This window comes from Marmota monax, unplaced genomic scaffold (assembly GCF_021218885.2).
Source record: "Marmota monax isolate L192 unplaced genomic scaffold, Marmota_monax_Labrador192_F-V1.1 WCK01_AAM20220418_F8-fsc00014, whole genome shotgun sequence".
NCBI classification, from domain to species: domain Eukaryota; kingdom Metazoa; phylum Chordata; class Mammalia; order Rodentia; family Sciuridae; genus Marmota; species Marmota monax.
This window is the reverse complement of record NW_026695222.1, coordinates 14,808,902-14,880,990: the sequence shown is the minus strand read 5'-3', so window position 1 is coordinate 14,880,990 and position 72,089 is coordinate 14,808,902. Positions and strand designations below refer to the sequence as shown.

General features: G+C 46.6%; 1 protein-coding gene across 1 annotated transcript; it reads right to left on the bottom strand.

Annotated features, from left to right (window-relative positions):
- Positions 1-25,096: 25,096 nt before the first annotated feature.
- Chmp4b (charged multivesicular body protein 4B) lies at positions 25,097-63,458 on the bottom strand. The gene is made up of 5 exons (XM_046433787.2): positions 63,157-63,458; positions 29,518-29,695; positions 27,399-27,513; positions 26,620-26,746; positions 25,097-25,352 (listed from the first exon to the last, which is right to left on the bottom strand). The coding sequence occupies exons 1-5, from the start codon at positions 63,344-63,346 to the stop codon at positions 25,288-25,290; spliced, it is 675 nt and encodes a 224-aa protein (XP_046289743.1). The 5' UTR covers positions 63,347-63,458; the 3' UTR covers positions 25,097-25,287.
- Between the last annotated feature and the right edge of the window lie 8,631 nt (positions 63,459-72,089).

Sequence of the window (72,089 nt, the reverse complement as noted above, 5' to 3'; positions counted from 1 at the left end):
CCCAGTGTCTCTCGGGTCACCCCTCTCAGCTCCTCTCCCGGGAGAGCCAGGGCAGACAGCCAGGGCAGAGGGGACACCTGGGCCTCACCCTGGCGCCTGGGGAGTCAGCGTGTGGAGGCTCCTGGAAGCTATGAAGAAGGCCGGGGGGGGGGAGACCTGCCGCTGTCCCGGGGAGGGCTGGCTGCCGGCCACCGAGGGCCCCGAGGAAAGCAGGGGGTGAGCTGTGGGAGAGAAGGAGGCAGCAGAACTGGCCTTGGGGGACAGGGGCCGCTGAAGGACACCCATCCATACCACACATGAGGGCCACCATTTGGGTACGAATGACACAGAAGTCTCCCGTGGCCACTCAGGGGTGGACTGAGAAAGGACATTGGCCGCCAGGAAGTATGAGGTGAGAGGCCCTTTCCCTGTCCCCTCCCTCCTCTGGCCTGGCCCACCTTCCTGTCCCCACACTCCCCCTCGGGGACACACTGTTGAGTTGACTCAGATGAGGTGGGGGCTGGCCTGGTGGGGACTTCCTCATACGCCAAAGCCATCAGCCATGCAGGGGACAAGCTCGAGGTGTCCTGAAGGGACAGGGAAGCCGAGTCCAGGGAGCACAGCGATGGCAGTGACAGGCGGAGAATCAAACCCAAAGCACTGAGCTCTGTGCCCACAAGAGTCACTCTCCAGCCAAGCAGTGACGCGGGACACAGCCCTGTCTTCACTGGCTTTGACTTCTTGTCCCCATTATGGCTCCGGGTAAAGATCCAGTTTCCCCAGAGGCAAGAGCCAAGTGCCATTACTGTGTAATTGGGCCCTGTCCCCCCACCCCTCAAAAAACGGCCTGTTGATGTACTAACCTCCAGGACCTCTGAAGGTGCCCCCCTTGACAGCAGGGTCACTGCAGATGTGACTAGTTAAGATGAAGTCATAGAGACCAGAGCGAGCCCCTGATCCAATGCGACTGTGTCCCTCCGAGGAGAGACCACGTGGAAACAGGGGGAGGCCACCGACCACAAGGGCCAAGGCTGGAGTGACCTGGCTGAAGCTGAGCCACACCAAAGGCGCTCTGCACGGCTCCCAGGGCCCCACCCGCTTCACCTCAGATTTCAGACTTTTGGCCTCGAGCTCTGTGAGAGAATAATGTCTGCTGTTTTAAGTGACCCAGTTTGTTACAGCAGCCTCAGGAAACTAATATCTTTGAAAGCGTGTCACATTCTGCCTGAAAGAAGTGGCTGGCACATCCCCAGGTGGACAAATCATGATCAGATTTAAATAATTAACGAGGACTGATATCTATTGCTCAGGAAGTGCACCTACTATGTTTGGGGTCCCATCCTAAGCACAGTATGTGTATCAACCCAAGCAAGTAGGTACTGTTGCAAATCTATCTCATGGATAAAGAAATGGAGGGCTGGGGATGTGGCTCAAGCGGTAGCGCGCTCGCCTGGCATGCGTGCGGCCCGGGTTCGATCCTCAGCACCACATACAAACAAAGATGTTGTGTCCGCCGAGAACTAAAATGTAAGTAAAAAAAAAAAAAAAGAAAAGAAATGGAGGCACAGAGAGGTGAAGTTATTTACCCCAAGTCATACAGCTAGCAGTTATCAGGGTCAGAATTTGAACCTAGGCTGTCGGACTCCCAAGCTAAGTCTCTTAATCACACCATCTGCCTGAACATATCTGTATCCCTGTTCCCTGTTCCCTGTGCCAGGAAGAGGCCCATTCGAGGGGCAGGGGATGTAGCTCAATGATGGAGCGCTTGCCTGGCCTGCATGAGGTCCTAGGTTTACTCCCCAGCACCACAAAAATAAATAAATAAAAATATAAGACTTCTGATTTCTGTTTGCGAACAATCACACATCTCCCCTCTGTCCCAACCCTCCTGGGAGGCCAACACCCAGGCAACCTCCTGAGGCCGAGTGCAGACTCCCTGGGGCAGCTCAGACACGGCCAGCTTGGAACTCACCTGCGCTGAGCCTGCAAGTGTGAACACCATCTCCACCGTGAAGCTGGCGTGCTGTGCTTGGTCTGCAGGTTGAGTGACTGCCATCGGGCCCGTGTAAGACGCGGTCCCCGGTGGCCCCGTAAGGAGGTGATGTGATCTTTTAAGAAGCAGGGCCTAGTGGGAGGTCCTTAGGCCATTGGCAAGGTGCCTTCAAAAGGGACCCTGGCTGGTTCTCTCTCTCTCTCTCTCTCTCTCTCTCTCTCTCTCTCTCTCTCTCTCTCTCTCCCCTTCCTGGTTTGAGGTGTAATCACTCATTCCAACACACACTCTTATCACGATAAGCTACTCTCACCTGAAGCCCAACCCACAGGGCCACCCAGTATTTTTTTTCTTGGTGGTACCAGGGATTGAACCCAGGGGCTCTTTTTTTTTTTTTTCAGTTATACATGGGCACAATATCTTTATTTTGTTTATTTATTTTTATGTGGTGCTGAGGATCAAACCCAGGATCTCACACATGCAAGGCGGGAGCTCTACCGCTGAGCCACAACCCCAGCCCAAACCCAGGGGCTCTTAACCACTGAGCCACATCCCCAGCCCGGTTTACTTTTCATTTTGAGACACCATCTCCTTAACTTGCTAGGTTGCTGAGGCTGGCCTCGAACTTTCAAGCCTCCTGCCTCAGCCTCTGGAGTTGCTGGGGTTACAGGTGTGTTCTACCATGCCTGGCTGGGGCTACCCAATCTTGAACTCAAACCTCCCAAACCCTGAGCTAAATAAACCTTTTTTCTTTATAAGTTACTCGACTCAGGCATTTTACTATAGTAATACAAAGTTAACTCTAAAATATGGTCAGAGGCAAAGATACAGAGCAGGGTGCATGTGAGTGTCTCCTGTCCATGTATACACGCATCTGAGCACATATGGGTGCTTTCACGCATGTACTAGTGAAAGTTCGGAGGGGTCTTCATATCAGACTCTGTTGCTGCACAGAATTAGGATTTGTCTTCTCCTTCTATGACCATTGATTATCTACTGTGCACCAGGCCCTGTCCTAGAAGCTGGGGTCCACCAGTGAGCAAGACGATCGAATTACTTGCCCTAAGGCAGATGTAAACAGGGGAATTTCAGATGATGATAAACACAATGAGAAAATAGTTGATGTACAGTCAGCGCTGGTGGCCGTAACAAAATACCAGAGAGCAGAGCCAAGACAACAGAAATTCCTCTCCTCCTAGCTCCTAGCTCTGGAGGTTGGAAGTCCAAGATCAAAGCTCTGGCAGAATTGGCTTCCACTGTCCTTGGCCACCTCCTCGCGGAGCCCTTGTGCCTCATCCCTGGTGTCTCTTCCTCTTCTTTGAGGCCCCCAATCATGTTGGGTTAGGGCCCCACCCCTACAGGCTCATTTTAACGTGATCGCTTCTGCACAGACCTTACTTTCAAATACAGTGACGTTCTGAGGAGGTTGTCAGGGACAGTGTTGGCAAGGCCTCGTCGGTCACAGGGTTTTGCTCTATTCTTTTCCTGCTTCATCAGAGATCTCTGGGATGCTGTAAGAGGTACTGGCACATAGTGATAAACCCCCTCCCACTGCCAAGGGGCTCCCAGGCCAGGCAGGCAGGTAAACAGAGGATGTAATCCATCCCCACCATTCCTGAGGCACAGGGGGTAAGGGGACTCCAGAGGCCCAAAGTGCCAGCTCTGCTGAACTTTGTTAGGTCAGGCATCTCCAGAGGGCTGCAGTATTCATGACTTGAGGATGCACTGCCCAAGATAAAGAAACAGAAGAACCTTCCAGGCAGATGGAACGGCATGGGCAAAAGCTTAGAGAGGTGAAAGGGCCGCAGGTGAGCTCAGGGAGTCTGAAGCATCCATCACCCGAGAGCTTGCTAAAGAAATTGGGTTCAAATCATGCCTTAATCCATCATCTGCTGCTGTAACAAAACACTTGAGACTGGGTAATTTATAAAGAAGGGAAGTTTATTTGGCTCATTGTTTTGAAGTCTGGGAAGTACAAGGGCTGGGCATCAGTGGCTGCTCAGAATCTGTGGAAGGCTTTCATCATAACATGTGGAAGGCATCACATGGCAAGACACAGCATGCATGTGCTAGCTTGAGTCTCTCTTCTAAGATAAAGTGACTAATGCTATCATAGGACCCCACCCTTAGGACCTAACCTAACCTAACCTAATCTAATCAACTTCTCAAAGGCCCCACCTCCAAATGTCATTACCATATGAATTTGGGGATTCTGTTTCCAACACAAGAACTTTGGGGGACACAGGAAAACCATAATAAGCTGTACAGTGGACTATTATGCAGCCAAACAAAAGAATGTTCCAAGCCAGGCATGGTGGCACACACCTGTAATCCCAGTGACTCAGGAGGCTGAGGCAGGAGGATCACAAGTTCAAAGCCAGCCTCAGTAAGTTATCAAGGCACTAAACAACTTAGTGAGATACTGTCTCAAAATTTAAATAAATAAACAAGGCTGGGGACGTGACTCAATGGTTAAGTGCCCCTGGCTTCAGTCCCTGGTACTAAGAAAAAAAGTGCTAGCTCTCTCTCTACAGATCTCCAAGATACATTAAGTACAAAAAGCAACATAAAGAACCATAATAAGCTATCATATGAGTAAAACTATGAAGGGCTTAAGATTTTGCTCACATTTGCATGAATTCTGGAAGGATACGTGAGGGACATGGGGGGACTGGGTAGATGAGGGCTGTGGGAATGAGACGTGTTCTCCTGTGTGCCTTTTGAATTTGCTATTTTGTTATGGTGGTGCTGGGGATTGAACTTCTCCCATGCTAGTCAGGCACTCTACCCCAGCCCTTTTTAGTTTTATATTTTTTTTAAATTTTGAGACAGCTTCTCACTAAGTTGCTGAGGCTGGCCTCGAGCTTGTGATCCTCTGGCCTTAGCCTCCTGAGTCACTGGGATTACAGGCATGCCCCACCACACCCAGCTCAAGTTGGATTTTTGTAACCTCTGATTGTATAACCCATTTAAAAACAACAACAACAACAAACAAACAAACAAACAAAAACTTAACGGCAAGAATACAGAGGGTGAGTACTGAGGGCAGAGTGCGGCAGGGACCAGAGTACTATGGGATAAGTACTGTGGCTGTGAGATTAATGACAGCCATAAAGCCCCCTCAAGCATCTCACAGGGTGACACTGTGTCACTTAACAGCCTGCTGCAACCTGGCCTGCGGGTTCCCAGGAGACAAGGCCACCCTGCACAGTGCACCTTCGTGAACCTTCGAAGAGGCTCGCCCGGATGCCAGTGGCCAACGGCTGCCTTCTGAAAGGACCACCTGGCAACGCAGCGTCCAGGAGGCGGGGGAGGCAGGAGGCTCATCATGCCCCACTATCCAGCCCCGCCATCTGCCTGCTCCAGCTGTCTTCCAAGACACCACCCAGGAAAGGACCTGAGCGCCAGAGCCGTCCACAGCTCACCTTGATGTGAGTCCAGCCAAGGACAGCAGCCCCCCCGGGGAAGCTGGTTATCGAGGACCTCCCGGACCCCAGCCATGACAGCTGTCTGTCACCTGTCACGCACACAGGGAGGAGCCATGGGGAGGGAATCCAAGGTGGGGAAGAGATAGACGTGCATGACATGACAGACTTGTGAGTGGCCAGCGGGGAGAATGGCTTACAGGGGACGAGACCAGAGCTGCGAGGGCAGCACAGACGGGCAGGCGTGACCGTCCAGCAAGGGGCCTGGTCACAGCCCCTCAAAGGCAGAATAAATGAGGCCACCGCTGTGGGGCGTGGGGACAGAGGCTGTCAGCTGGTTCCTCCCCATCTGAAGGGATGGGGGGTGTCAGTCCCCGCCCCTCGCCAGGGCCAGCGCCAGCCCCAGCTGAGCGCCCAGTGGAGGGTGGGAGGCTGCGGAGGCCGATCGAGCCAGAGCAGAGGGAGCCGTCCGGGCGGCCTCCCGGCTCCAGATCCCGGCCTCGCCGCTCCCGCGGGCTTTGGGCAAACAGCCAAGCCCGGTCCTGAATGGGACCCCTGGTCATCCGTCACACAAGGCCACTGCACCGTGGCGGGGGCAGCGCCGCTGATGAGATCAGGCCGCGATCTCCGAGGCGGAGCGGGGAGGGCCGCTCGCGAGGGGCGCAGGCAGCAGGTGCGAGTCACCAGGGCCCAGAGTCCCTCACTGCGGAGAAACGTCCCATCCAAACCCGCCTGCTCTGCTCTCTTACCGAGGGAATGCGGTTTTTTTGCAGAGTGGGGAGAAAACAACATGTTCCTTCCGTTGCATCAGGGGGTCGCCGTGGACAGACCCTTCTGACAAGGAGACAAGACCAAACGGTGGGGGGTATTAAAGATGGGGTGCTGGGAAGGTCCCAGCCGGCAGCCTCTCTGGCAGCTTCATGGAGCCATTCACCTGCTGGTTGGCCACATGGGACTTCCGGTTGGGAAGGGGCGGGGGGGGGGGGGGGATTGAACCTTGCTGAGGCCGAACTTGAACTTATGATCCTCCTGCCTCAGCCTCCCGAGCATGCATTTTTTGGTGGTGCTGGGGATTGAACCCTGGGCCTTGTGTGTATGAGGCAAACACTCCACCAACCATGTCCCAGTCCTGGGCTGTGGTTTTCATGACTCCCTGAGAGGGAGCTTGAAGTTCCAGGCCCCTTGAGAGGCAGGAGCTGGGCCTCCTCCGCTCCCTATCTGGGGAAAAACTGGAAATGAGCTGCTTCCCCATTCTGGAATGGGAACTGGAAAACAGCCCCAGTTACCACGGGCCTGCAGCCTTCAAGAAGGTTCCCTGCCCTGACCATAGAAGGAAAAATCCATCCAAGAAAAACTGGGCAGGGGTGGGGCGGAAACTCAGCAGATGAATGTCACAATGGTCCAGTGGATTCATTTGCCAGGGCTTCTATTTAAAAAAGAAAAAAATACCACCCATCTAGTGGCTTAAATAACAAAAATATATTTTCTCACAGTCCTGGAGGTTGGAAGTCCAAGACTAAGGTGCTGGCAGTCTGGGTTCCTTCTGAGGCTCCTCCGCTTGACTGGCAGATGGCGTCTTTCCTCTGGGTCCTCACGTGGTCTTCTCTCTGTGTGTGCCCATCCTCATCCCCCACCCCTGTCCTTTTGAGCATCCAAACCTCTTATTATGACACCGGTCATTCTGGGTTAGGGCCCTAACAGCCTCGTCTTAACCCAATCACTTTTTAAGGGCCTTCCCTCCAAATGCAGGCACATTCCACAGTCCTGGGGTCAGGAATTTGGCAGGGGCACTGTTCAGCCCGTACTGTCTAGACACCACCGAAAAGAAATGCTGCCCAGAGGACCTGTCAACCCAGAGTATAGCACATGGAGAGATACAGAAATGCAAACTATGAAAGAGAAGACGCATCACACCTGATAGGCAGACTCCCATGGAGACCATAAGGAGGCATGGGGAGGGTAACTCAGACAGTCCTCAACTTACCTACCATTTTTTGACTTTACGATGACGTGAATACCCATTTGTTGAAACCGCATTTTGAGTTTTTAATCTCAATCTTTCCCCCTGGCTAGTGATATTTGGAGGACACTCCCAGGTGTTGGTGAGCAGTGGCCACGGTCCACAGCCCCCATCAGTCATGTGATCACAGGGGACCAACCAACACCCTCGGGTGCTCTGTGCTGCTCAGCTCTGAGGTTCGGCAGGCAGATGGATCAAATGGCTTAGGATGTTTTCAATTTACAGTGGGTTTATTGGGATGCGACCCCAAGAAAAGTCAAGGGGCACAGGTCCCACCACGGTTAGACTGTCGTGTGGATGGCCACCAGAAGATCCAACACCAAGCTCCCAGCCAATGCACTATGACCCCTCTGGGAATACAGAGACCAGGGAGTGACGGCAGAGTCCCGTGGGAGATCCAGAGGCCCACCCTCCCCGCAGAGCACTTCTTAGGGAGATGTCTTCTACCTGCCCTGCTCCGAAAAGAGCCAACTCAGATTCACCCCTCCGCACACCTTTGCCTGGACGACTTCCCTGATTGGTTCATCGGCACAGCTCCCAGCCCCATCTGTCCCCTGGGCTAGGGGTCCACACTTGGGTCCCAAAACCCTGAGCTCAGCAATGGCTGGGGCTGTGGTTAGTGCTCCATCAGGAGGACGTTCACGGACTCACGGCCATTTCTGAGCCTCAGCTGAGCGGCAAGGAGTGGGGTTTGGTTTTTGCTGGGCCTGGGCCCTGCCCCTGCCACTCCTGAACCTGGACAGGCGTTTTCAGCTGAGTAGGGCCAGCTGGCCTCCACCTGACCACGTCTCTGGGGAAGGTGCTGGTGAGGCAGGAAGGGCCTCCCTGGGGGACCCCTGGAAGGAACCCTGTTATGGGGCAACTGCTCAGAAAACACTCTAAGTCTGGATTTAAATCAAGTTAGAGAGTCTTTTATTATGTGGCCAGAGACTGTTCCTCTCAGAGTCCAAAGGACCCTAGGGAAGAACAGCAGCCATCTGTGAATAGGCCAGAAACCACATCTCATGAAACCCGCGAGTTGGAAGCCAGCAGGGGACACAAGGGCCGAGAAGGCAGTTTGCAGAGCAAAAACAACCATATCCTCATTTATGGGGTCTACATCCTCATTCGTATGGGTGTATACTCGAAAACAATTTCTTTTAAAAAACATCTTAAGAACAGTCTGTATATATATAGACTGTTTATAGAAGAGTCATAAAATGGAGTCACTATGGCTATGCTCATCTATATTTGTCTATGGTAATACTGACTTAACCTTGTGAACCGATTAGCCTATCCTTACCCATACCTACGGACCCAAACTTATCCCCTTACAGCGTAAATCCTGTGTCTTACAGTTAGAAGACTGTCCTACTTATTGCTTATGCTTACTCATGAGAAACTTATGTTTATTGCTCCCAACGTATAACTAGAGTAACTTAACATTACTTATAATACTATTATCTTACTTATTAATATTTTATAATTTATAATCTAGAATCTGTAATACATATCTATATTGACTATCTATATCTATATTGACTAAGCTTAGACCATAACAACCCGAGGCAAGCAAAGAACCCTCTCAGTGGCATTGACCAAGGGCAAGTGGGCAGGACACTGGCCATGTCCACTGCAGGAAGGTCAAGTGTGGTGTGGCTTCAGAATAGAGGAGACAGGAGGTAGACTGCAAGGATTCCCTCTCTCCCCTCCTCCTCCTCCTCCACGTTAGTCAGGGTTCTTCAAACAAACAGAATCCATCAGAGAGAGAATTTTTTAAAGGAACTGGCTCACACAATCGTGGAGCTGACCAGCCTGAAATATGGAGGGCAGGTCGTAGTCCAGGAACTCAGGTAGGATTTTATGCTGCAAACTTGAGGCAGAATTTCTTTTTCTTCTGGAAGCTTCCCTTTCTGTTTCTAAAGAGGCCCACCCACATTACCTTTACTTAAAAGTCACCTGTCCACTTTAACCTCATCCACAAAATACCTTCGCAGCAACCCCTAGACGGGTGTTTGAGTCACCACAGCCTCGATGAGTTGACATGTAGGTCCGTCATCGCACCCTGCTCCTCTCCACTGTCCCCTCTCCTTCCATGGAAAGGCCCCCACAGGTTTCCTCTCACAGGCGGGGAAGGCTGTGCCCAGTGCCCCCTGGTGCCTGTCAGCCTGCTGGCTTGGGGACGCCCCCACCACCCTGTCAAGGAACCTGGAGATGGCACCCACCTCTTCAACACTAAGGTGCCCCAGCTTCACTGTTCTGGTATCTTCTCCAGCCATGCAGTGACACCTGCGTCCTGGGAGGTGTGCAGAGGCCCAGAGCAGACCTTGCTCGAAGTCCCTCAGCTATTAAGTCGAGGGTCCAAGATTTCACCCAGGTCCTCGTGAAGCCAAAGCCCCGGATGGAAACTTCTCAAAGCTCCATTCTGCCTCTTACAAACAGCCTTTCTGGAAAAGCAAAGATCAGGAGTTGATTCTGATTTGAACCAAACCTTGGCGCCCCCAGTGTGTTCAGAAAGGTGAGGTCTGGCCACGGGGACGGTGCTTGGAGCAGGGAGGGTGCTGGTGTCTCGTCCCAGCTTCTTCTGGGTCCCCACCACTGGCCACAACTCTGACAGCAGCTGCCCTACGCTCTTGCCTAATTAAAATTAAAATCAAAAAAAAAAAAAAAAGAAAACGTTTTATTGTACTTCCCTAATGGTGGAAATAGTTTCAGACATAAAAAGACATTCAGCTGGCGACTTCCCAGGCGTCAAAAATTAACAGCCACTACATTTTATTCTGAGGAATTAATGGAAAATTTTACATGGTGGTGTAAAATGCAGGGGACAAGTTGAAGGACAGGATTCTTCATGGAAGAGCTCAGCCCCTCGTCTGCATCTGCTCTGAGCAGGAGCCACAGGGCCTCAGGGCCTGGAGGGGAGGTGCGGGGGACAGGCTCCAAAGCCTCACATTTGACCTTGCCTTGATGAGCTGGCGTCTTTCCTGCATGCCTCTCTTCCCTTGAAATCATTGCTGTGGTGAGAACTTCAGCCCAAGGGGCAGCGGGCCTAGGTTCTACTCCTGGTTCTGCCTCAGTCTCTCCATCTGTGAAATGGCCACAAGAGCCCTGGGAACCCTCTGGCCCCTGGGTTAGATACAAGGTGTCCCCCAAAAGCTCACCTGTGAGACAATGCAAGACTATGACGAGATTATGAGAGTCGTAACTTAATTAGTGGATTAATCCACTGATATGGATTAACTGGGTGGTAACTATAGGCAGGTGGGTGTGGCTGGAGGGAGTAGATCACTGGAGGTGTGACTGTGGGGTTTATATTTTTCTCTGCTTGCTGGTTGCCTGTCCTGAGCTGCTTTCCTCTACCACACCTTCTGCCGTATATTCTGCCTCACTCCGGCCCAGAGCCATGGAGTCGGCAGACCACGGACTGAACCTCTGAAACCTTGAGCCAGAATAAGCTTTTCCTGCTCTAAGTTGTTTGTTTGTTTGTTTTTGGTACCAGGGATTGAACCTAGGGTGCTTAACCACTGAGCCACATCCTCAGCCCTTTTTTACATTTTATTTAGAGACAGGTTGCTTAAGGCCTCAATGAGTGGCTGAGGCTGACTTTGAACGCACAGTCCTCCTGCCTCAGCCTCCCAGGTTGCTGGGACTACAGGTGTGCGCTACTGTGCCCGGCTTCTAAGTTGTTCTTGTCAATCCTTTTGGTCACAGCCGAGAAAAGCCGACTGAAACACACGGTCATGGTTTTCACCTGTAAACCTGAACAGGAACCTGGGCTTCGGAGCTGAGGAGACCTGGGCTCAAATCCTAGTTCGGCCACTTATTGGATTTCTAGCCTTCGTCCAGTCGCCTTTTGGAGCCTCAGCTTGCACCCCTGTCAGGCTGACTGGAGCACCTGGACTCTGGCTCATCCCGTCTCCTCTAGTTTGGGGACCTCCCAGGTGAACTGAGCTCCCAAGGACACAGGCTCTAGCTCCTCCTAGTTCTTTCTTTTTTTTCTTTTTTCTTTTTCTTTCTTTCTTTCTTTCTTTCTTTTTTTTTTGGTGTGTGTGTGTGTGTGTGTGTGTGTGTGTGTGTGGTGCTGGGGATTGAACCCAGGGCCTTGTGCATGTGAGGCAAGCACTCTGCCAACCAGGCTACCTCCCAGCCTCCTCCTATTTCTACAAGCGTTCACTGCCCCCAGGCTAGTGAGCCCCCAACACTTAACAGCCTCCACGGCGGGGTGGATTATGTTACCCACAGCCCAGTGTGGAGGCCCCCTTTGGAACAAAGAGCAGAAGCAGCGCTCAGATACTCTCTAGAGGGTAGGATGAAGGGGCAGGGAGGACAGACGGCTTTTTCATTTTGTTTGGAGCACCAGGGGTAGAACTCAGTTGTGCCCTGCCACTAAGCTACTCCCCAGCCTTTTATATAAATTTTTTATTTTGAGGCAGGGTCTCACTAAGTTGCTGAGGCTGTCCTTGAACTTTCGATCCTCCACTCTCAGCCTCCCGAGTCACTGGGATTAGAGGTGTGCCACTGCATCCAATTTCACAGACAGGTTTTTAAGAAATGTATAATTTGGGCTGGGGCTGAGGCTCAGTGGCACAGCGCTTGCCTTGCACGTGTGAGGCACTGGGCTCGATCCTCAGCACCACAAATAAATAAATACAAAAAAAAATTTTTTTAAAGAAATGTATAATTTAAGTCTATTTGGGAAAGGCCATATCTAATTCAGATATCATGTCTCTGCTTTTTCCTTAAAATGTTTCTAAAATCCAAATTTTGAGTATATCAACATATTTATTTTAAAAGTAAATATTAATATTTGAGCTAATATTGATGATGAATTTCTCGGAGGGGCGGTAAGCCCTGCGTAACGTCACACTTCTCTGGGGCTTTCTGTCCCCCCTAGAGCCCTACTGGTCCCCTGCCCAGCCTTGCTCAGGCTCCTTCTCAAGCTAGATCTTTCTCCAGACCATGGGTGCTGGGCCTCTGGACTCTTCCTCGAAGTCCTTCCACCGAGCACCCAGCACCATCACAGGTGCTCCGTGGTCCCCACCCTGACTCCTCCCACTCATGTGAGGCAGAGTCCCAGGTGCCAATAGCCCCCCTCAGGGATCGTCCCCGTGGAACCCGAGTCTGTCCCCTCCTCTCGAGGTCTGCTGCTCTCACCCTAGCTCAGGCTGTCACTTGACACCTACCTGGTCATGGCCTCCCCATGCAGGCGGAATGAGCTTCCTCAACACCCTGCCCTCACATCCCTCCCCTGGCCCCAACAATCACTGGCTCCCTAGGGCCCAGGCCAACACCCCCACTCCTCAGCACCAACGCAGTGCAGGGCCCGGCCCCTGAGGGTCTCTCCAGCCTCATCACTGGAGCGTTAGGTTCTGGTGACAGTCACACAGCTCCACAGCCCTGACAACATTCTGACACCAAGCTTTGGCTCACGCGGTGCCCTCTCTCTGGCATACCTTCCCACTCTTGCCTCCCTTACCTCATCTCCACATCCTTTGTACCTCACCTTCCAGCCGGGTTCAGCCAATTGGCAACACTGTTCAAAAGTGTGTAATGAAACCCCAGTGCAAGGGTGCAGCCCACAATCCCACTATTCAGGAGGCTGAGGCAGGAGGATCACAAGGTTGAGGCCAGCCTGAGAAACTTAGTGAGACCTTGTCTCAAAATTTAAAAAGGCTGAGAATGGGCTGGGGCTGGGGCTCAGTGGTACAGCACATGTGAGGCCCTGGGTTTGACCCTCAGCACCACATACAGATAAATAAATAAAGGCACTGTGTCCAAATGGAGGGGAAGCCAACAGGACTGGTTTCCAGAAGAAGCCTCATACAGTGGAGGAACCCAGGTTGGCTCCCTGGGGAGAGGAGGTGAGCCAGGCTGGCAGAGGATGAGGCGCGGAGCCTGCAAAGGAGGAAGGAACCATTCCACAGCAGAGAACCCAGCATCCGCAAAGGCCTGGGGCTGCCATGTCTAAGGAGGCTTGACTCCTCCCAGGGCTCCTTTGCCATGAACTAGATCTGGAACATTCCCCACCCTCCACTGCGCTGCCTGCAGGAGGGCCTCTCTGAGGACAGGACTTGTTTATGTGGTTGTAAAATGAAAGCCAGGCCAGGGCTGGGCAGGAAGAGCGGAAAAGGAAGCAGAGGGGGGCCGTCCTCCCGCCCCAGGGCCCCCGAGCCCGCACCTTCCCTCTGCCCAGTGCTCCTCCAACACAGTTCTCCCAACCACACACAGTGAGCACCTGCTGTTTGCCACCCCTGAACCAAGTGCCAGGGATTCAGCTGCTAAAAAGAAAAGGGCCCTTCTGTCAGCCAGAGATAGATAGGCCAGAGGGGCTGCCGCCAAGGTGGCAGGAACCCTGGGGCCATGAGAGCCAGAGGAGGCCCCTGACCCAGCCTGGAGGTGAGGGGAGTGAGAGGGCTGGGTGGGGCGGCCTCCAGGGCAGAGGCCAGGCTGCTGCCTCAGCAGAACCCCCTCAACATGGCACAAGACCCCTCTGCCCTTCTAGGGGGCTCCATCTCTGCCAATGGTCCCTTTGAAGATTCCTTCTCTCCTGCAGGGATGGGACAATAACAGCTACGATCCAATAATTCTCCTTTCTCCGTCCCCTGCTGGTTTCCTGCTTATGGAGAGAGGACAGGAGGAGGGGTTGGGAGGTGGCTGGGACCGCAGAACTTGCTGCTCTGCCTCGAGGGTGTGTCCAGCCTCACGTTGAATCTGCTCCTTAGAATGTGGGGTATCCAGTGCCTTTGCTTGACCCCAGTCACTATTTCTGGGGCCACAGAACACTTTAATCCGGATCATCCTGCTACGCACACAAAGGTGTTCACTGGCCCCTTATCTGCAAAAACTGGAATCAACCCTAGTGCCCAATAGTGGAAGAGGATGAGAACCCACAAGAGCAGGGACAGCATCTTTATTTCTCATGGTTACATCCCCAGTGCCTAAGGCACATAGTAGGTGCTCAGGAAACATCTGTGGAAGAAAAGAAGAGGAGATGGAGAAAAGGAAGAGGAAAACTCTGAAAGTTTCTTTCAGAATCCCGGAAATGTCCCCTTCAGCGGAACTGAAAAAGACGAGCTTTCAGAGGCTGTTATTGTTCATTTTTAAAACTTCCATCAAATGACTCCAAAATTCAATTCCACCCTGAATGTTTTTCTTTTTCATTTTCGCCCTCCACCATCTTCTTAACACTCTCTGTTGAATTTCCTGTTTGGAGAGGCTGATTGAATTGTGGCTCTGGGGACTTGTGACAGTCACTTTAGACACTTAGAGTTCCAATCACGCTGCTGCCATCCCAGCCCCCTTGCCTTAGTGCCAGAGAAACCATCTCTTGTGAGAGCTGATTACATCTTTACAGCCCAGAACGTCACACTCTAAAACAGAGGCTGTAAAATCAGAATCCTCTGGGACTTACGTAGTCCAGGGAACATACTAAATTCTCGTTTAATGGGGAAAGCCTGATTAGGAAAAATGCCAGCACTGGTGACGTCATTGGAGAATCACCAGGAAGAGTCTGGGAAGGCTACGGAGTCACCTGGCCAGAAGTCCAACGTCCGTCCAGCCCTGGGGTTTCCACAGTCCTCTCTCCAGAGAGAGCGGCAGCCAAGGAAGTCCATGGGGGTGAACCAGGGTGGAGTGTTGAGGAGGATGCACATTGTTTGAGCACCTACCTTGTGCTAGACACAATCTCACAGAATCCTGGGAAGAACCCTATCAGGGAGATTTATTTCCACCCTTTTACAGAGGGGGTTTCCTGCAGGGTCTCAAAGGCTGAAGCAGTGGGAGCAGGTGGTGGCACAGCTTGTAATCCCAGCAATTTGGGAGGCTGAGGCAGGAGGATCACGAGTTTAAGGCCAGTCTGGGCAACTTAGTGAGATCCTGTCTCAAAAAACAAAAAGGACTGGGGTGTGGCTCAGTGGTAGAGCACCCCTGGGACCAATCCCCAGTACCAGGGAGAAAAGGGAAAATTAAATAAATAAATAAAGCCTAGTCAACTCACTTCTCTTATTCCCAGGACCCATTGGTGATCCCCGATCTAGAAAGAGATGAGAAAGGGACACACAGGAAAAAGAGAGATTGCAGAAGGAGGGGGCAACATGGGAGGCTGTATGGAGATATCTAAGGCTGCCAGGAAGTGAATCAGGTAGGGCACGAAGGGCTTGTGACATGCAAGTACACACTGGGCCACACATGCACGCACACACAAGAAGAGTGCACACACGTGCTCACAGACACACGGGTGCACGCGCATGCACTAGAACATGTACGCAGGCCCACATGCACCCCTTTCCATACACAGGGGTGACACAAACGAGGAGGAAGGCGAACACGCACACGCAGACATGCGCACTCAGCCCCACGACGTGTGTCTGCACGCAGACGGGCACACACGTGTGCACGAAGCCCGCGCCCTCCCAGGGTCCCTGCCCACACCTCACAAAGCCCTGCCGGTTCCAACCCAGCAACCAGCGACTCAATAAATATGACAAACAGCCCCTCCAGATGGCGCCGCACACGCCCCACTCCTCATGCTCGGAGGAATGGCACTTTCTATGCCAATAAATCCTCCTGTTTGGAAACATTTGCCTTCTTAATTGGCCCGTTTATGGGTAAAATATGTTCCTGGGCACGGCTCTGCCGCAACAGGGCGCCTCGCCGCAGGAGGCGGGGTCTGACGCCCCGCCCACCCGCTCCCGCCCACCCGCTCCCGGGACGCGGCCGTGGGAGGTCTGGGGCTCCCGGGGCCTCTCCTCCCCGCGCCTGGGTTTCTGATCTCTCCCGGAGGACTCACACTTGCTGAGGCGACTGCACCAGCGTCGAGGTCTTAGAGGAGAGTCCTGGGGCCCTCACTGTCATTTCTCTGTGAGGTGTGGTCCACTGTGACATCCCCGGAGTGGGCTGAAGGGTGGCCCCCCAGAGGATATGTCCACACTAGACCCCGAGACCCTGAGAACGTGACCTTAGTGGAGAAAACGCCTTTGCAGATACAATTGAAGGTTTCGAGGTACCATCTTGAATGGGGCTGGGGATGTGGCTCAGTGGTAGAGCACCTGCCTGGCTTGCACCAGCCCTGGGTCCCTTCCCAGCGCCACCAAGGGAAAAAAAAAAAAAGAAAAAGAAAGATCTTGAAACCCCCCAGTGGCCCCGAATCCAATGACAAGTGTCCTTACAAGAGAAGACAGAGAGAACAGGAAGGATGAGAGATCAGAGGCTTCAACCCCAAGGGCTGCGGGCTGTGGCAGCAGGACAGCCCCCCAGATGAGGCAAGGAAGGACTGTGCCCTAGAGCCTCTGCTGGAGCGTGGCCCTGCTGACAGCTTGCCTGGAGACCTGGGCCTCCTGAGCCCAGGGAATAGCTGCTGTGGTTTCAAGCCAGCCAGTGGGAGGGGATTTGTTATGGCAGTCTCAGGGACGGGATCCACCCCCTCGTTTACATGGAGGCGGCCACACCTCCTGTGGGTTCTGTGGGAGATCCACGCTGGAGGTGGGGAAACTGAGGCCCTCAGAGGCCAGGGCATCATCCAGTGCTAACCAGCCCCCTGACCCTCCTGGTGCTGCACCTCCTGCCGGGTCCTCTCTAGGTGCAGAGCAGGCAGCTACACCTTGCCCAGGGCAACCTCCTCCTCACCTGCCCCCCAACCCAGGCAGGGGGCACTGATGTCCATTCCCCCCTTGCTCTAGCTCCTGGGTCACATCCCACCCCAACTCCTGGGATTTCCAACCCACTTAGCCAGCCTGCCTCTGGGCGGGGGATCACGGAGGGGGGGCGCAGTTACTTCCCAGGGCCAGGAGACACAATCAGGCCATAGAAGGCCCTGGTTCCTCTTCCTCTCTTGTCCTTAAGAGCTGGTGTATAGTTCAGTGGCCCCACTGTGCCCAGGGGCCACAGTGGGTGGGAAGTAGGAGTCCCCCACTGGGTGACTTTGACCAACTCATTCCCTCCTCTGAGCCTTCACATATTCAACTACACAACGAAGATCATAATAATAACCACTCCTGCTGGGCACAGTGGCACATGCCTGTAATCCCAGCAGCTCAGGAGGTTGAGGCAGGAGGATCTCGAGTTCAAAGCCACCCTCAGGAATTTAGCAAGGCCCTAAGTGATTCAGCAATGAAAGAGGGCTGGGGATGTGGCTCGGTGGTTAAGATGTGGCCCCTGGGTTCAATCCCTGGTACCAAAAATAAATGAATTAATGATTATAATGATAATAATTACAATAATAACAACCATTCCTAAGGGTCTCTGTGAGAAAATGGTGGAAAAACTCCAGGGAGCCCTTCTCAACATGCTGGACACCCAATAAGTGCTTAATAAATGCTGGCAGGTATTAAAGAGAGCTTAGAGGCCTATAAGAAGGGGCGCTTAGCCTCTGGCTGAAGGAGGTCACCTGACCAAAGAAAGGCCAGGGTGACAGCAGAGCCAGGGACAGGCAGGCTGCACCAGTGGCGATGGCCCCATGGGGCTGCAGCACGCCCCCACGCTCCACACAGGACACCAAATCCCTTGCTCGTGACTGTGACTCAGCTTAGATGCTGCTCTCAGAGCCCAGGGGTGGCCCAGGGTGATCCACGCACAGGGAGGAGGGGAGCTGGGGATATCATCTGGATTTACAACCAGTGTGACAGCCAAGGTTCAGAGTCTGGCTAATAGGAATGTAAACCAGGTTATTAACATGCAGCCAAGAAGTGTTGACTAAGGTTAAATGTAGGGAGCACAAAGGAGACCTGTAATAGTGTTGTCACCAAACCTTTCACAGTTCTGTAGAAACACTGAGTGCACCATCCAGGCCAGGGCTGCAGTCTCCCACCCCCACTGCAGGCAAAGCCACAGGATACCTGTGGATACAATGGCAGCTGCTCTTGTGGAACTTACGGTCTGCAGGCGGGGAGACTGAGGCCTGCAGAGGGTCAGGGCATCACCCAGGACCCAGGCCCTGACCCTCTTTGTGCTGCACCTCCATGTAGACAGTACCTTACAAGTAAATGTGAAGTTTCTACAGCAATGAGAACTGAGCAGGGACACTCAAGTGACAAACTGTGAGAATATATACCAAAGGAACCAAGGGTCAGGGAAACAGACCAGGCAGAAGGGCCTCTCCCAGCTCATAAGGGCAGACGGAATTCAGGGAAGTGACAAAACCTGGCTTAGATATTCAAACACACCCCTGGCTGCTGGGTGAAGGATAGTTTATAGGGGGTCAGGGAGATATAGGAAGGACAGAGAAGAGGTCATGACTGGCAAGTGATGCTGGTGAGCTGGATCAGAGACAGCACAGATGTCACCAGTGTGAGACTATGCAGCTACACAGGGCCCTCAGTCAGAAGGGTCCATGCCTAGTTTAAGACTCTATTGTTTCTGTCTTGAAATTCTTAATAATTTTGGAGCCACAGGCAGTGTGTTTTCATTTTGCACTGGGCCCTGTGGGTTAGTGACCAGCCCTGACCGAAGTAGCCTCAAAGACACCTTTCCCCACTGTGTGCTGCAGCTGCTGTCCCACCTCCCAGAGCCAATTGGTTCATTTTGATTTTTTTCTTTTTTAAAAAAATGGTTTGAAGGGGCTGGGGATATAGCTCAGTTGGTAGAGCGCTTTCCTTGCATGCACAAGGCCCTGGGTTGGATCCTCAGCATCAAAAACATGGTTTGCAACTCACCATTTAGGGAGTTTTTACAGCAAACATTAGCCCCCAGCCCCAAGGCTGTCTTTATCAGCTATTCCCAGAAAATATCTAAGGTCCACCTCAGCCCTGTGCTGAAAAGACAGTTTTGGGCACCCTCGCCAGGAGACTGGGTCACCACAGTCCCCTAAGTCTGGAGGGCCAGGGCAGGAAGGCAAAGGCCCTCATGGGACAAAGAGGCAGAGGAAACCAGTTTTGTTGGGTGGAAACACTTGGCCTGGGCTGCTGAGGTGGGCTGCTCCTTAGGACAGAGAGGGCAGCCGTTTGGGGCCCCAGCTTCAGTGTCCACTGCAACCACTGAAGTCCCCAGCCTTGGACCCGCTTTCCCCCGCTGGAAGTGGGCAGTTAGCTGCCCCCCAGCCAAACTAGGGAGAAGGTCTGACCACGTGCTTCCCTCCTTGGCCAGACTCAGGGCCCGGGGAGGGACTTCCCAGAGGGTGAGGAGCCCCCACAGCAGCCCTCGGCCGGGCAATGCAGGGCCCTTGCAAAGCCAGACAAGGAAAATGACGACGATTGTCACCACTGCTGTGGATGCACTGGTCCCACCTTCAGGCTGGCGTGTCCCACTTCCTACTCCCTCTCCTACTGGCCAGGACCCTGCGGGAGCCAGGACACATTGCACCCCCCTGCGTGTTGGGCTGGCAGGGGTGAGGGGGCTGGGTGAGGGAGTAGGAGGTAACAGGGGTGGCCGGGGGCACGGGGTGCCGGGATCCTAAGCGAACACCCCTCCTCACGCTCCACCTGGCAAAGACCACCCCCCCACACCCCCGGGAAGGACCCAGCCTCCCCAGTCAGGCAGCGCGTGGGCCTCACTGCCTGGGCGATGGCGCCACCTGCAGGCCCCCTGGCGCCCTGCCGCGTTGGCCCCTCGTACCCTAAGCCCCAGGCCCTGCTCCCTCTCAGGACTGGGTTACTCTGTCCCTCAGCGTTTCCCAAATGGTGTTGCTCCTTGATCCAGTAGTTTGGGAAATGTCTTGGAGATTCTCAACGCACATTTGACTTGAGTTTACTCCTCGGTTCCCTGAATTCTGAGGCTGAGGGAGAAATGACTCATTCTGGGCTTTGGTTTCCTCATCTGCAGAATGGGCTGGAAGTGTTGCACTAGAAGAGATGATCTCAAAGGCAAGGTGGGATTTTCAGATTTTAATGAGAATCATCTGAAAGTGCATTTAAAATTCAAGTTTCTGGGCTGGGGCTGAGGCTCAGTGGTAGAGCACTCATCTGGCATGTGTGAGGCCCTAGGTTTGATCCTCAGCACCACATAAAAATAAACAAATAAAACTAAGGTATTGTGTCCATCTACAACTAAAAAGAAAAAGAAATTGGTTCGAGTTCCTGCTAGATGTGGTGGCCCACGCCTGCAATCCCAGCAACTGGGAGGATAAGGCAGGAGGAGGGTATCCAGATTGAGGCCAGCCTGGGTAAATTAGCAAAACACAGCCTTAAAATTTAAAAATTAGTTCTTAATAAGCAGGAGGGAAAAGTAGGGGCGTGACTGAACAGAAAGCACCCTGGAGTTCAATTCCTGGTTTCATAAATAAATAAGCAAGCCCCTGGGCGCCACACCCTTAGGAATTCTGACCCATGCAGGAGTCTGATGCAGAAGATCTGCCCAGCCCAGGAAGAGATGTGGAAGGAACAGGACTTCAGTGGGCTACAAAAGCAGGCAAGGGCCAGGTCCTGCTGGCACCCGATGTTGAGACATCCAGAGGTCAGCAGAAGCCAGGGGAGGTTGTAGAGGGGGAGTGGCAGCCCTTTAGAACACTCACTCTGCCCTAACAGGTAGGAGGGAGGCACCAGTGGGAGTTGACCAGGTGGGTGGCAGAGACCAGGGAGGTAACTGCAGAAGTCACCCAGAGAGACAATAATGTCCTGGGCCCAGTGCTGGTAGTGGAGGGGGACAGAGGGATGAAGCAGATTTCAGAGGTAAATCCTTTCCCTTCTTTGGAAGACAGGAAGAAAGCTCTGGAATCTTTATTATGCTTATTCTTATACCGACCTTTAAAAACTTCAGTAAGTTGTATATAACTCATTACACACTATAGCTATACAGTAGTACATATATAGAATGGATAGATGAACATGATATATATTCAAAAATATTCAAAAATACTTTCAAGGGCTGTGGCTGTGGCTCAGTGGTGGAGCACTTGCCTAGCATGTGTGGGGCCCTGGGTTCGATCCTCAGCACCGCATATAAGGACATAAAATAATGGTCCATCTACAACTTAAAAAATATTAAAAGAAAAAATTTATCTTAAAAAAAATACTTTTGACATGAGTCGAGAGACCAGATGAGTTAGCGTAATACCTGGCACACACGAAACCCTGTCAATTATCACAGTAGACTGTGTTTCCCAAAGATGGTCTCAGTGACATCTCCTGCCCCCAGCCCATGCTCTGAGAATTAACCACGTCCCTATCAGAGGTGGACTCCTCTTCCCCTCCTCTTGAGTCTGGGTGGGTTTGCAACTCACTTATAATTAGTGAAATCAGTAAAGTATCCTTGTGGCTTTTGAGGCTAGGTCACCAAGGTGACACGCCTCCCGTCTTACTGGCTGGGACAATAGCTTTGAGAACCCTGAGCTCTGATGGTGTTGAGGCTGACATGATGTAAGGAAGCCCAGGTCACAAGGAGAGACCACATGTTCTCGCTGACAGACCCAGGGCAAGTCCCAGTGGCAAGTGGCATCCACTCACTACCACACACACAACATGACCCAAGAGGGCAGCGAGTGGTTCCTGCCTCCAGCACTGGGTCACTCCAGCCTCCAAGCCTTCTCAGGTAGGCCTCAGTTATCACAGATCAGAGACAAGTCACTCCTCCGAGGGAGGGGGGGTTTGCAAATTTCTAATCCACAGAATCTGAGAGTTCATTAAAATAGTTCTTTTCCCAAATAAGTTTCAGAGTGGTTTCTTTTTTCTTTTTCTTTGTTTGGTACTGGGGATTGAACTCGGGGCACTCGACCACTGAGCCCCATCCCCAGCCCTATTCTGTGTTTTATTTAGAGATAGTGACTCACTGAGTCGCTTAGTGCCTCTCCATTGCTGAGGCTGGCTTTGAACTTGCAATCCTGCTGTCTCAGCCTCCAGAGCCGCTGGGATTACGGGCATGCGCCACCGCACCTGGCTGCAATATCCTTTTTAGTCATCCCATCAAACCGTGAGCTTCATGAGCACTGGCACAGAGGTGCTCAAATACATTTGCAAGGTTTCAAGTGGTAGAATTCGACTGGCAGAATGTCGGGGGCTCTGGTAGAATGTCAGGGGCTCTGGGTTCCATCCCCAGCACCACAAAATAAATCAGTGAAAAATAAAATTTAAAAAAGGGACCAAGAAGACTGCAAAGAGGAGAGGAAGGCCAAGGGCCAGAACTCTGGGTAACAGGAGTTGGGGGGATATGAAGGAAAGGGCCCGGTCATAGAGGGGCCACGAAAGCCATTCTGAGAACTGTCCACCTGAATACTCCAGTGTGGGTCCCAGCCCATCTACATTACAATCACCCAAGGAGTGATTCTCCAGCCCCCAGTTCTGGGGCTTTCAACCAGCTTCTTGGGTGATTCTGAGGCACCTTTAGTTTTCCAAACACAGAAGAGAAGGTAGAGGCTAAGGGGGTTGAAAGAAATGTCATGATCCGACCTGCTTTTAAAAGAAACCGGTAGCACTAACCACATTCGGGTTTGTTTGTGGGGTCTGATGATTGTGTCAACTACCCAGCCACCGTCCCCCACTTCTTCCCAGGTATCAATTGGATGGGCTGCAACAATCTCAGGGAAGGGTGGCCCCACCCTCAGCCTTATGGGAGAATCCTGACTGAACCCCTTTGTCTGGCTCCCACTTTCCCAGACTTCCTTGGAGCAAGTAGTAGTCATGCGTCAGGCATGACCCATGAGTCCTGAGGGCATTTGCGTGGGTCTTCCGGGAGTCTGCCTCCTGGTGACGTGGGCAGGGTGAAGGCAGAGTCAGCAGGTACTGATGACAGGCTCCTGGCCTCTGGGGTGTGACGCAATGCCAGTTAATGACCCAGAGGTGGCAAGTCCAAGGAGGAAAAGCCTATGTGCTCAGGACAGCAGAGCAGAAGGACCCCAAGAGCCTGGTTCCTGAGGACATGGTTGAGCACTGCCCCCAATCCCCAACCCACCACTACTACCAATCCTGAGATTAGAAGATTGTTACCAACCTGAAGGTAGAGACCCCACCTGTGGGTCATGCACTCCCAGTGCCTTCAACAGTACCTGGCACAAAGGAGGTGCTAAATACTTTTTAAAAATAAATAAATGTTTATTTTGTTATTGGGGGGGCAGTTACTGCAGCTTGAACCCAGGAGTGCTTAACCACTGAACCACATCCCTGGTCCTTTTCATTTCTTAAGACAGGATCTCACTAAGTTGCTTACGGCCTCACTAATTACTGAGGCTGACCTTGAACTTGTGATCCTCCTGCCTAAGCCTTCCAAGCTACTGGGCTTACAGGTGTGCACCACCATGCACAGCAACTTGGAGTGAATTTTGAACGAATAAGTGAATGTCACTTAGGTCTGTTGGTTGAGTCTTCTGTTGCAGGTGAAGGAGGGATGCACTACTCTTCTTTTTTTTTGGTACCGGGGATTGAATTCAGGGGCATTGACCACTGAGCCACATCCCCAGCCCTATTTTGTATTTTTTATTTAGAGACAGGGTCTTACTAAATTGCTTGGTGCCTCACCATTGCTGAGGCTGGCTTTGAACTTGTGATCCTCCTGTCTCAGCCTCCCGAGCAGCTGGAATTATAGGGGTGTGCCACCATGCCCGGCTTCCTGGTTGGTTTTAATCTTAAGAGGTTCGGGGAAAATGGGGTATCCTCTCACTACTGCCAATTTGCATGCATACTTTGCAATGAACGTGCATAATCTATTTTGCTGAGAGTCTAAAGTGTTCATCCAATTCTCCAGCAGGTACAAGAGTTATAAAAAGTGCAGAGAATGGAATGGGCTGGACCACAGTCACATGGCAACCCGCAGCAGACTGGAAACAAGGGTTTGTGTTAATTCTGTCACTGCCCGTACTTCCTCCCCAGGGAAAGGCCAATTTCTTCAATCCCATTGGCCTTGCCCAGTGGGAGCACCAGGGTTTCCAAGAGGAGAGGCTCCTGCCCGTGGACATGGACAGAAGAGGACGAAGACCCTGGAACTATGTGAGAGCCAACTCACCTGAACTGAGCCCAGGGGATCCCCAAGCAAGGTGAGCCTCACAGATCCAGGGCCTCTAGAACCAGAGTAGATGTCTGATGAGATAGGCTCCGCTCTTTGGCTCAGACTGTTGATATATGTCATGTTCAAGTTTTCCTTGTTTCCATAGACACCACTGGACCCCATGCTGGCCTGGGAAAGGTCAGCTCCCAAGGTAAATGACAGACTAATTGAACACAACGGCAAAGTATGAAAATTAATTGAGATATTTAATAGACAGTGCAAACCATAATTTCATCTGAATATAAATGTATGCACATGTTTCCAATGAGTTATCTATCAGTTATCACAAACAGCAACAAGGACCTTAGAGCCATGTTAGAAAACCGTAAAGCTGGAATTTAATTCTAACAATCTCACTTGCTCTCAAGAGAACACATCCATTTCAAATCAGTGTCACAAACTCCAAAAGAGCAGGGGGGTGGGAGTGAGGAGGGCCAGGGTGGTAAACACGGGGGCCAGTACACAGGTGACAGACAGAAAAGAAACACAGCTCTCGAGGAAGCCAAAACCAATGCGATATTACAGCTAAGGACAAGGAAAAGCCTATGGCTTTTAAAAAACGACTTTTCTGCCAGTACCATACAGTCTTACAAAGAGATGTGCGACAAGTCAACTGACTTAAAAGGACAGAGGCTACATTTTCAGATCATTTCAACTGCAAATGGTCGACCCTTTCCATTGAGGATTCAGCAGTGGAGTTAGCATAGTCCAGAAGCTCAATGTTGGATTTGCAAATACAGTTTATTTTACAGAAATTCAACATTATAAACAGCAGGCACCTCCCTCCCTCCCGCCCGTCCCTCCCCCCGCCCTCCCACTGGGCGCAGACCATGCTCTGCGAGAGTGAGCAGCGATGCGGCCTGCTGCTGCTTTGGAGTGAGATTGAGAGCGATGGAGGCTGCCTGCACCACATCCTGCCTGCCCGCACACGCAGCGCCTGCCCACAGCGCAGGCCACCAGAGTCTGTCTGGGCCCAGCCTGCACTGGACCAGTTATATGGATCCGGCCCAGTTCTCTAATTCCTTCATGTCGTCGTCCTCCTCTTCCTTCTTCTTGGCTGTTGAAGACAGAACAGGCTGTTTAGGGGCTGGCTGAGAGGATGCTGGCGCACTCTGGCTGGGGACCAGGGCTGCGCTCCACCCTGCAGCCCCCTGGCCTCCAGGCTGTTAACCAGCGGCTCCTCAGGGCCTAAAGCTGTCACACAAAACTCCAGGACCCCAGGTTCTCCCTCCCCAGCACCTCCCCTCGGTCCAGCAGGGGCAGATAGGTGAGGAAGTCTCCACACTGAGAGTCACCAGCATTCCCACGAGGTCTCAGTCTCAGAGCACCATAGGCGGTGGAGAAGGGAAGTAGTTCACAGGAGCTCGATCCTCGCCAGCCTCCCACCTCCACCCCAACTGCTTGAACCCCCAGGGCACGGCCCCAGGAGGCTTGCTGGGCACTGACTGTGTAAGAGGCCTCTCCTCTTATACAGAAGACACGGGTGACTACGGCCTGGTCTCACACCACTGCCTGGGTGCTCTCTCCACACCAGATCAACTGCTTTACCTTTTTTTAAAAAAATATTTTTAGTGTAGATGGACACAATAACTCTATTTTATTTACTGATTTTTATGTGGTGCTGAGGATCGATCCCAGTGCCTCACACATGCCAAGTGCTCTGCCACTGAGCATTTATCAAGAAGCTCTGGGTGGAATATTTTTATCAGGGGTGAAATATCATGATAGGGGAGGGGGAAAGTGACAGGGAGAAGGAAACCATGGGACAGCCAAAGCTGTTCCCCACCAGGGGCTGTCTCCGAGGGCCTGGGCTTTTCAGGTGTGCATAGCACAGGATACTAGATGGAGCATGAGCTACTCGACTAAAATTCTCACACCTTCTCACAGTGCCTAGAACTTTCTCTGGCGAAATATCAGTCTAGAATAGGGGCTCTCAAATGGGAATGAGTCCCCAACCCCCACTGCCAGAGGACATTTGGCAATGCCTGGACAAGCTTTTAGTTTCACAAAACAGAGGGTGTTGCTACTGGGGGAGGCCAGGGGTGTTGTTATTACCCACAGTGCACAGGACAGCCTCCCAGGCTTACCCCTACCTTCAGAATTATCTGGCCAAGTCCATAGTGCTAAGGTTAAAACAAAACAAAAACAACAAAAAAACCTGTTCTAGAAACTAGAAAAACGCAGAAGACATTGTTACTGTGGCCACTGCAACACATTCTGGTTCTCAACCCTGCACAAGCCCAGGACCCAGACTGAAGTCAACCAACCATAAGACACCCCTCACCTGGTGCCGGTAGATGCTGGCTGTAATAAGAAATACTCACTAGGTTTGGAGGGTAGGGCTATAGAGGGAACATTTGGTAGAGGAACTGTTTCGGGTCCACTGATCTCCAGCAAATTCTTGTCTAGCTCCTCCTGTTCTAGTTCTTCTAATTCTGCCATGAGCTCATCCTGGTGAAAGAAAACAGAGTGAGGGAGGTAAGGTAAGAGGCTAGGCTGGTTTCTCCTTATATGACGCAAGTCAGAGAACACAAAGAATTTGAGAAGGGCTGACCTTCAAGGGACTCAAATCTAAGGCATAATGAAGTATCCTCACTAGGGGCTGCTACTGTATTTTAAAAACCCAAGGGACTCCAAGTCCCAAACTGTAGAGCAGCAATGGATAGGTAGGTGGCCAATGTCCAGAAGGATGGTTCAGAGATCAGAGCTAAATGCTCCTTCCCTGGCTTTTCCTTTATGTCAGAGCTGTCCGAGGGGAAATCCCATATACTTCTCCAGGACATGGTCACCTCTGCTCCCCCACCTCTGAGCCCAGTGCCCACCACGGAAAGGTGCAGGGTAAATGCTTGTTGAAACCAATTACGGAGCTGATGCCCGATGAAGGTTCCTTTAGGTCAACTACCCAAAACCATGACAGCATCCCTCAAAATCTAGCATTCAGGAAGACTTAACACCATGCCTGTCTCTATCCAAGTCTGGAGGGGTAAGAACTGGTGATTTCCAAACCACACACCCCTGCTGAGAACCTTCAATAACACATCAAGGGACGGCCTGGCCTGGGTGTCGCCTGTGAGGTTTCTGTGATCTGAATGAAACCACTTACCTCATCAAATTCTTCTCCAAATCCTACAGGTTTTGAAATAGCTGTTGAAATCTCCTCTGCAAGTTCTTGCTGGTCAGCAATGTCCTGCATTAACTCATCGACTTTATCGATGTCCCTTGAAATGAAATGAACAGATTGTCATACTGGCCGACGGGTCTGCGTGAGGAGCTGCAAAGCAGAGCAGAAACCCTCCGCACACAGCCCGCTTCCCAGCTCCATCGCTACCATCAGTCAGGCCCCTCCAGGGATTACTTGTCATAACTGCCTCTACTCCCCTTTAAAATAAGGAACAGGTATGTCCTTAAGACATCACCTAGTCTAACACCCTAAGAAAATAAGGCTCAGCAAAGTTAAGTGGCACAGTCAAGGTCCCAAACGCAAACGAGCAAACATGTCAGATGAGCCCACAGGACTTTAACTCCTGAACCAACAGCTCTTTTTCAAGCTCAAAGGCAACTCTGTAGGGAGGGAGGTAAAATCACAAATCACAAAATACAGCATGTGACCTGAAAGCCTTTCACATCTGCCCAAATCCACTCTGGCTCCACTACTAGGAAAGGAGAAGTGTGTATGCCAAAAGAAAGGCAGTGTGTATGCAGCACTGACCATGAAACACACAACTATTCAATATGAGCCACGTGCATGTACTTCAAGGCATGCACAGTGTTTACAGAGACGTGCTCTGTTCTAGGTGACTGAGAGAACAGCCCTCACCAGATCAGCTCGGTCCAATGAGCATCCACCCTCAGATGACACCTCCCTTATGTAAAAATAACTTTTCCCAAAAAACTCTCATTTCTAGAGCAAGGAGCAGCAAACTCTTTCTGTAAAAGGCCTGATAATATATATTTGTGAATTTGTGGTATCTCTGTAATAAACATTCAACCTTGCTTTGTAGCACAAAAGCAGTCACGGGACTGGGGTAATAGCTCAGTGGTTGAGCACTTGTCGACTAAGTGTGAGGCACTGGGTTCTATCCTAAGCACCACATAAAAATAAATAAAATAAAGGTACTGTGCCCATCCCAAACCAAAATTAAAAAAAAAAAAAAAGCAGCCACAGATGATAACTAAATTAAAGGCATGACTATGTCTCAATAAAGCTTTATTTACAAAAATAGGTGGCAGGCTCACAGGCTGCATTTTTTGGGTGAGGTGGGTACCAGAGAATGAACCAAGGGGTTCACTGAGCCACATCCCCAGCCCTTTCTCATATTTTACTTTGAGACAGGGTCTCGCTAAGTTGTTCAGAGCCTAAGTTGCTGAAGCTGACTTTGAACTTGTGATCCTCCTGTCTTGGGCTCCTGAGCTGCTGGGATTACCAGCATGTGCCACCACGCCCAGCCCAGAGGCTGCATTTTGCCAACCCCTGTCCTAGAGCACAGCTGAGTACTAAAAGGGAAGCAGGAAGGGTTCCAAGCACCCGCAATATAAGCTGCCAAGTCAAGAACTAAAAACAAATACAGAATTTTGTTCATGGAAAAGGCCCTCATTTGAAGCCTCCTAACCTTTAGTTACAATTTTAATAACCTTGGTTATCTTATTTCTTAGGTCATTCCCATGAGAAGCAGCCACCCAGAGAAGGAAGGACTGCTGAAGGCAAAAACATTGCCAATATGACAGCCATAGCCCAAGAGCAAGGGAAAAGGCAAGTTTCCACCACAAGCAGACATAAGAGCAGGGAGATCCAAAGCTCCTGGAAGCACCACACACACTGGGGCCCTACAGTGACGGCAAAGTCACGACCACTGGTTCTAGCCCCAGTTCTGTCCATGCTCACACATAACCCAGGGCGTGTGGCCTTCCTCCTCTGGGATACAAGCTTCTCTTCTTGATGAGAAGACTTCCTAAGGACATTCCCAGCTTAAAAAGTACACTCATCACAATAGTAAAGAATCAGGTAAAAAAATATTTTCTTCACTCCACGAGCTTTGCTTCCAAAGGCAACAGGATTCATAATTATAATTCATTTTAGAAGGCTCCCCAAAAGAAGGCAGATTAAATCAAATTCGGGTGCTTAAATAAGTCAAGGGGTCCACCCCAGGACACAGCCTAAGTGTGTGCAGCAAGCCAGGGCTGCCCTACACTTGGATGTTCCTTGCACCAGCAGTGACACGTACATGTTGTCGTGGGCAGCCTTCATGGCCTTGGCGGCATAGCCCATGTTCTTGAGCACCTCAGTGTTGGTGTTGGCGTTCTCCAGGGCCTCCCGCTGGAACTCGATGGTGGACAGCGTGCCGTCAATCTGCGCCAGCTGCTTCTCGTACCTCTTCTTGCGCTTCAGCGCCTGTAAGGCCGCTGCATGGGGAGAAAACATGATTTCAGAGAGCCCAGACTTGGGAGATATCCTAGAAGTCACTTGAGCATTCCCCCATTTGGGACCTCAGTTGTCGCCTCCACTACAACCAATGGTTAATAAAATATTCTCTTCTACAAAGAAAGCACGTCAATTTTCTAATAAAACACAAAAAATTTGCATACCTCAAAATGCAGCCAAGGAGCAAGCACACAAGCAAAAGTTCACACCTCTGCCAACACACACCCAAACCAAAGCACCCAGAAGATCACTTTGAGGTCAAAGTCCAGATCCCAGATGTTGGTGAGCTAGTAAGCTTCCTGCTAATGTATGCAAACACCTAGCACCTTAAAATGTAGACACCCCCGCCTAAAGCCCAGCAGCGCTGATTATTATAAAGCAAAATTAAAGCACCATTTAATGCCAACTAATTCTAAAAGTAATAAATGCCTATACCAAATACTAGGCGAATTCACATTAAAATGCTAAGCCAACAACTCTATAAATGTTTGCATGTGCCACAGTACCCAGCCTGGCTTCTTAAGACTGTAGGGGGTGCTGGGGATGTGGCTCAAGCAGTAGTGCGCTCACGTGGCATGCGCAGGGTGCTGGGTTCAAACCTCAATACCACATAAAAATAAAAGATATTGTGTTCATCTAAAACTAAAAAGTAAATATTAAAAAAAAAAAAAGACTGTAGGGGTGATTTTGTTTTAAAGGCCCAGTCAAAGCAAGCAATTTGACCAAGATGAATTTGTGAAAAAGCTGTGCCAAAACTACATTTCTCAAACCCAGATTTCCTTCCCGTTACTGTCTCAGTTCCCCTCTTCAACACCCATCTTAGATGGGCATCAAAGGCAAAAAGGCACCTCAGCAGCCTGAGGCAGAAGGAATGGTTGAGCTGGGCCACACTGGGCTGTGCAGGCTGCCCAACCCCACCTCAGGCCCAGGAACACCAGGCCCACAGACACACGCAAGCCTATGCGCTCCCTGGGGTCCAAGAGCTACAGAACCAGAGCCACCTCCTGCAGGCTATAGGTTACAATCACCCCCCCCCACACACACACACACAGGGCTGTTTCTCTGTCACATCAACATGAATAGCTAACAAATTTCTTCTACTCATATACACTGTTAGTCTAGGATTCCTTCCTGAGAACCACTCGCCAAGGGAAAATGGCTTGGCCTCTACGTTAGTGTCCACAGGTCCTCCAAAAAAAAAGCAACAGCTGAAACAACCAGGAAGAACTCCCCCAGCCAAAGGATAAAGCAGGCTAAAGAGAACTTGCAGCAAAAGTGAAGAACAATAAAATGTGCCTCATTAAATCTGAAAAGCCACTTAATCTGTTTCTCTCTTGATCCTGACATGAATCACTAAAATGGCTGACCCCAAAACCCTTGCTGAAAACCCTCACCTCCTGCCACCACTAAATCACATGCATGCTACAGAAGTTCCTCACAACGGCAACCCTGTAGGCAGAAGAGGAAGCTGAGGTTCAGAAAGGTTCCGTAACCCAGTCCAGGTTGTCAAGGTAATGGAGAGGGATTTAAGCCAGGTGTGGAATCCCAGGTCCATGCACGTCCTGCCTTTCTGTTGTGCCTCCCACTTGATGGAGAGGGCAGGATCTTGCCCTGGAGGGGCTACCAATCCATTAGTGAGTGCCCAGGGGACTGTGGAACAGAAGAGGGAGTGAAAACCAACCACTCCTTTGCTTGAAAAAATCTCAAATCCTCCATCTGCCCCCAGGACAAAATTTCCACATGGTTTCATGTGGCCTGAAAGGACCTGCAGAATCAAGGGACTGGGATTCTCTTCATAAACCCGAGTCTTGGGAGCCCTAGCACCAGGTCTTCAACAACCACGACAGAGAAAGCTACCCTGGGAGAATCCTGCGGCTGCTGACCTGCTTCTTTCCTGGGTAACTTCCTTGCTGCTTCTCCTGTGACAGAAAACGGCCTAGACACACCCTAATCACCCAGTGATGGTTCAAGCTCAGCTCAGGCACCCTTTCCCAGGTTCCCCACCCTCCTTTGTCTACCATTCTAGATTCACCAAGGCATTCTAAGAGCCTGCCACCAGCAGGGCAGCAGTCCCACCCATCTCATTTCATTGAATCTTCTGTCACTCAGTGATGATAGAGAGCCAGACCCCACTCTAACACAGACAGTGTGGGTCAAAAGGATGAAAGGACACCCAGGCTAGCTGTGTGATGTGAGGAGGGGAGGGCTTGGCCACTGTCTGTGTAACCCCCAGCCCTCTGCTGTTCCCTACCATGGGCTCAGAATTACAGCAAGCAATTCAGGGACAGTTCTCAAGAACAAACACAGAGATGATGGAGCAGTCTTGCTTTTTAGTGTCCCAAGTGTAACAGGAGCCTGATAAAATGTTTATGAAGCTGATTTTATACCATCAACATCCTGATCTGTAAAAATTAAAGTTAGTGTTTCCAAGGGGAGGGGGCCTGCGGGTAGGGATGATAGTAGAATGAATCGGATATTATTACCCTGAGTGCATGGACGATTACACGACTGGTGTAACTACATCATGTACAACCAGAAGAATACACTCCATTTATGTATGATGTGTAAAAATGCATTCTACTGTCATGTATAACTAATTAAAACAAATAAAAATTTCAAATTAAAAAAAGATAAAGTTATTGTTTCCATATTAACATCACAAATTTAGAACTGCTTTTTCTTTTTTGTGTGTATGTAGGGCGGGGGGGGGGCACTGAACAAAAAGGATGCTCTTTAACTGAGCTAGATCCTCAACCCTTTTTAATTTTAAGACAGAGTCTTGCTGGATTGCCAATGGTAGCTTCAAACTTGCGATTCTCCTGCCTCAGCCTCCAGTAGCTGGGATTATAGGCTTGTGCTATCACACCCAGCTTGTTAAAACATGTCCACTGGCAGTGACTTCTTGATGCCAACCTCTACCTCCTCTTCTCAGCTTCCCCCAAGCAATAAATGATCTGGAAGCAAATACTACTACACAAGGAGATAAGCAAGAGACACCCTGCAATGAAAAATCATGATAATACTATTTATCTTTGCAGACTAACATCTAGCACAAGGACTAGGTACACAATATATGCCTAGTATATATTAAACTGAATCTCTACTTTCATCTGTTTTATAAGATTTCTATACACACATAGTCTCCAATTTAGAATCTTTCACTTTACAACAGTGCAAATGCACATCTATATAACCACTTCGATTTTCATTTTCAGTATGGTATTCAATAAATTACACAGACATTCAACAACACTTCATTATAAGTAGGCTTTGTGTTACATCATTTTGCACACTTGTAGGCTAATGTTAAGTATTCTGAGCATATTTACAATAGGCTAGGCTAAAATATGATGTTCAATATTAAATGCATTTTTGAAGCACCTGTATTCTGGCGAGGGTTCCCCATGTGAGGTGCAATTCCGACTCAGAGGAAAAATGACAGCATCTTGTTGAAACTCAGACTAGAGCAATCATCTGGCATGATCCTCTCCCTGCATCTCTTCTGTTCATCAAATAGGACCTTCTACAAGCTACTCACCATGAAGTGTACTCCTCTGAGACTGGGAACAGGTTCCCAGCAAGGAGCCTGGTTCCAGCAGCCTCTACCTACTACAAGGTTGGCGTAGCTGCCTCCCCTCCAGGCGGGTTCAAGGACTGCTGATCTTTTTTACTCCATCTAACTTCCACATGTATTTCTCAACTCACTGAGAACGCCAAAAAGAAAAGGTATATCCTGAGAAAAGCCTAAACACAATTCACAAGTAAAGTAACCCTGTCTGCATGTGGGCTGCAAGAATATGTGTGTCAATAAATAGTCACAGCACTGGAACCATCCCATCCCGTACAACCTGGAGCACCGCAGTGGAGTGTAACTTGGGGTACACAGAAGGCTGAGAGGAGCCCATTGCTTCTAAAGGTAAGCAATACCCTTCCTGAACAATATCCTTCTTAAAACTTCCTCCAACACAACCATATTCCTGACCATAGAGATTTCCTTCTACATGTAGCCAAAGTCCAAAAGGCCAAGCCCAATGTTTACATAAAAACATCCAGGCTTTTAATGCTGTGCCTAAGGTTTATAAGTTCCTGATGGTTAGATTAAAAACAAGCATTTAAGGACTGGGGATATGGTGCAGTGGCAGAGTATCTGCTTAGTAGGCAAAGGACCCAGGTTGGATCCCTAGTACTACTTCTTATTTTTGACTAATGAGGGGCTGTTCATCTAAACCAAATATTCAAAGAGGTAGCCAAAGAAATTCCTTTTCTGCCAAAGAACTCCCGGTGTCGTTTGTAAACAAAATGGCTTTAATAACTGAAATCTAACCCAGACCAGGCTGATAGAAGTTTAAGAGGTTGCTTTTAGATGGAAAAAATAGTCCTTGGAATCTCCATATTTAATTATGCCTTTGCTGGTTCCAAGAGAGTAATTACAGCAGCAATTACAGAATCTAATAACCAGCTTTATTGGCTCTGAAAGCTGAAGCAAAAACAACTCCAACCATGTTGAAATAAACATTGGTCTCCAGACAGCTGCTTCATTAGACCCTCCAACAGCTATTTGGGAGAAAGATACAGAAAAGACACCCTAAGAAGCAAAGAGACCAGTGGGAAAGACATTCACTTAGGATCAGAAACCTTTTCTGCAAGGCATCTGTTGTGACCACAGAAATCATTTTCAGAGACTACATCAGTTCAACACAACTAGATAGGACACGGCTATCTCCTAAGCAAAGGCCAACATCGCTTTGAAGTGGTGTGAGAAGGAAGGCAAGGCTGCCTGCTACAATATGCCCGAAATTCAGCACAGGGCCAAATAGCCCAGAGTATGTCTAAGACGCCACAAACTCATGACCACGCAATCCCTACTAGCACAGAGTCTCTGGCATGTAGAGGAGGGCCCAGTGATCTGCTCTCACTAAACACACAGTGGGGTCCACAGCTCTTTCAAAGACCAAGATCCTACATTTGAAGGTATCTAACAGAAGGGCTGGGAGGGAAGAAGTGCCCACTGTCAGCATGAAGAAGACAACAAACACAAGCACACTCCAAAGGACACTTACACACAAATGCAACACTGAACTCCAGCTAGGGGGAGAATTCTGAAGAACCCTCAGCAGCCTGGGGGCACGCAACAGGGCACTGGCAGGCAGCCAGGCAAGTGAGGCTAGGGAGCCCCAGGGAGCCCCGTTCTCCCTGCCTCCCCCCATTGCTCAGACATTTCTGGCTCATTATGCTTGTGAATCGACTTCAGATGATGAGGGAACCCTAAGCCAGGAGAACCACATCTGGCCTTCAAGCCACTAGTCACTTTACCAGAGGTGAGGTGGGTAGGGGTATCATCTGTCATCTGCCTCCTGTATCTGAACAAGATATTGAAAGTCAAAACCACAAAATTAACCAATGCCAAAGAAACTCATCCTGTAGAAACCTGATGGTTATTAGCAACCATCCCTGCACCACATGACAATGTGGTATGAACTTGACCAGTTAAGAGTTACAATCTTTTTTTTTTTTTAAAGAGAGAGAGAGAGAATTTTTTAATATTTATTTTTTAGTTTTTGGTGGACACAACATTTTTGTTTGTATGTGGTGCTGAGGATAGAACCCGGGCCGCACGCATGCCAGGAGAGCGCGCTACCGCTTGAGACACATCCCTAGCCCCAAGAGTTACACTCTTGGTATCAAGGGCAGAGAGGTCTCAGAGGTACTGAATTCAGTCCAACTCTTCTCATTATATAACTGAGAAAAATGATGTGCAGAGAAGTGGGCACAGGCTGCCAGGACCTCACAGAAAGTCAGAAAAAGAATCAGGACTAGAACTAGCTCAGAACTCCTTCTGCTACCAACTCTGTTATCTACAAACTAACTTGCTAAAAATAAATCAGCAGCTCCCCTTGCCATAAGAAAATATCTGCCTAACTGTCTTTCAAAACTCTTCTCTTTGCAAACCCCATTTAAAAGTTTGTGTCACTAGGAGGCTGAAGCAGGAGGATAGCAAGTTCAAGGCCAGTCTCAGCAACTCAGTGAAGCCCTAAGCAACTTAGACCCTATCTCAAAATAAAAAAGCAAAAAAGGCTGGGGATGTAGTTCAGTGGTAAAATCTCCATTACCAAAAAAAAAAAAAAGTTCCTGTCAAGTCAGGCTTGTGGCACATGTAATCCCAGCTACTTGGGAGGCTGAGCCAGGAGGATCCCAAGTTCAAAGTCAGCCTCAACAACTTAGTGAGACTCTGTCTAAACATAAAATTTAAAAAAGCTTGGAGATATGGTTCATCTTGCCTTATGAGTGTGAGGATCTGGGCTCAATCTCCAGTATCCCATAGGGAAAAAAAAGTGCATGCTAAGAATCAGAAAGCTATCTAATTTGCTCTTAGAAGTCCCCAGTTAGAAGAAAAAGAAAGAATGGAAAAGAGGTGTTAACTGGTCTGGGTCATGAGTATTTTCCCAAATGGGTGCTACTGATCTTACCTACAGTTTCAGAAGATGGAGACAGGGTGGGGCTCCCATTTCTCTACCCTGTACAGAGGTGGCAGGAATAGCATGGATCTATAAGGCTTACAGAAAATTCTCAGATTTTGGGCTGGAGATGTAGTTGAGTGGTATAGCACCTTCCTAGCATGAAATTCAATCCCAGAACCACCAAAAAAAAAAAAAAAAAAAAAGCTCAGAAACCAAATGCACCTTTGAAGCCCTAACAGACCGTTTTCTGTCAACCACTGCTCAGAGTCCAGGCTCACCTGCAGGCCTGAATGCCTTCTCCTGCAACAGCCCTGGACTGCTGTCCCAACACTGCTGTATTTTTCTCCCAGGTACTTGTGGGCAGGGTGGTTGAGGCCAGAGGCACAGACACATTTTCCAGAGCAGCCTCCATCTCTGTGATATATCTCTCTGTTCCCCTAATGTGCTCTCCGTGGCCGGGAGCTAATATGCTCCATTTAGAGATGGTAAAATAAGTATTTGTGTATGACCAGGAAATCAGAGTCTGAAGCCCTGCTGACTTCATCAGCAAACACACAGGGAGTACAGTACTCACTGCGAAGGAAAATTCTGGAGAAAAAGAAAGCCCTTTATTATTTTAACAGGGACAAAGAAGAAATAAGCTAGCACCACAATAAACAAACTAACAAAATAGCAAATGCTCCAAAATAATTTATTTACTTTTTTTGGGGGAGGGTGTACCAGGGACTGACTGAGTTTACCAGGGATTGCTTAACCACTGAGCCACATCCTTATTTTTGACTTTGAAACAGGGTCTCACTAAGTAAGATGCTAAGACTGGTTTCAAACCTGTGATCCTCCTGCCTCAACCTTCCAAGTCACTGGGATTACGGGCTTGTGCCACCCAAAATCATTAAAATAGCATATACAACTGGTGTTCTTTACAAGGCTTGATGAGGCACCTGAGCAGTCAAGGAAGCTGGGCCACTTCAAATTACAATAGTGGTTTAAGGTTATCCAGTTTTCCAGCTTCAACTTTCAGTTCCACCATCAAGTCCCCCTAAGCAAATTACTTAACCTCACAAATCCCCGTGATAACAACAGCACCAGCACACAGGGCTATTGTAGGATTAGGATGAGGCAAGTATGTGATGTGCCAGCACAGAGCCTGAAACACAGTGAAGCGCTAAGTGTCTGCCACTTGTATTTGTAACTGCAGGATTTCTCAGAACCTGTTTTAACGGGAAGAGAACATACCACCACCACAATCCCAGACCCCTCGGAAACCATTTGCAAACCACATTGGGAAAAGTAAATTTAAAACCACCTTGATCATTTTAGCCAATGCAGATTTTGTCACCCCTACCATGGCTGAAGCTTACCAGCACTGTAAGAAAACCAGGTCAGAAACCTGTCTCTAACCCTGAGTGTCAGGTAAGTTACTTCAACTCTGAATGTGTTTCAACAGATACAAAATGGGTGTGGTACCACTACCGCCCGGGACAGATGAGCTCTATGAAGACACTTGATGAGTGTGGTGTTCTCTCCTGCTTGCCTGCTTCCTCCTCCTCTGCCTCTTGTGCCCTGCTGGTGTCCATTATGCTCTCTGGAATCTCTAACTTCCAGTTCTTGTCCCATCTCCTAGTTTAGCATGTCCCTCTAAGAAAGAGTATGGTAGAAAAAAATATAATCCTGTAAGTAGTCCCCCTTACCTGTGGGAGCTAGGTTCCAAGAACTGGGTAGGTGACTGAAACTGTAGATAGTACCAAACTCTATAAATAATATTTTCTCCTATATGTACATACATGTATGTACATAAAGTTCAGTTTATAAGTTAGGCTTAATAAAAGATTAACAATAATAAAGCAGAAAAATTAGAACCATATATTCTAATAAAAATTTTATGAACTGCTTATTTCTGGAGTTTCCCATTTAATATTTTCAGATCACAGATGACCTGTGAGTAATTGAAATTGCAAAAGGCAAAACTGCTGCTAAAGGAGTGCTACTGTATAAAACAGAGTTAACATTTATGAGGGGTGCTAACCACCATGAGTGGTATGTGCTCACTGGCTATGCAGGAGCTGTTATTGTTCCACTTGGCAGATCAGGATATTGAGGCTGGTCAAGGTCACTAAGTCATATGGTTATATAGTGGCAGTCTGGGATCAAAGCCAGGATATGCCTGTCTGCATAGGGCATATTCTTTCTCTGCAGAGGAACACCTATCCTGCCCAAGTAGGCAACTGGGCCTGTTTCTGCCCTGAGCCTGGCAATCTGAGAGCCTCTGCATCCCACAGATTCTGCAAACTAGCAGTCTGATACCAAGGGCTTCCAGGGGCTTCTCGGTCTAGCCAGAAACTCCACTAACTGGTAATCCAGGTGGGAAGGCAATAAAAGCCTCTGAACAAAATTTCTTTCTCATGGATTTTAAATTGGTTAAAAGCACATGTGATGAAATTCAATCACTTTATCATCTCCCTGCACTTATGCTGATGATTCGACACAGCTGGGAAGTTTACAGAATTCTTCTTTCTAGGTTTCAAGGGATAACTGTCTTCTCCCATGCCTGTCCTATGTCTTCCCTAGACAAGCAGCCCCCCAAGGGCAGAAGCTACCTCTCTGTGTCCCTAACAATACTGAGAAAGGAAGAAAGGCAAGGCATACCAAAATGCTCAGCCAGGTCCTGTCACTTCTTTACCAGTCAATGCCCTCTGTCTCCTAATGGCCTTCCTTCTACATGCCAAAGGTCCAGGGACCTTAGTAAGACCTTAAGGTTTCCCACATTTCTGTCATTGCCTGCTTTTTCCCTATGTTAACGCCATTGAGATTCCAAAGGGTCCAAAGGGTTTGTTATCAGAGATAGTCAGCCTGGGACCTCCCCAGTGACTACCTGGTACCACCTCAAGGGAAGAGGCACAGACCCAGAGTGAGCAGTGGTCTGTTCCAGAACTAGGCAGCAGGAGTGGCCCAAGCTATGAGAAAAAATGGCCAAGGGAAATCAGACCCAGCAAAGGGACCAGCAGAAGGGTCTGTGTGGCTGGCTGTGGCTTCCAAAAGGGCGGCTGATAGCTTCCCATAGCTCTGTTGCAGTTAGATTCTATTCAGACAGAAAGAGGAGATTGGTTTTTTTCTTTTTCTTTTGGCAGTGCTGGGGATGAACCCAGGGTCTCCTGCACGCTAGGCAAGCAATCTATCACTGAGCTACACCCCCAATCCCAAGAAGAGCTGTTTCACTTCCCAGACACAGCAGGCAGCAGAGAATATGTAGCTCTTAGTGTTAACTCAGGATGGGATAACTAGGATCCCAGGAAAGAAAGTGACCTACCCCTAGTTATTGAGAGTCATAGTCAAAAAGTCTATGCTCTGAAATCCAAGGTCAAGGTCCTTTCTTATACACAAAAGTTTACAGAATTTCATTAAAACAGCTTTCAGAGGCTAGCACTGAGCATCCATGAAGCCCACAGATTTTTTTTAATAGTTGTAGAGGGACACAATATCTTTTTATTTATTTGTTTGTTTGTTTGTTTATATGTGGTGCTGAGGATTGAACCCAGGGCCTCACATGTGAGGAGCAAGCGTTGTACCACTGAGCTACAACCCCAGCTCCACACAGATGTTTTAATTGTTCCAAGTCTTAATTAAAACATGTCTTAATATGTAAATTTGAATGTTACATATTTCACACAAAAATTCATCTTTGGGGTTTCTTTTGTAAATTCAGAGTATCTGAAACCACACTGGCACCTAGCAACAATCCATTGGAACTGAGTAGCTGTCATCTTTTAGAAGGAGCACACTCCCATTCACCTCAGAACCTACCACTGCCCACCACCTGCTTCTGGACTGGCCCTCTAACACTTGACACTAATCTGGAGGAAACTGCTAGGAGTTATCTGGTACAACTGCTTGCCTTCAAGCAATTAAGGTTATGCCCAATTTAAAGCTAGTCAAATAAAGTCCCAAAGGTTTGCTTAAGGTCACAAAATTAGAGGTAATAGACAAAGAATCCAAGCCAAGTGTCCTGAATAGATTAACGCTCCTTCAACAACTCCTGAAAAGACTTGTGTCCAAATACCACCTGCAGCATGGTCTTGTAGTCCTGTATGTGGCTTTCATTTCCAACTATGCCATAACCAAATTATGTCACTAAACAAGCCTTCTCACTTCTTAGGACCTCAGACTTCTCAAAGACAAGGGGAAGGTAGATATTCTAGTCTTCCTCCAAATGAAACATGATACAGGAAGCCATGTGGGTCTAACTAGATTTAAAAAAAAAAAAAAAAAAAAAAAAAGCCTTTTTCTGGTTGACCTTGTGTGATCCTGAAAATGTAATTAACATCTTTACAATCCATTTCCTGAGCATGTCACATAATCAAGTTTGCCCTGTCCGATGAAATTAGCAGTTTCTCTCTCATTTTAACTGATTTCACAAACTGAGTTAGAAAGATCGGAGACTCCCTCTAGCCTCTGAACTCAGCTGCTCCAGCTGGGTAAAGGCAGCCAGTACTGAGATTAAATGCTCACCACAGATGTCACTCAGGAAGAAGAGGTAAACGCAGTCAGAATGTGAACCCAGATGCCTCACGACCTTACAAATTCTAGCAGTGTTGCCCTCTTGCCTGAAAATCCTCTCCTGCCAGCCCTGGGCGACACCCTAGCATGGCTCCCCTACCCGGCAGCCATTTCTCCCCCCCCCTCTTTTTTGACAGGGGAACAGGGCTGAAGATCAAACTCATGCATACTAAGCAAATGCTCTACCACTGAGCCACACCCTCAGCCCTAGCCATTTCTTCTTGTGCATTTTTCCTAAATCCTTTCCTTCTTCTTAATTCCTAATGGTTGGAGATCAACCTTTGGTTCTGAGTTCTTCCTTTCTCACATACTAACCTAAGGTAACACCTATTCAGAAAGTTGGTTTTTCATTTAATCATCATAGTAAGAAATACATTTAATTAGCCTATTTTGCAAATGAGATTTGAGGCCTAGAAAGATTAAAAGTGACTAACTAAACTCTAAAAACTTGTGAATAATGAACGGGCAGACAAGATTCAAATAAATGCAGCGCATGGTGGCTCGTGCCTGTAATCATAGCAACTTGGGAGGCTGAGGCAGGAGAATTATAAGTTTGAGACCAGCTTCAGCAACTTGATGAGGCCCTAAGCAACTTAGCAAGACTCTGTCTCAAAATAAAATAAAAATAAAAAGGGCTGTAGATGTAGCTCAGTGGTAAAGAGTGGCTCTGGGTTCAATCTATAGCACCAAAAACCAAACAAACAAACAAATAAACATTTCTGCTTCAGCTAAGATAGAGTGGAAGGGACTAGATTTACCCTCCCACCCAAGATAAATGAAAAAGTAGTTTTCAAGACACTGAATATCAGGCAAAAAAGGACAATGATCCCTGAAATATAGGATATAAACAAGGTGAACCCATGACTGCCCCAGCCCTTACTGCTTTGAGAGTTTCTAGGCCGAGGTACAAGAAGGCAGACTAAGCTTACATTCAGGGTTGACAAGACAGAGCTGAGAGTCTGTAGAGACCAAAGTAGCTGTGGCAGAACACAGGGCACCAGAGGAGAGAGCTGCAGAGGGTAACCCTGAAATAGTAGAATAGTGACCAGCACACACGAAGCAGCAGCAGCTACCTAAGGAACCACTAAAAAGGATGAGAGAGAACAGAAATAGAGGCCAGCTGGAGTACAGTTCCTCAGCCAGACGGGAAAAGCCTCATAATTCACAGTTTTTCAGCAGGGTCTTATCTCGAAGTAGGGAATAAGTGCCTTGTACTAGATTAACACTGCTCCAGTGTTAATCTTGTTAACACTTGCCTAACAAATCTTAAAAGCAAGACCCAGAAGGACAAAATGTTACCAAGAAAATTGTGCCCAAGACAAAGGTAAAAAACATGTAAAGGAATACAGAAATTTTACCAGGGTAAAATTGATATTTGACATCCAATCAAATATTAGTAAGCATGCAAAACAGTGGGTAAATAATATCCATAATAGGAAGAAAAACAAATCAACAAACTATCAAGTAATTCAGAACTAATGTGGATGTCAGAATTAGCAAACTTTTATTAAAACAGTTATAACTGCTATGTGTTCAAAAAGTTAAGGAAACACATGGAAGATTTTTTTTAAATCCAAATTGAGCTGTGAAAGATTAAAATTATTAAATGGGATTAACAGCAGATTAACACTGCAGAAAACAAGACTGTTAAACTTGAATACATAACAACATAAACTATCCAAAAGAAACACACCTGGTACTAAGTGAAAGAAATATTTCAAAAAATAATGGTTTAAATTTTTCCAATTTGATAAGAACTATAAACCTACAGATCCAACCTCAACAAACCCTGAACATAAGAAACACGAAGAAAACGACACCAGAGCATAGTATGGTAAAATTCATCAAGACCAGAGATTAAAAAAAAAAAAAAAAAAAAAAACTTCAAAAGCAGCCAAAAGAAAATACAATCATTATTTATGAGTGTATGTATGTATGAGGAACAACGATAAAAATGACAAGTAGGGGCCGGGGTTGTGGCTCAGTGGCAGAGCGCTTGCCTAGCCTGTGTGAGGCACTGGGTTTGATCTCAGCACCACATAAAAATAAATACAGGGGGCTGGGGATGTGGCTCAAGCGGTAACATGCTCGCCTGGCATGCGCAGGGCACTGGGTTCGATCCTCAGCACCATATAAAAATAAAATAAAGATGTTGTGTCCACCGAAAACTGAAAAATAAATATTAAAAAATTCTCTCTCTTAAAAAAAAATTAAAATAAATAAATAAATGTGGTCCATCTATAACTAAAAAAATATTTTAAAAAATTGATCTTCTAGCCAGACTGATCAGGAAAAAAAGATTACAAATACCAGGAATGACAGATGCAGTATCACTACAGATTTCACAAATAAGAAAGGGATAAGAGGGGCTGGGGATACGGCTCAAGTAGTAGCGTGCTCGCCTGGCATGCATGAGGCACTGGGTTCGATCCTCAGTACCACATAAAAATAAAATAAAAATATTGTGTCCACCTAAAACTAAAAAATAAATATTTTAAAAAAAGAAAGGGAGGGCTGGGGTTGTGGCTCAGTGGTAGAGTGCTTGCCTAGAACATGTGAGGCACTGGGTTTGATCCTCAGCACTACATAAAAATAAACAAATAAAAAAAGAAAGGGATAAGAAGGAAATATTATTAAAAACATCATGTCAATAAATTTGACTACTCAGATGAAATGGAAAAATTCTTTTGAACTATCCAAACCTATGCTCTTTTTTACTATATCAGAGATTATATTTTGCTCATGATATTTTGCTAGGAACCTAAGGACAAAAATTATACAGTCCCAAGGCTAAAAGAGCTCCCAGGCCAGTAGAGACAGGTAATGTGAGACGATGAAAGAGGTAAGCACCAGGCGCTGGAGAAGACTAGAGGAGGAAACCTGACTTTGAAGTTATATATATATATGTTTTTTGGTACCAGAAATTGAACCCAGGAGCGCTTAACCACTGAGTCACATCCCCACACCTTTTTATTTTGAAACAAGCTCTAAGTTATTTAGGGCCTTACTAAATTGCTGAAGCTAGCTTCGAACTTCCTGAGTCAGAGTTATAGTTGCCACCGCACCCTGCTGAGTTATCACACATTTTAAAGGATGGCAAAGGGCCATCTCCCAGCGGGAGGAACCCAGAGGCACCCAGAGTAATAAGCAAAGATAAAAGTCTAGGAGAGAAACTCAAGAATAGACTTGTATGTCTGGCTACGGAGCTGCTGGACTTTATCCTAGGGTTACTAGGAAGCTATTAAATGATTCAAAACAGGACAGAAATGTGAGCAGATTTACATTTCAGCAAGATCCCCCTGGTTGCTGGGGGAAAAAATATTCAACCACTGCAATAATCAGAGGGTTTGGTTTCAAGGGCCTGAACTGAGGCCACAGCAGAGGGCTGGCCAGAGGGCTTGCACTTGAGACACTCAGAGGAAGACTCCAGGGGCCTCTGCCACCTGTTTGAACATCCAAGCGAAGGAAATGGAAAGAGATTCAGGATCAACTTCCAGGTTCCTGGCAGGGGTAGCCAGGTTATGGAGATGCCATTAAAAGAAAAAAAAAAAATTACTCAGGGAAGACAGGGCCAGTACCAGAAATCACTCTCCAGGTCTTTCTGTGGAGCTGTGGCCTTCAAAATTCAAATTAGCACCTGAGATTTGAATTCTCATTCTCATCCATATGATGAAGATGAAATTCAGGAACTTCTGAATGGGTCAAATCAAAATAATTTCTCACAAAACTATAAAAAGCACAGGATTCAAAGGTATCCTAAGAAGCTGGGAATGGTGGTACACTCCTGTAATCCTAAGGGCTTGGAGGCTGAGGCAGGAATAAGTTTGAGGCCAGCCTCAGCAACTCAGCAAGACCCTTGTCTCAATATTACAAAATAAAAATAACTGGGGCTGGGGATGTAGCTCAGTGGTGCAGTATTTGCCTAGCATGTGTGAGAGGCACTGGGTTTGATTCTTAGCACCACATATGAATAAATAAAGGTCAATCAACAACTGAAAATTTAAAAAAAAAAAAAGACTGGGGATGTAACTCAGTGGTAGAGTTCCCCGGGGTTCAGTCCCCAGTACCCCCTGCCCCCCTCACACACACTCAAAAGGTAACCTAAGAGTTACTATTTATGCATGTGTGTGCATCAGGAAACTGTACAATCATGCATTTGTATTTGCAGGGACTATTTTGGGGCCTCATAGCCAGTCACCTTTGAGAGGCACAGAGTAGGTGGGGAAGGAAAGGTACTTTTAAAATTATGTACCATTTATAGGACAGGCTAAAAAAAGTATAAACAAAAAAGCAACAGCCAATTTCTTCCTCTCCTCAGACAGAAAGTCAGTTGTATTTAAAACAGCAAAGGTCAGCTAAGAACAGCCTAATTGCATGACACTGGAGCTACAGTCTGTCCCACCCATAAAAGTGAAGCCCCCCCCCCCCCCCAGATCCCAGGCTGGATGCTCTTAGCCAGACTTGCTCGGGGTGAGCAGGTTCTTGGCTGAGACAGAAGGGGAAAAGGCCTCCCTTGGTTTCCGTTCCCAGGCTGGGATGCACTGTTTCTTTTCCAACTGGCTTTTCTTCCTCTGGTTCCAGCTGAATCCATGCCAACAAGAGCCCCCTTCTGCCTGAACAAGCACAAGAGTAGCAACTGAGAGGACAACAAAGGGCTAGGGACTGGGACATTTGTAGGGAGGTTGGGGGAAAGGGGAACATCAGTAGAAAAGTATTTCCAAGTTGTGCATACTGCTCTTGTTAGAAGAGCAAAGCAACAGGGAAACTAAACCAGCTAGTTCTCCTTTAGCAATCAAAGAGAAATGCTGAGGGGGCGGGAAGGGGTGGGGGTTGGAGAGACAAATCATTCTCCTGTGGTGGCGAGGGATGAAAGGAGAAGCAGGTTCTCTCTGGGAAAAGGTAGCCTTCCCTTGGTCCACAAAAAATGGGGCACACAGTCCTGGTATCCTACTGAGTATCTCCTTTTTAAACTTCATGCAATTTAACTAGAATGTACACTCCTGGAGGACAGGCACAGAGCCATATTCACCTCTGAGTCCTTGGTACAAAGGAGGTACTCAGTGTTGACTGGTTCAACACTCGTACTGTCAGGGAAACTAAGGCTCAGGAAGTAGATGCTCAGCAAGGTCTCCTACCTTTCCCATCAGCCCTGCTGGGGTTACGCACCAACAGGAGCTAGGGAAGAGGAGAAACAGGACCAGGCAACTGTTTTCCTAAGGACCAACCTAAAGACCAAGCCTTTGCAAACAGACTGGCCTCCCAGGCCATAAAGTGGTGGGGCAAGCCTGGGATCCAAGATAAGACAAAGAACCTGGTTCTCTGGATTATAGTGACTGGCTAGCCATGAGCACATGATCCCTGGAACCAATCAGAAGCCCGCTCTGGGATTTTTCTAATAGAGCAAGGAGACAACTGAGATAGATGGAGGGACTTTCCCTCCAGGAACCAAAACTATAAACCTTAGTGGCCTGCAGCCATGGACTTGGACTCACAAGGAAGTCAGTACCTAATAAAGTCAACAGGCAGAAAGAGAGCAGTTCTACCCTGCCCTTTCCCCACAGTCATGAGAGTCAATAATTCCCTTTCTGCAAGGTAAAATGGTATGAGCAAGCATGCTGTCACCTGTAACTAAAAAGTACAGTTAGCAACGGTGGAGTCTGAATTCAAACTCAGTTCGCTGACTCCAGAGCCATTTTTACAGTCGAGGGCCCAAGCTCCTAGAGGTCAAATAGCTAATCTTAATGGCAAGAGCCAAATATAAGCACTATTTTACTTAAGAGCAAAACAGATTGGTACAACAAGAAGTGGCACAGAACTGCACATTTATAAATGGTTAAAATGGTTAATTTTATGTTGTGTATATTCTACCACAATTAAAAACAACAAAAACTGGGGATGGGAGTGTAGCTCAGTGGTACAGTATATGCCACTGCATGAAGTGATATAAATGCATGAAGCCCTTGGTTCAATTCCCAGAACCAAAATAAAACCCCAAACACTCTACTCGTCTCCTTGCCATAACCCTTGCCTAAACTGATTAGTGCCTTCATGCTCCATCGGACATAAGACCTGATTCTGGCTCCAGCTCTGCTGCCAGCCAGCTCTGATCAAAAGTCTTATTTTCCTCATCTGTAAATGGTGTAGGTAAATGGACCTAAATGATTTCTAGGCCTGTATTTCTGAAGAGACACAGTAACTCATTAGAACCCCAACAAGAGTCAGTCAGGCTGAGCCATCGCCCATCTTTGTTTCCTATCTGCTCTCTACACATGTACCAAGATGTGGCTCTGTAATGTTCAGATGTCCTAGGGTGCTGTCTCTTCACACTGCCCCTACCTTAGGAACTGGTCTTAATTACCCCAGCTGCCTTTCTTTAAAGAAGACAATCCCTATGCATCTATGCTGGACATGGCCTTCTTACCTCCTACCAACCACAGAGTCATATGCCTTTATTAGCAATTAAAAATCAAACAAAAACTTGATTCTCATGCAAAGGCTCAGAAAAGCCCTTCCTGGGTATGTTTTCACTTAAGAAATAGAAAAGTCTACGTTTTAAAGTATACCACCGTGCTCGCTTCGGCAGCACATATACTAATATTAAAGTATACCACCAAACAGGGTAGAGAAAATCAGGCCAAAATTATCTCACAAGACAAAAAAGAAGTCAGCTGGGCTGGGGTTGTGGCTCAGTGGTGGAGCTCTCTCTCCTGGCATGTGTGAGGCACTGGGTTCAATCCTCAGCACCACATAAATAAATCAATAAAGGTATTGTGTTCATCTACAACTAAAAAAAAAAAAAAAAAAAAAAAAAGGAGAGAGAGAGAGAGAGGTCAGTTCCTCAGAGCCTGAGGGCTAAAGAAAGGAAGGAAAGCTTGTTTTTGCTTCTGCTTTCAGCCATGCTGTCCCAGTTGCCACATGCTTCCCAGAGGAGAAGGCAAGGCTGAGCAAACTCCACGACTGCAGATCTTCAGCCGGGCTTGTACCACTCCAAGTATCAACTTGGCTGGAGAATGCAAAGAACTGGCTAGAAGTGGCTATAGTTCATGTGGGTTCACAAACACTGCAGAGACTGGGAAACTTAACACGCACGTTACATAAACATGCACACCCTTTCCTCTCCCAGAGAGGCAGCCTCTCCCCCAAGTTTCTTCTCCAGCCCTTCTCACTTTTTCCCTTGGATTCTGGTCATAATCCCTTGTGGACTATAAACCCAAAACAGAAGCCAATCATTCCTCATTTCTGTGCTCCCAGCAATACCTAGCACAGCATCCTGTACTATAAGGTGTTTGGGAAACACATGGAATGAATAGAAGGATAAATGGCCTCTGAGATTCTTAAAGAAACTGGGGGCTCATGCCTGTAATCCCAGCAGCTCAGGAGGCTGGCAGAGGATTGCGAGTTCGAAGTTAGCCTCAGCAAAACCAAGGCACTAAGCAACTCAGCAAGACCCTGTCTCTAAATAAAATACAAAATAGGGCTGGGGATGCGGCTTCATAGTTGAGTGCCCCTGAATTCAATCCCCAGTACCAAAAAAAAAAAAAAAAAGAAGAAGAAGAAGTTGGGGTAAACAAATTCTGCTTTCTTTTCAAGTCCTCATCTGTTAAAAAAAATCATCAAGACTGCTGGGGTGCTACAAATGTGCTCTACACTGCCTGAATATACACACATATGTATATATCTGTAAAAACTTACTGAGCTACACAATTAAGACTTGTCTGCCTTATTATAAATATGTTGCACCTCAATTTTTTAAAAAGACACCAAAAATTGCTATTTATGTATACCAACATTTTCTTAGGTCTATCTACAGATTTCCTAATCCTCACCAGTCTTGTAAAATGGGCTCAAAGAAATTATTCTGAACTGTTAGATGGGAGGAAGCTGGGACACAGGGAGAGACAGTTACTTATCAGCCTGCTCACACAGAGTCAGAAATGTAGCAGCAACAAGACCCTGGGATTTGTGATTCTCCACCCAGGCTGTACCAGCCCACCAAACCACTGACAACCAGTTACAACTCCAAAGAAAACAACCCCCTGAAATAGCAACTGTTTGCTCTGCCTCTCCTGTCAGCTGGCTTTCTACATGACAACTTTATTTTCAAAACCTGGCAGGTTGGGAACTGGCCGCCACAGAGGCTGTTTGAGGAACAGTGAGGCTGCAGAACTCACTGGATGAGGAGACTGGAACCACAGGTTCCCAGTACCAGCTCTGCCTCCAGTGAGTTGTCTCTATTAACAGGTCACCTACCCTCTGGGTGTAGAATTTCTCTAGGTATGGGTAAGATGAGCTCTGAAGTTGTGTGATTTTCCAAAGCTGCTTAAGAGACAGGAATACACTGTGCACGTTAATAAAAGGGCAAGAGCTGATTTAATGGGCACTAGTAGGGACTTGAGGTTTTAAAGGTCCTAATTTAGAACCAGGTGGGTGATGTTTTCCATATTCCTAAGAGGCTTAGCTGCTCCTGCTGGGGCCAGGACTTACACTAAGCACAAGAACACAGGCCTCTTTCCAACACTCCCCACATCACCACTGGAGATGGTGATCACCAGTCACCATCCTAAATTAGAGTAGATTTAACCACAACCACTCAAGTCCCGCCAGCCCTTAGCAGCTGCTTTGGTTCTCCACTATTCTTACATAAGAGACAAATTCCTTAATACCCTGTGGTCCCACAGGTGGGTCACAAGGATGCACCCCTAGTGTGCTTAACTGGTCACTGCTGGGTTTCTGTCCAGTAGGGCTTGAGCCTGCTCATCCCCAAAGAAATCTCTGATTTGTCAAAAGGCTGGCAATAAAGTCAGGGAGGCAGGTCATTGATTGAAAAGAGGCTCAAGCACCAGGAAAGTCTCCCTCTGGCATTGATGCTCCTTGCCTAGATGGAGGCTCAGGGGAGCAGCCAAAAGCCATTATTCAGCACTGGCCTCTGAACCAGGAAATCAAAATGGAAAAATGTCCAGCACCTCTACAAAACAACCTGTGGCCGCCCTCGACTTTTACAATGAGCAGAGGCATACCCAAGCTGTTAACAGACAAATGAATGCTGAGCTACTCCATCATTTTATGCCGCAAAACTGTTTGAAGCAACACCTGGCTTTCTGGAGGGTCACTGGAACATTGCACCTGTTGACTCAGAGGACGGTAGCCAGGAAAGAACCTCAGCACTCATTTAACACAGGCTTCTCTTTTTATTGTTGAGAAAACAAAGTCCCAGAGGTGGGAAGGCACTTGCCAAAACAAACACAGTAACAGAGGAGAACTAGAACCCGGGTGCACAGAGTCTTGAAGTCCCCTGGCTCTGTTTGACTGTCACAGGTGATGAAGAGAGCACCCAGGGGGTGTGCTTCTCAAGAGTTTTGTAAATGAATTAAGAGTCTTAGCTGAATCTAAGATGTATTGCCTCAGAAACAGGTCACTGTCAGCCAAGAGAGGCTCCCACAGACCCTTCGGCCTGCAATGGTCCTACCCCTCCCTTCCTCTGTCCCAAATCCCATTCGTCTGTCAAGACCCCATGAGAACTCTCCCTTCCATGCTGGAATTCATTTCTCCCTCCTTCCTTCTCCTGCCATACTTTAAATACCAATGACAATGTGCCTCATTGTACAGATGGCTGTCTTCCCCAGAGCTCACCAGACTGGAGCTCCTGGAGAGTGCTATACTGTCCTACACAAGAAGTTTCACAGTGAATACTCAAAATGTTTGTCTAATTGGGTGGAACTTACTCTAACAACATTTTTCCTTTTACTGTCATTGTCTGAAAGATGCCCAGGAGGAGCCTGGAATGGTTTCCTCTGTTTTAAGGGGACATTTGTGTGGCCTGGCCTCTCTGCTTCTCACCTCTGAAATAATAATAGTTCTTGTCTGAGAAGCTGAGTGCTTTGAGATGAGAATCTCTAGAAACACAGATTCTCAAGTTCAAGGCCATTATTTTAAACTCCCTTTAGACCCTTGCACCATTTACCAACTAATGCTAGAAACTTAAAGCTTGTTTCTAGCCAAATGCCTCTTCTTTGATCACAAATGCCCCAGTGTATAGCTGTTGAGAGAGCTGCCCTGAGGACTCTGGGTAGCCTGTTGACTTTTTATTTCCAGAGTGTGGAGATTTCCATCTCAAGTGTAGAGACAGTTCATGGTTTCAGGAAAAGGCCAGAGTTTCAGACCTGCTATTCTCTTGAATCTCCTGGTAAAATGCTTCTAATAGTCAGTTCTCAGCCTACAGGTTGTGAACCCGCTGGGTTCCCAGTTAGCACTCCAGCGCCCTGTCAATCTGCCTATAAGCATACCACACTCTAATGACAGACAGCCCTAGGCTAGAGACACAGAAAAGTGCATGCTTAATGAAAACTGGTTGAAGGAAATTATGCTGTATTTTCTCATTAATGGATACTAAAAGTACAACTATTATCACATGACCATTCCTGATGTGTTTTGGAATTAGAAAAGGATTGTCCAACCTGAAAATACTGAGGATCTTTGGGATTGATAAAAAAAAAACCCTGGGTGGGAAGAATTCAGGTTTGGGTCCCAGATAAGCAAGACTCCCAGAAAGCAAAGCCAGGTTGCCCTGAGCTAAGACTCTAGTCTTCAGCTTCCTCAGAACAACAAAAGTGTATGACTAAAAGTATTCTATCAGGTCCTCTAAGCCTGCTCTTTATGACCCTTTCATCCTTAGATCTGACTCTGGCATTCTAGAGTGACATATGCCTCGGCTGACAAGCCCTAGAGCAGTGGCACTCAACTGAGGAGCTTCTGTCCTCCCAGGGGACATTTAGGAATATTGGGAGACATTTTAGTTGCCATAACTGGAGAAGGATGCTATGGACATCTAGTGGTTAGAGTCTAAAGATGCTGCTAAACACCCTACAATGCACAGGACAAGCCTCCCACAACAAAGAATTCTCTAATCCAATGTCAATAGTGCCAAGGCTGAGAAACACCATTCCAGAGACTACAAAGAAAATTAGCCTGTCATGGGAAAAGGTAGAAGCCAGGTGAGGAAATGCACAATGCTGACGTCATAGCAGACTGTGAGTAGATTAATACAAGTGAATAAAGGTTATCAAATCATTCCAGACATGTATAAACAGTCTCTCTTTCTGCCTTTCTGGCCCTAGTACCACTGTATGCAGTATGATCCAGCCACACTAAGGACTCCATTCCCAACCTGTCCTCCTTAACCTGACCCTACCTACTACAAGGCTGACACACAGCCTTGCTGAAGCTGGCAGGGGAAGCTGAGAATGAGAATAGGAAGGAGCCAGGTGGCAGCGTGACATGGCAGGAAAGCGCTAAATATATCCTAAAGAGGGTTCTAGCCTTGACTCTGCCTTTGGAGAAACGACTTAATCACTCTGAGCCTTAGTTTCCTTTTCTACAAAATGGGGCTAAATATCACATCCATCCTCCCCTGCGTGCTTTAAGGCTTTGCCGAGTTTCAAAACCAGATTACGACAAATAAAAAATTTAAAAAAAAAAAAAAAACAGTTTATGATGTAAAATTGATTTGGAAGCCATAAAATCCTGTATAAACATGAAGTACTCCTCTACAGGTGCTCACACTAGGGAGGAAATATTATAAAATTTATCTCCTAATAAAAGCATTCTGTCCACTGACAATTTATGAGCATTCAAGGATGTGGAGTTCTAGCCCTATGTGAACACCAAAGACACCAGAATTCAACGGGATGCAGTCCAATTCAGGATCCCCAAGTCTGACTTGGGACAGTCCAGTGATTCACGTAATCTGAACGCTTTCTCATCTTTGAAATGGGATAATACCACTGAACACATGAGGTTACTCTAATGATCAAAAGTGATCAAGTTTACAAAGTATATGACATTTCCAAAAGATGGAAGATGTTATTATTTTTTATGATTTTTCCCCCTCCAGAAAAAATTTTAAAGTTTGAAATACAGGGCTGGTGATGTGACTCAGTGGTATGATGCTTGCCTAGCACACATGAGGTCGTGGTTCGATCATTTGTGGAAGGAAGGAAGGGAGGGAGGGAGGGAGGGAGGGAGGGAGGAAGGGAGGAAGGGAGGAAGGGAGGAAGGAAGGAAGGAAGGAAGGAAGGAAGGAAGGAAGGAAGGAAGGAAGGAAGACCGGTCAATCAATCGATCATTCTTGGGAGGGGGGATGATGAAAATTACTTAAGTATTTCTATACTGTTATCTGTTTTTCCTGTTATCTGTTCTTTACAACTCTAAAATCTAACCATTAGAAGGACTATGTGTAAGCCAGGTATGATGGCACATACCCATAATTCCAGCTACTTGGGAGGCTGAGGCAGGAGGATTTTGAATTCAAATCCAGCCTGGGAAACTCAGAGAGACCCTGTCTCAAAATAAAAAAGGGTTGGGGGGGTATATCTAGGTGGTAGAATCCTTGCCTAAAAATGTACAAATCCCTGGGTTCAATTCCAGATTTTGGGTTTTTTTTTTTTTTTGGGGGGGGGGGCGCGGGGAGCGAAGGACTGTGTGAAAGCTATGAGTCCTGCTGCCCTGTCAACTAGGAGTCCTGAGCTGTATGGAAAGCAGGCTGACACCAGTTCCCTCCTTGCATTTGACCACAGAAGGCTACCTATGCATTTACAACTCAAATTACACTCAAATCTTCTAACTCCAGACTTGCCAAGAAATCAGTGACAATGAACTACCTGTGTGTAAGACTCTAAGGGGAGAAATGCTCTGGAGAGGTGAAAGCCACTAACCCACTAGAGAAGAATTAGCTTTTTTTTTTTTTTTGTGGTGGTGCTGGGGATTGAACCCAGGGCGTTGTGCATGCGAGGCAGGCACTCTACCAACTGAGCTATATCCCCAGCCATGGAGGGAGAATTAAAAACTAGTAATCATTTGGGTTTTAAATGTCAGCTTTGCCAGTCAATGACTTCAAATTTTAAGAACACTGGGACACCATCATAATCAACTTCTTCACCCCAATGGGGAAGTCACAAAGTAAACACTTCATTCCGGGTGCCTAGTCTGGGCAGCAACTCCTCTCAAAGCCTCTGCAGGGAACAGCAGCCAAGTTACACATATGGACAAGACTTGCTTTTACTTTTATAATTATCAGATCTTATAGGAGTACAACAAGGAATTTACAGTCCTGCTTATGCAGACTGTAATAGAGAAAACATTCCTTAGATTTCTTAGATCCTACTTCTTTTTGTAGAAAGCAAGACAAATTAATTATCAAATTATACTATGTCTTAAATTTAGTATTCCAAGGCTAATTATTTTATGACTAACCTAAATTAAACATTGATCCATTCTTATGGCCCCCCCACTCTAGGGGTTTCTGATTCAGATAAAGTGCTTTTAAAAATTGCTACATATATTTCCTTGTTACTGTTTTTTTTCTTCCTCAAAACACTTTTCCTATCAATTCAAAGATATACGCACTTGCATATTTTGAGTTCCTTTCTGAATTAACATTTCACTACTCTCCAAAAAAACTATTCAATAAAACAGATTGGAGGCCCCTCCAATGTAGCTGAAACTGCTTCAGCTCCCTCTACTGCATGTCAAGTACTCTGGATTCTGAACATGCCTCCAGAACAGATCACACTGTACCCCCAATTATCTATTTACCTGCCTGTTAGACTACAAGCTCCTCAGAAACAATGACCTGACTTGTCTGCACTTACCTAGAAACTAGGACAGTATCTGGCACATAGCTCCACTTAAAATATGCTTATCTTATCAAATGGATTCAGGAATGAAGCAAAAGTTTCCAGCTACTTTAAAAAAAAAACAAAACATGAAATTAAATGCAAATGTCCATCTATGCAGCATTAAGACTAAAAATATTAAATTTCAACACTGGAATCCCCAAACAGTATTTCAACACTGGAATCAGCTTCAAAATACCCTAAACTTTAATCAGTATACAAACCACCTAGGGAATCTCATGAAACGGCAGGTTCTGCTTCAGTAAGTCAAGATGTGGCCTTGGAGTATGCATTTGTGGCAAATTCCCAGAAATTTCCACAGACCACAATTTGTACCAAAGCCATAATACTGTGATCTGATTTTTGCAGTTTTAGAAGCTACTGCTCATCAGGCATGGTGGTGCATACCTGTAATCCCAGCAACTTGGCAGGAGGATCATAAGTTCAAGGATAGCTTCAGTAACTTAGTGACATCCTGCCTCAAAATAAAAGATAAAAAGGACTGGGATATAGCTCAGTGATGAAGTGACAACAGTGACAATTACTGCTTAGGGATACGAGGAAACTTGCCTAGAATTACAAAACTACCAAGTGGCAGAGATAGAATGTGAACTCACAGGTCTTCTGACCCCCAAACCAGCACCTTTCACTATGCCGTGTCACTAAACTTTTGAGCTAAATAGCCACAACCAAAGGGATGTATAGCTTCCCCGACTCTCTCAAATAAATTCTCTAGGCAGCTTTGCCCTTTAAGAAAGAGAGGTTGAATTATGGGAGAATAAAGCCTGTCAGTTTTTCATGTTAACTTCGTGTTTATTTCTTTTTTTTTCTTTTAATAAGAATTTTTTATTTTATGTTATTATTATTTATTTGTGTGTGTGTGTGTGTGTGTGTTTTGCTAGGGATTGAACCCAGTGCCTTGTGCATGTGATGCAAGCACTCTACCAACTGAGCTATATCCCCAGTCCCTGTTTATTGGTTTTCTTATTCTTTTTTTTTTTTTTTTAAGGTATTGGGTTTTGCACCCAGGGCATTCTTACTACTGAGTTACATCACCAGCCCTTATTTTTTCTTTTGAAACAGGGTATCACTAAATTGCCTAGGATGGTCTCAATTTTGCAATCCTCCTGTCTCAACCCTCCTAGGCGCTGGGACTAAAAGTGTGCACCACCGCGCCCAGAGCTCACGTACACCTCAATCTTTCAATTCTTCAGCTAAGACTTTTTTTTTCTTTTTGGTACTAGGCTTTGACTCAGAGGCACTTAATCACTGAGCCATATCCCCAGCCTCCTTTTATTTTTTATTTTAGGACAGGGCCTCATTAAGTTGCTGAGGCTCGCCTTGAACTTGCAATCCTGCCTCAACCTCCCAAGCTGCTGGGATTATAGGCATGTGCCACCATGCTGGGTTCTTGACTCTTTAAAAAGGGGTTGGAGCTGTAGCTAGCTCAGTGGCAGAGCACTTGCCTACCACTTGCGATGCACTGGGTTTGATCCTTAGCACCACATAAAAATTAACAAATAATAAAGGCATGCTGTCCATCTAAAACTACAAAAAAAAAAAAAAAAGAAGAAGAAGAAGAAGAAGAGGGCTGAATAAGGGGCTGAGGGTGTAGCTCAATGGTAGAGTACGTATTCAGCATGTGAGGCCCTAGGTCTAATCCCCAGCACACACACACAAACAAAATGGAATGGCTGTACAGAATCTAAACAGTTCTTTCTTTCTTTTTTTTTAATATTTATTTTTTAGGTGTAGATGGACACAACACAATGCCTTTATTTTTATGTGGTGCTGAGGATCGAACCCGGGTTCCGCCCAAGCTAGGCAAGCGCTCTACTGCTGAGCCACAACCCCAGCCCCTAAACATTTCTTTATTATCAAAAGGCCACAGGAAAGTAGGATTGCTTTTTGGTTGTGGTGGGGGATCTGTCTCAGTAATATGGAAATTATCAGGGCCAAAAAGCTACAGAATTAAATTAACTCCTAAACAAATGACTTGACCCTGTATGGTTCTGGTCTGTGCTACTTACACCCTGGCTGGAATATTCTGAGTATTCAGCTCTGCCCACTGCACACTACAAGAGCATACTACAAGAGCAACATGTGAACAGGAGTGTATCTAGAGGACGATCACAACGAAGGAACAGAAACACCATGTAATGAATAATCAAGGGAATTGCGGTCTATCCCAGAGAAGTGCAGGCTTAAGAAATAAGCACCATCTTTCTCCATCTGTCACCTCGAAGGGGGATCAGATCCAATCTCTGTGGCCTCAGGATGAAGAATTAACAGCCTGTTTTCCAGTTTACAGTTGTCTAATATCTGAGCTGGGATTTGCCCCCAGACATTTCATCTCCAACATGACTCCACCAGCCCAGGTTGCTCCCCTACAAAGCTACCACCCCAATCTGTATCCAAGGTACTATGGAAATCAGGCCTCAGTTTCAAATAAAAAGGTGATTTCACAGTCAGAGCTGTCCAAAGACAGAGTAGGCTGTGATGTGCAAGGACAGAGCACCTAATACAGATGCTGTTAGCAGAGGGGTTCAATTGGAGGTTGATCACTAGGCAGGATACTTACAAAGGGAATCTGGGCTTGGATGGGTGCTGGGTAAGATCAACTCCGCCAATCCCAGAAGAATTATCTCTTCCCACTGTGTTTTCTTCTAATGCTTCATTTGTATCTTACTATAGTTTGTCTTTCATCATGGTTACTTATACCAGTGTGGATTTTCCTTGCTGAACTATTGAGTCCTGGTGAGAAGGCAGGGTCTTATCCCCCTTTAAACCCTTACTCTGCCTAAGACTATATGGAGGAAGCCAAGGAAACACCTCTCTCCTATGTGCCAGCCCCTCTGCTAAACACTTTATATACACACACCACTTATTCCAGACCCTCACAAGAAGCCTATGAAGAAAGTAGTAGTATTTGCTTTTAACACATGGGAAAACGAAACTTAGAAGAGGGTAGTAACTGCTGGTAAGTAGTAAAGTTGTATGTGAACTGGGAATCTTTTGCCTACACCACCACACTGCCTTCCTTCCAGAAGGCAGCTGACTTGAGCTCAACACCTTAAGAGCAGGTAAGTACCATAACAGCCAGATCTGTTGTTTCCTGTTGGTGTGCTTAAATTTTCCTTGCAAATATACTCATCTTTCCTAAAAATGACCAATCTAAAGTTGTTTGGGAAAATCCTCTCTCAAGACTGGCACAGCACAAAACAATTCTGAGCAAGAGGACTATGTTTTCAGATCTTTGTTCCTCCCAGTGAGCCCTGACTCCATGTCAGGACTCTGACCGCTGGAAATAAGTGAGATCCTGGCTTTCTGCCTCAGAGACTGGTGGCCTGTCTACATCACAGGCTGTTCTCTGGGACCTCACTCCCCACACTCAGTTACAACTCTGGACAACTCAAGATCTCCCCCAGCACAATGGGCCAGCTTAAAGGTCCTCATATTGGTTAAATTTCCAAGCGAAATCTATCTTGAATTTCAAATCACATTATAAACCTACTCCAGCAGGCACTTAAAAATATTTAATCTCCCTGCCAAATGAGGCAAGAAAAGATTTTGTCATTTGAATCAAAGGCGCCAGCATGTTTGTACAGCCAAAACATAGGGCCACTCTGACACTCCATCTGTCTTAAGAAGTAAAGCAAACCCAATCTGGCCAACTATTTCTTCTAATGAGAAATTTCAATATCACTAAGGGAAATTCCCACTGCTTAGTTCCCTGGGTGGGTTTCAGGTTTTCCACCTCTGGGTTTCTGGGATAGGAGCTCCTGTTGGCACATATACCATTAAGATGCTGTGGTTTTCATCCTGATATCTTGAAATGCCAGAGAATCAAAAGGCCATGTTCACTATAAATTTAACTTATTAAGATGTCTTCCCATATGCTAATGTTTTAGAGTGACTTTATTAAATATAAGAATGCCACCCTTTTTGCAGCAATGAGCAAGAACTTAATGAGGATATATTTCCCACGAGTTCCTGGCCTCTTTGAATCCATCAACATTCTCAGCTGAACCTAAATTAACCTGCAAATGAACTGATTTGCATCCATAAATCCACAGAAATGTACCAATGTAGGGTGTTTGAGATACCCAGTCTCCATTTCCTAATCTCACACAATTCTCTTGTTGAAGTAAGGTCCTTTCTACAAATCATTTTCCAATTTATTAAAACAGGGGGAAAAAAGGGAGGTGGGTAAAATCTGAACCACCTAGGGTAGATTTTTTTCCTTAACTTGTTACCATGCCATAAAAAGAAACTGATCTGTAACTGGGCACAACAGCACATACCTGTACTCCCTGCTACTCAGGAGGCTGATGCAGCAGTATGGCAAGTTTGAGGTTAACTTCAGCAACTTAGTGAGACCCCATCTTAAAATGAAACTAAAGGATCAAAGATACAGATCAAATATATAGCTCAGTGATTGCCTAGTACAGCAAAAAAAGAAAGAAAAGAATCTTATGTTTCATTATCTTTTTTAGGTAGAAAACCAACAGAACTGTTTATAAAGGTACCAAAAAAGACATAAGTTTGGGTGATTCTTGTTAGCTCACCCAGAACATGATCCTGTTTTGCATTCAGCTCTCAGTGAAAAAACTTCACCATTTGACAATTAAACCACAAAAGTCTGATCAATAATAACTTTATCAGAAACGCAAAGAAAATACACTCACTCGTTATCTACAACATGCCACACCCTTTCCTACATTATCTTAGCTAATCCTCACTAGAGCCATGTGAGAATATTATCTCATAAGTGATATTTAAGTTTCTTGGTTGGCAGGGACCGCATCCAGTTCATCTCTGTATCCCAGCACTGAGTATAGGGCCTAAAACACAGCCTACTGAGCACAATGGCACATGCCTGTAATCCAAGTGGCTTGGGAGGCTGAGGCAGGAGAATTGCAAGTTCAAAGGCAGCCTCAGCAACTGAGCAAGGCCCTAAGCAACTTCGTGAGACCTTGTCTCAAAATTAAAATAAAAAGGGCTTAGGGTGTAGCTCGGTGATAAAGCACCTCTGGGTACAATCCCTGGCACGATAGATAGATAGATAGATAGATAGATAGATAGATAGATAGATAGATGGATGGATGGATGGCAGCCTGCCACATTCTTGGGAATGAATACATGGCTAAAGGAATGGAAAATAAATTTAGAACAAAACATGTACACCAAATTTTGCTGTAGGCCTCTACCTGAAACAAATGCCTGGGATACACTGCAAAAGTTTGTTCAAAGAGCTGTTTGTCATCTTTCTAATGTGCACACCACCAAGATAGCTTCCACATTTGGCTACATATTCTGCAGGACAAGGCTTGGTCCCATCTCACTTTTCTCTCATTTCTTTCTCACTTAGCACCACACCTTGTATAGGTGGGGCATTTAATAAACTAAGCAATAACAAAGGCCATGATGATACCTCTGGAGATCATGGGAGTAAATAGAATGCAAGAAGCCCGCAGCCACCAAATACGTTAGCCTCTGAGTTGAGTTCCACCCCCTTAAGCCTCAATCTCCTCTCTGTACAATGGAAACACCAGAACATACCCACAACACTGAGCCTTAACCAAATGCCAGGCACTGTGCTGGGAACACAGTGGGGAGTATGACCATAACTTCCTGCTGTGAGCCTCGAACGTAAGAGTTTCATAAACTTCTGTACTGTTATGACACTTCTCCCCGTTTCCCGGCTTGCTTAATGGCATCACCATCTACAACAGCCCAAACTGTAAACTTTGGAGTTGTTCTCCTCTCTCCTTCATCAGACCCACTCCCACAATTCCATTAAATCACCAAGTCTTCCTTGATTCTCCTTCAGAAGTCCCTGACGTGTTATTTCTCTTTCTGTTTTCCATGCTTCTACTCTGGGCCCTCTGTTCCCACCTGAACAACTGCAGGTCTCCCAGTGATAATGATAATGGAGGGCGTTTATTGATCTCTCACCATATGGCAGGCACTATGCTAAGAGCTTTGCATACTTAACATATTTCAATCCTATAAGGCAAAGACTAGAACCGTGATTTATAGAGGAAGACTCAGAGGCTTGGAGTAACCTGCCCCTGACACACAGCTAGAAAGTAATGAAACTATAGCTCAAATCCAGGCCTTCGAGATTCTATCCATCCCTTACTGTATTCCTGCCTCTCAGTCCCTTCCTGGTCAGTCTACACTCCTTTATTTATGCTAATGAATATAGGAGAGGAGGTAAACTGACACCCTCCAATAGGGCCCACCTCATTCTCCTTCCTCTGCAAAGCCCGTAACAGCCCTTCCACAGGAACTCACCTCTTCAGCCTCAGCCACCTACACATTCATGCTTTAGCACTGACATAATTACTCTCCACCCTCCCCCTCCCCCACACTTCCAATCCTGACTTCCTGGAGGGCAGGCACAGTGTCTGCTCATCTCTGAAGCTCAAGGTCCCAGCACTGTAGCAGGTCAATAATTATGCTGAGTGATTGGTATGTAGGTGGTGGTGTTAACACCTCACAGAAGCATTCCAGGAAGCAGATAAGACCCTTCTTACAGAGGACAGTAACAAAAAGACAGGCTAACTCAAGGACAGACTAGAACCCAGCCCAGTGGTGCACACCTGACATCCCAGCTACATAAAAGTCTGAGGCAGGAGGATTCCAAAAAAAAAAAAAAAAAAAAGACTACTCTGAACAGTAATTGCCAAGTGAGACTGATGTTCCAGCATGCCAGCAGCCTTTCTCCAAACCTCCTGAAAGCCAATTCAATCACCTGTACAACTGCAGAAACTACAGGACAACTGCTCTCTCAGATGTGAGAGGAGGTAAACTGAAACCTCCTCCACTACCCTGCAACAGGACAAGCTTTCCACAGTGCAGACAGGCAGAAACCATGATTCTAATTACCACTGGAAAATAACAGAATCCTAATCAAGGGAGAGTTCTCAGAGAAAAAAGCTAGTGACAGCAAAATACAGCCCTGCTCTCTATCTCCACAGTTACAACTGGAGTCAAGGCCTCAGGTGGACATCTACAACTGCCAGATGACCCACCTCCTTACTCCAGCCCTCATCCCCTCCCACTTTCCAAAGAGCAGTTAGACAATGTTTTAAAACTCTTATCACTGATTAGGGCACACTCCAACATAAAACCCTCCAAAATTCTTCTATCCACTTAGAATCCAATCCTTGAACCACAACTGAAAAGTCTGGATTCTAAGTTGAAGGTCCAATTGGACCTTCTCCTTATTTCACATTACTCTCCCTTCAATCACTACACTTCTTTTGCTTTCTTCCTCTTTTGGCCAACTTCCTGGCCTTTTCCCTTGCACTCCTCCCAGCCTAGAAGGCTCCTCCTTCCGTCTAAAGGCTCAGTTCAAACTTTACCTTTTCAAAGAGGCCTTCCCTGATCATTCTATCAAAAGTGACATCCCTCCTACCCATCACCTATTTTTCTTGTTCAGTTCTTAATTCCATCTCCAAAATGAATACTTTCTTCATTTATTGTTCTGTATCTGTCTCTCCCCCACTGGGGTGGAGGTCATGTTTTGTTCACCCCTATGAGTACACCATTAGGCACTCAGGAAGAATTTCCAGAATGTTTGTTGATTATTGATTTTTTTTTAAATGGCAAAAACATCTATTTAGCTCCTACTATGTGCTGAGCACTGTGAATCCAAGATCTTCCTTTCAGAAGGGTAAATTAACTAGCTCAAGGTCACACTACAGACTTTGCTAGCTGACTTCTGAGTTAAATACTTGTTTGACTCTTAAACCCCTCTCATTTCTGCCCTCTTTGAGGGGAAGCACTGCCACTACTATGATTCTTTCTCACATTACAGTAACAAAAAAAACAAGCTTTACAGTTGTCAAAGCATTTTCACATTCAAATTCACTCAAGAAAAATAAAAAGTACTTGCTCAGAATGCAATAAAACAACAAGAAGTAAAGTAAGGGTGCCTCAAAGATCAACAACCGGGAGTGTGGACTGGGGAGGAGTCTGGCCAATGAGGCTTGGAGTCCATATTTCTAGTTCAGAAGGGATGGGGAAGCAGTGAGTCACAGGATTGCAATACGAGGAAACTGATAAAGCCAAGCTGAGGCAACCAAAAGTGAATCACAGAGCTGGAGGACACCTTAGGCCTCATGGAGGCCAAACCCTAGCTGATGGATGGGGAAACTGAGGTCTCAGGGGAAAGCAACTTGTTCAAGTTCACTTAGAATGTAAACAGAGCTGAAACCAGGGGGGCCTCCTGTCCCCCAATCTTCTTTTTTCTCCATCGAGGAGAGTTTTCAAGGAGAACCCTGAGTCAGGGGTAGGGAAGGGGCTAAGGGCAGCTCAAAGACTCCACGTAGGGGTCGGGAGAGGGCAGGGGTGGGGCCAGGAAGCACTTAAATGTTAGGATGGGGGAGCAGACAGGAGCCAAGAAGGGTCAGGAGCAGTGGCCGGGAAGGTGTGTGAGAACAAACAGGAAAAGGAGGAACAGACAGGAACAGAAGGCAAGTGCTGCCAGATCAGAGTCTGAAGGGGCCTGGCAGGGTGAGGAGAGCCGGAGGGGAGAGGGGTGGCATGAGTCTGGTGTGGAAGAGCCCAGGGTCGGGAGATACTGAAGAGGTCAGAGGCGTCCCGACCCGGAAGGCCACAGAAGGGGGTCTGACGGGGAAGAGTTCCAGGGTCGTAGAAGACCCCTAGGCGAATCAGACGAAGGTAGAGTCCGGGCCCGGGGAGCCTGAGGGGAGCGAGTGGGGAGGTGGCGGGGCCCGGCTGCCTCACCGCGCTTGTTTTTGGTGCCGTGCTTCTTAGCGGCCGTCAGCTCCTGTTCGATCTTCTTCTCCAGGAACTCCTGTTTCTTGCTTAGCATCTCCTCCGTGTCCCGCAGCCGCTGGATGGCCTCTTGGGGGGTCGGGCCGCCCTTGCCGGCCTTACCCCCTCCAGCCCCGAACAGCTTCCCGAACACCGACATGGTTGCTGCTAGCCGAGGCGGCCTTCGCCGCCCGCTCCGGCTCGGCTCAGCTCCGGCGCCCGCTCCCGGCCCCGCCGCGCCCTGCCGCCGCAGGCCTCTCCTCCGCCTCCGCCCCGCAGCTGGGCCCGGCCGCGCCACCTCCCACAGGCCCCCACGCCCGGCCCGGCCGGCGTCAGGGCAACGCGCCGCCGACTACAACTCCCGGTGTGCAATGTGCTGGCGGCGCCTCGAATCTAATGGTGGGGGCCGCGCTGCATGCCGGGAGGCTATAGTCTTCCGGCTTGAGGCGCTCCACGGCGCACCTTTTTGGTATCTCTGGGGTCAAAGGGCGAGGTGGCATGCTGGGAAATGTAGTCCCCTAGGACTAAATTTCTGTAGGGCTGGAAGAACAGGAAGGGAATTAACAGTATTAAAAAGATAGGAGTTGGGGATGTTGTATTAAAAAGACAGGAGTTGTTGGATGATGTTAGAGCCCTGAGTGCTATCCTAGCGCCTAAAAGAATAATAATTATAATTATATTTATAATATAATATTATAATATTATGTTATCTTATATATTATGATAATTATTAAATATTATATTTAATGATGTTATAATTATAATGTTATAAAATATTATAGTTATGTTAAATGCTATATGTAATGTATAGTGTGTACTATATATTATATGATATTATTATTATATAATTAATGGGCACATTCTATGAACTACACAACACATATTATCATATTTAAATCCCATAAGCAGCCCATGATAGATAATACATGTTCCTATTTTGTAGATGAGCAAACTAAGACTCAGAACTGAGCGACACAAACTAGCTTCATGTACTAGCCCTATTTTTACAAATGCTGTTCCCTCTACAAGTAATGCCTTTCTACTCTTCACACACCTAACAGGTTTCTTGAAATCAGGGAGAGGCTGACTACCTTGGCACAGGGCTTAAACTGCAAAGCTTCAAAATTTGCCTTGACGACTTGGGCAAGTTACTTCCCCTACCCTGTGTGCCTCCCTTTCTGCAACTGTAACTGAACATGATGATAACAGGACCTCCTAGAAGTTTACATGAGATAGGGAATGTAAACTGCTTACTTAGCATAGACCTGGCACACAGCAGGCAGAAGCACTCAAAAATGTGTATTTGAGCCAGGTGTAGTGGTACTTACCTGTCATCCCAGAAACTCTGAAGGCTAAGGCAGGAGGATTGCAAGTCAGAGGCCAGTTTTAGCAACCAGTGAGACCCTGTCTCAAAATCAAAACCAAAAAGGACTGGGAATGTAGCTCAGTGGTAGAGGGCCCCTGGGTTCAATACACAGTACAGGGGTAGGGAAAAAGTATTATTCCTAAGCATTCTGGATCATCACTATGGGCAATTATAATTAAAGCAGGGGGCAACCCAGCACTTTCAAAAGTAACAAAAGTGTTGAGGATTTTTTCCCTGTGCAGTAAATTTGCCCCACCGGTTCTAGGGCTGCGTTTCATTGTTATTCCTTATGTTTGCTGTCAAGAATCACTTCTCAGAACTGTAGATAAGGCTGGAGCTGAGTGGTAGAGTGTGCCAAGGCCTGAGTTTCATCCCCAGCACTGCAAAAACAAAAAGAATCACTTCTCCTCCATTAATAGCCGATCAAATACATCATTCTAATTTGCTGCTTTCAATCTTTTGCATTTGTTAGACTCACATGAAAACAGAGTAAATCAGATCTGAAGTGTTCTACAATAAAGAAAAATATGATTTCTCAAAGGTCTTTTATTCCTCCCTGGACCTTTCTAAGTTACTTGGAAAAAAAGAATTTTAAATAAATGAGAATTTAATGAACTTCTCCTCTATTACATGAGAAAATATAGATGAATCTTGTCTCCTCCTTTGGCTACGATCCACATATAAATAATAACCACGCCTTGGATATTGTTGTGGTTGTTGTTTCGATATGCCACAATCCCCACCTGCACATTCAGACAGCCACTCCCAGAGGGGTAGAGTTCATGTCACCCAACTTTCCATGTTGGAAGAAATTTTCAAATGTGGAAGACATGCTAGAACTGTCAAGAACTCAAAGCAGCACGAATTGTGAAGTATAAGTCACACTTGTATTTGCTCTGTGATTGAGACATTGCAATGTTTTCATCAAAGTAAACAGAGAGAGAGAGAGAGAGAGAGAGAGGGAGAGAGAGAGAAAGAACCAAGGATGTTTCAACTAAGCCCCATAATGGGTACAACAACCACTTCAGATCTAAGCAGTCTGCACCCTTGCCTCTTATCTAAGTCATGCTCGAAGGCACACAGATGATAAAAGATTTGCTAGGTTTGAGCCATTTACCCAAAAAATATATGAAGAGGCAGGTGCTGCAGACCTCACCATCCACAGTCTCACAGTGCTGTGGGGCAAGCTGAGCCCCTCATGTCATAACTCTGTGAACCCAGAAAAATGTCTTGGGAATATTACAGCAGAAAACTCAAATTTAATCTCAAGTACCAGCCCCTAAGCAATTGGCATTGGCCACCTGCGCTGCTTGGTTAAGAATAATTTTGAGCCTACCTCAGGACTCACCTTGGTTAAGAATAATTTTTTCCCTACCTTAGGAAAAAAGTGCCAAGATCAATTCGTGATGTTCACCTAAGATGCAGGATGGGAAGTGGTGACATGTGGGCAAAGGAAGCTGCATCTTGGCTGACATTTCAGCTGCCATGGTGAGGACTCACAGGGTGAACTGCTTATCAACGGGGATCCTTGGGCTTTAGTTTTCTGGTCTCTTGTGCAAATGCACAGCCTTTTCAAACCTTGACCAACTGGTATTAGTTCATTTAAAACTATGTGAAAAAGAATAAGCCACCAGTACATGTAAGCTTGGAAGACTAACAGGTATTATAGTGAGTGAAAGAAAGCAGACATAAAAGCCTATTAAGAATGTTCAAGCTGGGGATGTGGCTCAGTGGCCAAGTGCCCCGAGTTTAATCCCTGGCACATACACACAAAAAAAATGTTCAAGGGGCTGGGATTGTGGCTCGGCGGTAGCACAATTGCCTGGCATATGTGAGGCACTGGGTTCGATTCTCAGCACCGCATGTAAATAAAAAATTTAATTGTCTATCAACAACTAAAAACCAAAAAAATTTAAAAAAAAGAATGTTCAAAATAGGCAAGGGGCTGGGGTTGTGTCTCAGTGGTGGAGTGCTCGCCTAGGATGCATGAGGCACTGGGTTTGATCCTCAGCACCACATAAATGTAAAATAAAGATATTGTGTCCACCTAAAACTAAAAAATAAATATTTTTTAAATAGACAAAACTAATCTATGATGATAGGAGTCATAACAGTGGTTACCTCTGGTAATACAATTACAAGGTATTGGACAGGTTCAATAGCAGGATTCTATGGTGTTCACATGGTACATGAGAATTCACAAGTCTTTACACATAAGATCAATGCCTTTACACACTGTATGTACTTTACTAACATGTTATACTGCAATGTAAAAGCCATCTCTAGTAAGAGCAGCAATAGAAGCATATGGTTTTATTTGAAAAATACCTTTGCATACAAGATCCTATCTCATCTCCATGATCCTTCAAAGCCCTGTAATATATAAGCATACTATATCACCTCCTATTGTACAGCCCAAAGTTAATAGGAATTACCCAAGGTCACACAGTTTAGGATGCCCAGTCATCAATTTGTAGTCTTCTTTGAAAACTTGTCAAAAAATGAAAAATTAATAAAACCTTAATTATTATAAAACTTGGTCTCATATAATTATGTTAAATTAAATATGGAAGATTTTGCTGATTTTTAGTTGCCAAGACAATCAAGTGTAACCAACATATTCTCCTGATTTAAAAAAAAAAAAAATTTTAAAAGGCTGGGGTTGTGGCTCAGTGGTAGAACGCTTGCCTAGCATGTGTGAGGCCCTGGGTTCTGTTCTCAGTACCTCACATAAATAAAATAAAGGTGCATTGATAACTAAAAACATGTTTTAAAAATTAAATAAATAAATAAAAATTAAAAAAAGATTTAATGAACTTTAGGAGAGATCTGCTCAAACTGGTTAAAGGATATATCTGAGAACCCAGATAATATCATACTTAGTAGTGAAAGACTAGAAGTTTCTCTCCTAATCAGGAATAAGATAAAAATACCTATTCTCACCACTTCTATAAAACACCATAGTAAAAGTTCTTGCCAGGGCAATTAAACAACAACAACAAAAAAAAAGATCCAGATTTAGAAAATAATTAAAACAATGTCACTTTGCAGATGACATGATCTGAGATATATGAACTAAAACTATAAATCTCTTAGAAAGAAACGTGTAAACTCTGTGACCTTGAATTAGGTTAAGTTTCCTAAATATGACACCAGAAGCAGAATCAAAAGCAATAAAAGAAAAAAATAGATATTGAACTTCATCAAAACCAAAAATCTTTTGGGGGCTAGGGTTATTGCTCAGTGGTAGAGCATTTGCCTAACGTGTGTGAGGCCCTGGGTTCCATCTCCAGCTCCGCAAAACAAAACAACCATAAAACCCTACAAACTCCTTTGCCCATCAAAAGAAGTTATCACGGGGCTGGGGTTGTGGCTCAAGTGGTAGTGCGTTCACCTAGCATGCGCGAGGCACTGGGTTCGATCCTCAGCACCACATAAATGTAAAATAAAGATATTGTGTCCACCTAAAAACTAAAAAATAAATATTAAAAAAAAGAAAGTGAAAAGATAACCCTCATAATGGAAGTAAATCTTTGCAAATCATATATCTGATTAGAGGTTAATATTCAGCATACACATGTGTGTGTTTCTTTTTCTTTTTCTTTTCTTTTTTTTTTTTTTTTGCAGTTCTGCAGTGCTGAGGATAAACCCCAGCATATTCAAGCACTCTACTACTGAGCTGCACCCCCAGCCCCCAGAATATACTTTTTAAAACTCAAGAACAAAAAAGACAAATAATCCAATTAAAACATAAGCAAAAGATTTGAATAGAGCTCTTTTCAAAAAAGTTACACAGTCAATAAGCACAATCCGCCCCAAAGATTGTTAACATCATTAGTCGTTAGAGCAATCAAATCAAAATCCCAATATCACAGTGAGATGCTTCATTCCCACTAGGAGGGCAGAAACTAGCCAACAAAACAGAAAATATTGAATGTTGGCAGGAATGTGGAAAACTGAAATTCTCATATATTTCTGATAGGATGTAAACTAATGTTACTGCCGTGGAAAACAGTTTGGCAGCTCTTCAAAAAGCTAATCATAGAGTTACCATATGACTCAGCAATTCCACTCCTACTTTTATACCCAAGAAACATATGTTCACAAAAAAACTTGTACACCAGTGTTCATAGCAACATTATTCCTAATAGCCAAAAAGTGGAAACCACCATTGATATCTAGCAATGGGTAATGAATAAACAAAATGTTCTGTATTCATACAATGGAATATTATTTGGCTGAAAAAAGGGAATGAAAAAAATAAAAGAAAAAAGTTAAAAACAAATAAAAAGGCATGAAGTTCTGACTCATGCTAGATTCATAAATTAACCTTTAAAATGTAGCACTAAGTGACAGAAACCAGACACAAAAGGCCTTATGCTATATTCCATTTATATAAAATGTCCAAAATAGGCAAATCTGTAGGGATAACATGTTAGTGGTTGTCAGGTGATCGGGAAGGGAAAATGAGGAGTGAATGCTTCCTGGGTACAGGGTTCCTTTTAGGAAGATGAAAACTTAATAGAACTAGAGAGTGGCAATTATCACACAAAATTGTGACTATGCTGAAAAGCACTGGATTATATGTGTTCAAATAGTTGAAATGATGAATTTTATGCCATTTTTTTGATACTGAGGATTAAACTCAGGGGCACTCAACCACTGAGCCACATCCCCAGACCTATTCTGTATTTTATTTAGAGACAGAGTCTCACTGAGTTGCTTAGTGCCTTGCTTTTGCTGAGGCTGGATTTGAACTTGTGATCCTCCTGCCTCAGCCTCCTAAGCCGCTGGGATCACAGGCATGTGCCGCCACACCTGGCTTTATCTCAATTTTAAAAAATATGTTGAAGTAATGAAAAGAGAATATGCTTTGGTGCCCACCATACACATCTAGATTGGAACTGGAGTGCAGGGAGATTTGTGGGGCTACTAGTGTAGCTCAGGAGCAGAGATAGGCTAAGCTTGCATGATATGAAGCCTTGGGGTTAACCCCAGCACCAAAAAAAAAAAAAAAAAAAAAAAATCAAGGCTATGGCATTCTTTCATGTACTTTACTTGCCTCGGTTTCCTCATCTGTAAAACAAATGACATCATCTTCCTCACCAAGTCATTCTGAGAATTCAATGAGAACACAGAAAAAAAGTACCTGACACTGAGTGTGCATCCAATAAGTATTTATAAAATAAACAGCCATCATAGGAATAAAAATCAACAGCTGTCGAGCCCCCACTCTGGGTTAGACAGCTCACATAGAATATCCTATTTAGGCTGGAACTGGGGCTCAGTGGGAGAGAGAACGCTGAGCATGCAGAAGGCCCTGGTTTCAATCTCCACCACTAAAAACACAACCCCAAAAAATCTCATTTAGGGGCTAGGGCTAGGGCTCAGTGGTAGAGCGCTTGCCTGGCACATGTGAGGCACTGGCAGTGTTCGATCCTCAGCACCACACTGAAAAATAAACAAATAAATCAAAACATTAAAAAATTATAATTTAATCATCCAATGACAGCCCTGTGAGGCAGATAGGTTACAGCTGAAAAAACAGAAGCTTAGAGGTTGAATAACTTGCCCAAGATCACACCATCATTAAGTGGTGAGGCTGCCACTTGGACCCTGAGAAAATAATAGAAAATCCTTATGGAGCACTTTTTAAGCCACACCAGACACTGAGCTGAGCTTGCTACGTGCATTATCTTGTTTCGCCCACACAAGTGCCTGAAGTGATCCCCATTTTAGACATTAGGAACTGGAGAAACAGGAGGAACAGCTTTCCAAGGTCACATGGTTTGTAGGCTGCAGAGCTGGGATTCATACTGTAAAGGGCAACAGCTCGGCCGCTGGCCTGTCCTGCCCGCATCCTAATGAATGAATGGACAGAGAGACGCAGGCACAGAGGAAAGTAAATGAAGTGTGGTCGGTCTAGGAGCAGGTGTGACCTCCCTGGGGAGTGGGTCAAGTTGGCAGTAGGGTAGATCAGACCCGACCCAGCAGAACCTAGGAGGGATGAGCAGGGGGTAGGGGAGACCGTGGGTTGGAGAGGGGCCTACACTTGAGGTGATGGGGGGTTGCAGGGCCTACTCCATGCCCATTCAGCTGAGCACATACTGACCAGTTGGCAAGTACTATGTTCTCTCAAGGGCCACAGAGGCTCCAGGAAATGACTTGTGACCTCCTGACCTTACCCCAGAGAAACTTCCTCACCCAGGCCTAGGCCCAAGGCCAAGGTAAACTAGAAATTTCCTTCTGCAAGGAAAGAAAGGTCCATGTCCAAACCTGTAGATTATCTGGTTTGTTCAAAATACATCCAGAATCCCACTATTCGTTACCATCTTCACAACTGTCCCTTCGGTCCAGGTCACCATCTCTTTTGCCTGGACTATTGCAGGAGTCTTTTGTTGAGGGTAGAATAAGAGTCTTCCGAAGTTGTCCATGTCCTTTCCCCAGAATATCCCCTTAAGTGGACTTTGCAGGGCCTGAGACAGGGAGAATATTCTAGGGTATCTGGCTGGATACGATGTAATCATAAGAAGGAAGCAGGAGGGTCAATGAAAGCAAAAATAACCGAAATGGGGACAGACCTCAACAGATGGACGATGCCTTTTATTAGCAAGCAGCAGGGCTAAGCATCAGAGGGGCACATTTTCAGGAAAGATGACAACTGGTTACAAGAAGGGTCTGATTTTTATAGGGTTTAAATGAGACTTGAATCATAGCAGCATCTGTCCTTGGGCAGCCTGTGTCCTTGGGCAGCCTGTGTCCTTGGGCAGTCAATCCTTTGTGAAAGTCCAAAGCCTACTGTTTTCCTTCCTCCCCAGGACCCGTCCCTGGGGGTTCTTGTTCCCCCTTTTCCCTGGGGGCTGCTGTTTTCCATATCCTTCAGTCAGGGTGAGAGAAAGACTGCCAGATGCTACCCTGCCTGCTCTGAAGCTAGATAACAGGGCCACAAAGCAAGGAATGTAGGTGATTTCTACCTGCTGGAAAAGGCAATGGAGCAGATTGTCCTCACCTCCCCCACAGCCTCTAGGAGGAACACAGCCCTGCCAGCCACCTGATTTTAGTCCAAGGATAAGTACAGACTTCTGATTCCCATTCCTATAAGATAATGAATTTGGGTGGTTTTACGTGTTTGGTAACTTGTTACAGCAGCTATGGAAGCCTCATACACTTTACCACTGGCCTTCCTTGCCCCTTCCACTCTCTACGTGGCAACCAGAAAAGTCCTTTAAAAAATATGTTAGATGCAGGGTGGGAGGGAAAGGGAGGAGGCAGGGGAGTAGCAAGGATGGTGGAATGTGATGGACATCATTATACAAAGTACATGTATGAAGACTCGAATTGGGTGTCAACATACTTTATATACAGAGATACAAAAATTGTGGTATATATGTGTATTAAGAATTGTAATGCAAAAAAAGAATAGCATTACCTTAGATTAGGTAGAGGGAAGTGAAAGGAGGGGAAGGCAGGGGATGTGGGGATAAGAAAGGTAGTAGAGGGCTGGGGATGTGGCTCAAGTGGGAGCGCACTCGCCTGG

Coding starts and splice junctions, on each gene's coding strand:
- Chmp4b (XM_046433787.2), bottom strand. CDS start 63,346: ATGTCGGTGTTCGGGAAGCTGTTCGGGGCTGGAGGGGGTAAGGCCGGC. Junction 27,514..29,517: donor AAGGCTGCCCACGACAACAT/GTACGTGTCACT, acceptor TTTCATTTCAAG/GGACATCGATAAAGTCGATG. Junction 25,353..26,619: donor AGCCCTACCCTCCAAACCTA/GTGAGTATTTCT, acceptor TGTCTTCAACAG/CCAAGAAGAAGGAAGAGGAG.